Source organism: Mustela nigripes, chromosome 6, assembly GCF_022355385.1.
Source record: "Mustela nigripes isolate SB6536 chromosome 6, MUSNIG.SB6536, whole genome shotgun sequence".
NCBI classification, from domain to species: Eukaryota; Metazoa; Chordata; class Mammalia; order Carnivora; family Mustelidae; genus Mustela; species Mustela nigripes.
In genome coordinates, this window is record NC_081562.1 from 53,081,493 (window position 1) to 53,144,925 (window position 63,433).

Sequence of the window (63,433 nt, forward strand, 5' to 3'; positions counted from 1 at the left end):
TTTTCAAAATTTAAATTCAATTAATTAACATATAATGTATGATTGGTTTCAGAGGTACAGGCCTGAGATTCATCAGGCTTATAAGATACCACGAAAACTACTTTTTACCATGCACTGCCCCTATAGCAGCAGGCTGTGAAATGAGTGTACAGGAAGTAAAACGGAAGCAAATCTCCAAAAACGGTCTTCAAATCTCCAAGTCATGGTGGGGAAAATAAAGAGAAGGAATCTCACTGGTCCAGCCTCAAGGTCCATCTACTGTGACATGAATAGACTACACTGTGTCATTACTCAGCTTAGCTCACGATATTAAAACAAGTCAGGGATTTCCTTTTCTTCTTTTCATTGTTCTGTCTTGGTACTTGTGCAGCGTTAGCCAGGAGAGCTGTGGAACCAGCCTCAGAAACATAAAAGCAATTCTTATAATATAGCAAAGAAGAAATGTACTTGTATTTTGGAAAAGTAAAGAGAAATAAATTACAAATTGGGGGAGACAGAGAAGTTTGAAGAAACATCCAGAAAGGAATTAACATTTGATTTAAGCCATCCGCAACTACTCTGGTTTTTCTAGTCCAAGCATGAAGATGTGTGAAAAGAGGACCTCACACTCATGGGACAACACGTATTATACTTTGAAATCATACAACATCAGGAAGGATTTGGAGATCGGTAAGGAGCCTGCACACAGAGCTTATGGGCCACATAGCGGAAGTGTAGATGGTAGATCTTAAATGATGTACCAAGTATTTGGTACATATTTTAGAGTAGCACTTAGTTTATGTCAGTAAACACTGACTCAAGTACTGTAACCAGAATTGTTTCTTAGATCTAATTTTTAAAAAAAATTTTCTTAGATTAACATATAATGTGTTATTTGTTTCAGAGGTACGGTCTGTGATCCATCAGTCTTACACAATTCATAACACTCACCATAGTAGATCTAATATTTTTTAATGTGCTTGGAATATGGTTAGACATGCTTTCCTCAGGGAGCTGCACCTTCCTAGTTCGAGTCTCAGAGATGATCTCTGGTATCCTATCCAATGATAAATTTAATTGATCATCTGATACTGCAATAGAAAATCCTGGTGACAGAAACTAACTTTTTGGAGTAAGTTTCATTGTAAAACTTTCTTACAGATGTGTCCATTAAGAACACTTCATTTGGGATCTAACAAGTGTAAGAGAAGGAATAGATCCATGTTTGGAATGAATTCTAGATTAACTGGATGGTTTTAGAGCACCGTACCCTATTCTCTTTGGAAAGTTACACTGAGGGGTGCCTGGGTGGCTCAGTTGTTAAGTGTCTGCCTTCGGCTCAGGTCATGATCCTAGGTTTCTGGGATCCTAGGGTCCTGGGATCAAGCTGGGCATCAGGCTCCCTGCTTGGTGGGAAGCCTGCTTCTCCCTCCCCGATTCCCCCTGCTTATGTTTCCTCTCTCTGCTGTGTCTCTCTCTGTCAAATAATAAATAAAATCTTAAAAAAAAAAAAAGAGAGTTGGGCGCCTGGGTGGCTCAGTGGGTTAAGCCGCTGCCTTCGGCTCAGGTCATGATCTCAGGGTCCTGGGATCGAGTCCCGCATCGGGCTCTCTGCTCAGCAGGAGCCTGCTTCCTCCTCTCTCTCTCTCTGCCTGCCTCTCTGCCTACTTGTGATCTCTCTCTGTAAAATAAATAAATAAAATCTTTAAAAAAAAAAAAAAAAAAAAAAAAAAAAAAAAAAAAAAAATTAAAAAAAAAAAAAAAAAGAGAGTTGCACTGAACATCATTTCAAGGGATGGAAATCTACATTGTCAATTACAGAAACACATTTTTTTTTCAGGTTTCTGTTCTTTACAGGTCTCTTCTTCAAAAGTGACAAACACTTCAAAGTCTAAGTAATTTCTTTCTTAACTTACATAAATGAATTATACTTTGGGTTTTTGACATATTCAAAATTGTATATTAACAAGTATTATAAATCATTATGGAAAACAGAAAGTCAAATGTTATTTTGGTCATCATAGTATGTACTAGAATTTATATAATTCAAATTGGCATTGAATGATTAGAGTAAGTGTATATCTATTTTCCAGAAATTTTATTATAAGTCTCCAGTATTATTATTTATTTGATCTCCATAGAAGATGTGGCATGTTTTAAAAAAAAGTTAACACTCATGTAATTTATCTGAATAAACATTTCCCTTTTGTTGAAAAAAAACACTTATTTTCCATTAAATAATGGAGAATTTAATTGCATATTTCTTGCAGCATGAATGTGAGCCATAGAAAGGAGACATGGAAAACAGAAGTAATGAGAAAAAAAATGTGAAGAACATTGGAAGGGCGGGAAGAGTGTAGATCCCTTTCTGAGATTCTTTGGTTATGAGATTCTATCAGAGTCAACAGAATGGACTTAAGTCAATGTTCTGCCACAATCCAGTTGTGTAATGATATGAAAAATCATTGGCTATGAAATAGTCACAGGACTTTAGTAATCTTTTACTAAAACTATTCAAGAGGTGAGCTAAGGCATAGAGGAAATTGATGAAGGACACACATATATGTCAGGACTGGAAACCATTTCTCTCAGTTGTTCTGGGCTTCTTTCCATAGAAAATCACTGTATCTTAAAAATGATACATGTCGGGGCACCTGGGTGGCTCAATCGGTTGAGTGTCTGCCTTTGGCTCAGGTCATGATCCCAGCGTCCTGGGATGGAGCCCTGCATTTGGCTCTCTGCCCAGCAGGAAGCCTGCTTCTCTCTCTCCCTCTTCCCCTGCTTGTGTTTCCTCTCTCACGGTCTCTTTCTGTCAAATAAATAAATAAAATCTTTTTAAAAAATAATACATGTTTTCCCCATATATTTGTTTCCTCATTCATTTAATAAGCAGATTAGACATGAACTTCTGTAAGATCCACAGTTCACTTTGCATTACTAAATACACATTAGGCCAGTTTAGCTGTCTATATAGTTGAAATTGCAGAGACATGTAATGAAGAGTAAAGAAATTGAGAGGGAATGTATAGTCAAGACTCAGAACATACTTTATTTCTGACAGGTTTTAGTTCTTTTTGGCAGATCCATCGATTTTCTGTGTCACAGTAGTCAGAAACAATTCCTGTCTGTGAGATGAAAACACAGCTGCTTTCTTGAGTAGAACCAGTAATTTGTAATCTGTGGAGCAAAAGAAAAGCTTCCCTTAGTGTTTCGGATTTTCGCACATAATCAATTCTCCTCATGTAGCCAGTGTCTCCTGTAAATTTCAGGCAACAATGGGATGCTAAATTATTAAGTATAGCATAAGTACACAGTCACAAATATAATGGTATAAAATTTTTCAAAAAAATATTTCATTTTTTTATTTATTTAGAGCACAAATAGGGGGAGGAGCAGAGGGAGAGGGAGAGAAACTCCCAAGCAGACTCCATGCTGAGTGTGGAGCCTGATGTGGGACTCAACTCTGGGCTGGACATGGGGCTCAATTCCATGACCCTGAGATCTGAGCCACCAAGGAACCCTGAAATAACCCTTTAATTTAAAGCTCTACCTATCTTTGGAACTTGCAAGTTCATCTTCACTGGAAAAGCATCTCCTCTAACAAGAAGCTTCATAATAACATATACAAAGAAGACAAGCTTTGGAAACTGGGATTCTCTTCTTATTCTTATTCTATCATTAACATATCATGTGAAATTTCATTACTGAACTTCAATTTTCTTAAATATACAGGACATAACCACTAATATTTGGGGGAGACATTGAGATGGCACATGTGAAAGTATGACAATGCTTAAAAGTAAATGTAAATGTAAAGTAAATGTATTAAGTATGCAGTGAGTGAGGAACATACAGGGTCTACAGATGGACACAGCTAGGAAAAGACGCTTTCTTTGTATGGCATGTGGTCAGAAGTTTCCTTTTTTCCCCATTCCAGATAGAGGTTGGAGGGTGTGTGCTTCAACATGCCATTAGTTCCAACAAACAGGAGGTTTGGGGTTCACTGCTGGTGAGGGTGAGAGTGGAATAGGCAGCATTAGGGTCAGGTGCCAGGAATGGGGTGAGTTCAAGACTCACGTATGTGTTTCAAACCGAGTGGAGTGGTGGCTGTGGACAGGGTTCTGTCACAGCTTTTCTTTGTTACTTCATTGCATTTCTTCATGCAGTTCCTTGGTCCTCAGTGGCCAATCTGATTCTTCCCTAGTGTCTGACACTTTTGTCAAATTATGAACTTCTCTCAATGGGGCTATTGCCGAAATCCACCATGTTTTATTTCTTCTATCTTTTTGATCCCTTCTTCAGCTTTCAAGATATATTTTTTAATGCTCAGATGGACAGGCCAATGACTGTCTTTCCAAAAGGCTATTAATGGCTTCCCAAGCTTTCTTTGACCAGATCTCAGATTGGCTCTCTAACCTTATCTCATTTAATCCCTAAACAGTCCTGTGAGAAAAATTATCATCACTCTCTATTTTTCTCTGTACCAGCAAGCCAGGCTGACAGTTAAAATGAAGGCAGAATCTGATGCCTTTTCTACTATAACCCGATACCTTCTACATTTATCTGATCACCACCATCTTACTCAAAGCATCATTTTTATTCCAGAGTAAAATGGAATGTTCAGCTGAATTTAATTCATCCACTTTACCTATATTTCTGCTCAGAGACACTTCAGTATGTTTTTCAATTTCATTATGAACCTCAGTAAAATAAGTACACATATGTTAAATTGAATCAACCAAAATTAACTTTTACTGTATGTCTTAAAAATTAAAAGTAAGTCAGTATCAAAATTTCATTTATATGTAAAGTATAGGATATAATACCCAGAAAGCATATAAAAATATGAGGACAGATTTTTATGTGTGTTTCTGTGCTCTGTGTGTGTGTGGTATATGTGTAGAATACATGTGGTGTATATATGTGTTGTATATGTGTAGTGAGTATGTTTTGTGTGTGGTGTGTGTGGTGTGTGTGGTATATGTGTGATGTGTGTTTGGTGTATGTGGGTGTTGTTTTTGGCGTGTTTTGCTGTGTGTGTTTGTGGTGTACATGTGGTGTGAGGATAGATTTTATTTAACAAAATGAGTATGCTTACCTTTTCAGGACACTTTATTTATTTATTATTTATTTATTTTAGATTTATTTATTTTATTTTATTTATTTTATTTTTTTATTTATTTATATTTGACAGAGAGAAATCACAAGTAGATGGAGAGGCAGGCAGAGAGAGAGAGAGGGAAGCAGGCTCCCTGCTGAGCAGAGAGCCTGATGCGGGACTCGATCCCAGGACCCTGAGATCATGACCTGAGCCGAAGGCAGCGGCTTAACCCACTGAGCCACCCAGGCACCCTAGATTTATTTATTTTAGAAAGAGTGAGAGAGCACAAGGGGGAGAGACAGAGGGAGAGAGAATTCCACGCAGACTCTGCTGAGCACAGAACCCAACATGAGGGTCTGTCCCGTGACCCTGGGATCGTGACCTGAGCCGAAACCAGGAGTCAGATGCTTAGCCAACTGCACATCCCAGAACACTTACTTTAAAGTAATATTTTAAAGAATCATATTTGAAACAATAGTTTAGAACATGGGTCAAACAATGTGAAAATGATCTAATGAAGCCAGCTTTTTTTCAATGTTTAACACTTTCCACTACAGCTTTGATAAACTTGAACATGCTCCTGTGTTTTAAATTTCATGTTTTTTCCTCATATTCCTCATGTTTTTTGAATGGTAAAAAATTTTAACTATAATTTATGCAAATTTGATTGAATCAAAGACTAAAAAATGTGACATAATATCTCTTCTGAAAAATTTAACAAAAAGTTTTTTTTAAGATTTTATTTATTTATTTGACAGAGAGAGAGATCACAAGTAGGCAGAAAGGCAGGCAGAGAGAGAGAGAGAAGGAAACAGGCTCCCTGCTGAGCAGAGAACCTGACACAGGACTAAATCCCAGGACCCTGAGCCGAAGGCAGAAGCCTTAGCCCACTGAGCCACCCAGGTGCCCTATCAAAAAGTTCTTTACAGAAACATTATTGAATTCCTACATGTTTTTGCTTCTGATGAAAAAAAAATACTCTTCCCTTGTTGTACAATTAACCATGAATTCTGTTAAAATATGTAATTTACCTGTGCAGTATCAATTCAGATTAATCAAGCCATATTTATCCCATTAATCAAGCCATATTAATCCCATTTCCTCAAATAACTGTCTCCTTTACACCACTAGTTAAAATACACAGCTGACCCTCAAACATGGGTTTGGACTACACACTCTTATGCATTTATTTTTGGATAAATAGAATACATTTTTCACGTTTATGCTTTTCTTTTTGGATAAATAGAATACACTACTGTAAAAGTCGTTTCTGTTCTTATGATTTTTAAATAACATTTTATTTTTTCTATATTGTTGTAAGAATACAATATAGAATATATATAGCATATAGAATATGTGTTAATCAGTAAGCTTTTGGTGTGTCTGGGATCTGCACTCTGATATTTACTTTTTTTTTCCCTCTTATATTCACTGTTCCACGGCTGATTGTGACCAACCAAAGCATGTTGTCCCACAACTTGAAAAACACTACTTAAAAATTTTTGCATGCTAAAAGCCACCAGCTAGAGATGTTTAATTTCATGTGCCTCTCCCAAAAAAGTTACTCTGTTTCTTGTCTCCACTAAAACCCTTTTGCAGATTAAAATAGATATTGCTATGATGTCTTTTCACATATGGAACTTTTCAACCAACCAACTTCAACATCATTCATCTTAGTCTATTCTGAACCTCTTAAAAATTTCTAAACTAAATTAAAACCACAAAACTCGATCTTCCATAACAGTATTACTATCGTGAAATAAAACCTGATGTACAGTGAATATTCAAATTAGCTGGTCTAATACTCACACATTTGAATTTAAAAATGAGCCATTAATCCACTTCCATTTCTTTTCTGATAATGTTAATCCAATCCAAAATAGCATTCCCTTTTCATTTATCCAGTTTTGTATGAGTTTCTACCAATGAAATGGAAAAAAAAAAAAAAAGGTTGAATATTGAATTGGCATTAGCTATTCATGGTTTGCATTTTTCTACTCGTTCTCTAAACCAGAGTTCAAGTGTACCTAGTCTATTATATCTTTCCTAACTCCCCATCAGAGTTAATTATTCTTTCTTTGTGATATTATTATGTCTACATTTATACTCTTATTGTTGTATGCATCAAATAATATTCAATTATTTGCTTACACCTGTGCATAGTCTCTCAGACTGTGAGCTTCTTGAAGTCAAATTTGCTACTTCTATCTGCATAGAACATTTGGGCTAAAGTCAGAAGATCTTGGTATGGTTAGAAAAAAGTGCTGAGTTTTACTAAGGTATCTTATTTAATTATTTACCAATTCTTCCTGATCTTGAATAAGCAGCAAACTGGATTCTTTTGTGGAACAATCAATCAGACTGTCATTCCAAGTGTTGGGAGCACGGGAAAGAAACAAGCATTTTTCTTGGAGTAGATGCCATTCTCCTGGGCACTTTAACAGGTTTGATTTCTCTGAGGTAAACAGAAAGAAGAAATAACTAAGTGTTATATTTCTATCCTGTCTCCACCCACCGCGACTAATCATACATGTACAGGTCATTGTAAATGCACAGAAGTCTCTGATTCTCACTGTGAGAACAACAAATGAATTTTATTATAATTTAAGGTTTTTGAGACTTACTGCTCATTCTGGTATCAAGAAGTGCAAATTCACGACCATGAACTATATTGAGCATAAATGGAATTACAGTTATATTGAGCATCAGTGGAATCATACATAGAATATTAGAATAGGGAAAGACCATCAATGTCATTTAAGCAGCCACGTCCTACTTTTTAATGCACTGACAGAATAATTTAAGTCCACATAATCAGATGGTGGTAGAAGTCAAAACTATTCCTGAGTTTCCTGTAATAATAATTCCTACTCAGCACTAGGTCTGACTCCAATATGTAGTTTTCCAAAAAATGTTTATTTTAAACAACATGCAAACTGCAAGGTAGATAATAATTGATTTCACTAAATTAATGACAAATTCTATGGAAAATTTCTTATTGCCAAATTATCTATTTGCTAACTTCAGGCCAAAAAGGACAATAGTTAACTTTTTGACATGCTCATTAAGATCATCAAATATTTCATGTGAGCCCTAGTTTACTTTTTAATGTGTTATTTGACTATTAATTATTGAATATTCTAGCAGCAACTTCTCATGAGGGGGCATGAGCTGGTGATTAAGATCATAGACTTTGATGTCTGGCCACAGGTGTAATTTCCGTTGTCACCTCTTACTAGGTGACTAAACAATTTACTTATCCTTTCCTTTTCTCAGTTTTGTCAAACATAAAATGAGAAAAATAATGCTACCTTAATGTAAGGTTTGGTATCTGTCAAATATGGGCTATTATTTTTAGGAAGTTCAAGCTACCAAATTACCTTTTGTTTCATTCTTGTTCTCTTGAACATCCACTTGGCTTTCCTCTATTGATGAGTTTCGTCTTAAGAGTATCACTAATAAGTAAGGAGAAACCATTAAGAAGATTAAATGCTGAATGTGGTGAAATGGATATGTTATATTGATCATGTTAGGAGACTGTATTATCTCAGCAAGGCTGATAAAGCAAGATAAAGCAATAGTAATGTCGTAGCAAAGGGTCTAGAACACAACATATGTGTTAGAACACAGCATACATACACAAACAAACAAACAAACAAGAAAACACATGGAACAGTGAACTCACACAGACACTGACTTACCTGCTATCTACTCTTAAGTTGTTTAGACTCCTGACCAAGCTTTTTTATCTTCAAAATGAATATAATCATGCCTACCCCATGGGAGAGATCGCCTAGTGCATTCTGGAATTTAGTAACACTTAAAAAACTGTAAATAGGGGAAATTTTTATTTCTCTTTGCCATTGTCATGTTTTTATTACAATTGTGATCATTTACAGGTTCTGGGAGCACATCTGAAATACCTCATGAGATGATCAGAACAATTAGGAAGAGAAATGTGAAAGGCGAAAGTTTGCAGAGGAGGTTGGGGCCGAGCATTGTGTAAAACGTTGTTTTGTAATTGTTTTTATTTACTAGTCTTTCACTAAGTCTGAGGTGGCCAAATGATGTTGATACTCCAGTATTTGTGATAGAAATAATATAAGTATTCTGAAGCAAATGATCTTGAATCACTTACCTGAAACACTCAACCCAATCACAGTCAAAGTAAGAACAATAATGGCAGTACAACCAAGTTTCAGAGCAAACGGATGCCAAGATGAACCTTGACAGATGTCTGAGAAGTTAAGAAAATACACTCAGTTAACCCAGTTGAGTACATCTGGTATAAAAAGCAAGGGCGTTTGGGATCACATATAGGCAGATTCAGGTTGGGAGCTGGGAGCAGGGAAGAACATTTATCAGACATATTAGGGTCCCAGGAGGTGGATTCTCAGTCAGATCCAGCTGAGGCTTTGTTCATTGATAAAACAGAAATATTTATGCTTGTCTTATGGACAAATGATCACTGTAATCAGGTGGGATAGATGTGGAAAAGGCTTGAAAATTGCCAAGCGCTGGTGTGAAAATGAAGGACATACCCTATTGTAGGGAGTAAGTCAAAGGACTTTGTTTAGAAAGGATGGCCTTCATCCGGTCAAGGTATTTTAGAAAGAGCTCTACTGAGGCTCTATTTTGTGTTAAGCACGATTTTAGGTTCCGGTGATATACTACAATTCTGTTCTTAGACATGGATTCCTCTACTTTATTGTTATCTAAAATAATTATTTCCAACTTGAGTCAGATGCATGACATTAAGGAAGAGTGTTTTGTGAAGCTGCATATTATTTTCAGTATTTCAATGAATGTAACATAGCACAAACTTATGTCTACGACATTGCATATTCTAACAAAATATCAAACACATTTGTATTTCTCTGTAATCATATCTTTTGTAATATATTGTATATCTCATGTTCATCAGAAATTGTGATTGTATTAATTAATGAAATGGAAGCCTAAATTAATCATAACTTTATCAACATATTTTGGTTCTCAACATCTTATTTATTTAATTTTAAAAAAGATTTTATTTGTTTACTTGACAGAAAGAGAGCACAAACAAGGGGAGCGGCAGGCAGAGGGAGAAGCGGGCTTCCTGATGAGGTAGCTTGATCTCAGGACACTGGGATCATGACCTGAGCCAAAGGCAGATGCTTAACCGATGGAGCCACCCAGGCATCCTGGTTTGAGACATCTTTTAAGTTTTGGATTTATAGGGAAAAATCACGAGAGTAATTTTCTAATAAAAATATTTATCCCACAATTCTTTCAGGTCTTGACTCCAGTGTCATCTCGCCATCACCTTCTGTAAATATTCCACTTGATACAGTCCCCTCCCCCAAAACTAAATTCCACTTCTATTTTTTTATTTTCCTCAGTTGCACTTAATATCATATGAACTTTTTACATATACTTAGTTCTTTGTTTATCTGTGTTTATAGTAGTATAATATAAATGTAATAAAGGAAAATCTTTTTCTCTGTTTTGTTTACTGCTTAGTCTCAGCACCAATAGCATGCCTGGCACATAGGAGGTGCTTATTTTCGAATGAATGAATAACCTCTAGAGGAATTTTGCCATCACCTTGCATATTTTTCTAAGGGACCAAACGCCTTGGCTGTGACAAAATAGGTCACTGATCACATCTCTGTCTGGTTTTACTGACTCCTTTGTTTGTGCTCACTATTTTACAGTAACCACAGCCTGAAAAATTTGGCCAAGAAGCTCAGTAGTGGTTTCATAACAAATGTAGTATCAGGTCAATGGTTTTTAATGACACATTTTGTTTTTTCTACTTTTTTAGGTTAGCTTTCAGGATGATATTTTGTAGGATAAAAATATAATCAGACCAGACAAATTTTCTGGACCACTGATTTGGGGTTATAGAATAGCTTTTGAAGAAAATCTCCCTGCCTCTTTTCTCTTCCCTTTTTTCTGACATTCCCTTTCAACACGATCTTCCTTTCTCTCCATTTTTGCTAGATCTAAATAGGGTAAAAGAACTCCTACTCTGTCCCATAAAAAAATAACTGTGGATAAACCAAATCCCAATTGTAGTTATCAAAATCGTTCAATTTCCCTTAACCACTATATGGACAGTATAGTGAAACTTATTTAGTAATCCCTAAACCTTTTTTCCCAATTTAGAACATTGATAATTTAATAGTTGCAAGCCTATACCAAATCATCCTAAAAGGATATAGCCCACATGCTTAGCACAACATGAAATGAATATCTGGTTAGATAAAAATCCCAATATTACATTTGGTTAGATTTCAGAAATTCATGATAATTTCATATGTATTTTCAGCCTCGTTCCTAGTCTTTTTTCACCCATGTCCAGATCATGGCATCCCTCACCCATTACTTCACATTACACTTCCCCATTTTATTCCCCTGCCACAGAAAAGTGCTGATTTCAACAAGTATCAAATAAGTTCGTTCATTAATGGTATTCTCTAGTGTCTCATGGCTTATCTCCTTCTAAACTGTAATACTTTTTTTTTTTAAGATTTTGTTTATTGATCTGTCAGAGAGAGAGAGAGTGAGAGTGAGCACACAAGCGGTGGAAGTGGCAGGCAGAGCAGGCAGAGGGAGAAGCAGGCTTCCTGCCAAGCAAGGAGCTTGATGGCAGGACTTGATCCCAGGACCCTGGAATCATGACCTAAGCCGAAGGCAGTGGCTTAACTGACTGAGCCACCCAGGCATCCCTAAACTGTAATACTTTTCCAGTATCAAGTTTCAAAGTCAGAAACTATCACATGGTAATTATATTGAAGTCTTTGATCTTGAATATGATTTTCTTTCAGAAAATTTCTCCCCCTTCTCTTTGGAGAAGGAAGGATGTTAATCATTAAGCTTGTACTTTACATTGTGAAAAAATACTATAGAAGTGAATTCATTAGAACTTAATCTTAGTATTTTGTGGAGGGATTTGGAATAATATAGACTGCCATTACAAGGTAATGGCAGGTAGTAATGTGTCTGTAAAAATATTACTTTGTTTATACGTGTAAAATATTTCTTCCTGGTTTTTAAGGCTCAGTAATAGAAGTGATGTTCTATGTTCACACTAGTGTCTTTAAAAAAAAAAGATTTATTTTTGTATTTATTTGACAGAGAGGGTGAGTGAGCACAAGCAGGGGGACTGGAAGAAGCAGGTTCCTCACTGAGCAGCCTCCTTGATGGTGGGTTCGATCCCAGGACCTTAAGATCATGACAGGAGCTGAAGGCAGACACTTAACTGACTGAGCCACCCATATGCCCCCACACTGATATCTTGATAAAAAATGATATCTATAAGGTCTGTGCTTTTCTGCACAGTTACTGTTACCTACAGACAAACTATGCTGCACCACCATAACATAAATATAGGACTGCTGCTCATCCTCAGAGCAGTGATTTAAAATCCTAAATCCAAGAAGAAACTCTGGAAGATAAAACAAAGGCCAAAAGGAAAATTAAAGGTACCTACCTTGAGGAAGTGATGGGGGTGATGAACTTGTAAGGCAAGAACCCCTGGATAGGTTTAAGTCAGCATATACCACTTGTCCATCCATTGCAAACAGGGGCATATGGCCCTGAACTTGTGTGTAAGGGCAGACTCCAAGTTCTGTGAATGAAGATCAGCAAAAGGAAGTGCCCAGTCTGAAATGCTTTGTTGTCTCTCTTGTATCCCCTCCCACCCACACTTTTAGCTGTGGGTTTTCTCCGTAAATTAGTGAGACAATCCACTTATTGGGTGTCCAATATACTTAGATACGTAATATCTACCTTGCTTAATAACCTGGTCTGTATGACAAAATTCGGACAAAATTTTGTCGTTATCTTTCTAACCATTCCTTTTGAGTATCTTTCTCGGGGTCAGAACCAGGATGAGGCAAATGAGACATTCATTTAGGAGTCTCCAAAAAGACTCAGTAATCAAGATAAATAATTAATTAATTCAATGTTGCAAAAAATAAACATTCATGCAAAAAGTGGCAGAATGCCTTTTAAAAGCTCTAAATTCTTCCTGAAATATTTGTGTTCCAAATAAAGTTGCAAACTATGGAAAAGGGCATCTAAATGTGGAAATGGCCACTTGTAAGATAATTTTTTAAAAAAGTATCTATAAACCACTCTTAGCTTAGTTCTAAAGGCACTTGTGAGTATAACAAAGTTTCTATGTAAGTAAAAAAAGAAATTGAAATATGCCAGAATTATAGAAAGTGGAGCACTTAAGTCTGTGGAATTTCCTCTTTCAAGAATTTTTGGGTATAGGACCTTGGATGTCACCAAATCTGACATTCCCACTATACAAATGAGAAGAGAGAAAACCAGGAGTTTCCTCAAAGTCACTTAATGTAATCAGGGCAGAACCTGTATCAAATGCTCAAAATCACTGGATAGTGAAAGCAGTCTCCTGGTTTTGACTCCCCAGAAGGCAGGAAGTGTCTGTTCACAGCAGAAAGTTTTCTTTCTTTCTTTCTTTCTTTCTTTCTTTCTTTCTTTCTTTCTTTCATATATTTTTTTTATTTTTTCAGCATAACAGTATTCATTATTTTTGCACCACACCCAGTGCTCCATGAAATCCATGCCCTCTCTAATACCCACCAGCTGGTTCCCCCATCCTCCCACCCCTACCCCTTCAAAACCCTCCGATTGTTTTTCAGAGTCCATAGTCTCTCATGGTTCACCTCCCCTTCCAATTTCCCCCAACTCCCTTCTCCTCTCCATCTCCCCTTGTTCTCCATGCTATTTGTTATGCTCCACAAATAAGTGAAACCGTATGATAATTTACTCTCTCTGCTTGACTTATTTCACTCAGCAAAATCTCTTCCAGTCCTGTCCATGTTGTTACAAAAGTTAGGTGTTCATCCTTTCTGATGGAGGCATAATACTCCATAGTGTATACGGACCACATCTTCCTTATCCATTTGTCCATTGAAGGGCATCTTGGTTCTTTCCACAGTTTGGCGACTGTGGCCATTGCTGCTATAAACATTGGGGTACAGATGGCCCTTCTTTTCACTACATCTGTATCTTTGGGGTAAATACCCAGAAATGCAATTTCAGGGTCATAGAGAAGCTCTATTTTTAGCTTCTTGAGGAATCTCTACACTGTTTTCCAAAGTGGCTGCACCAACTTGCATTCCCACCAACAGTGTAAGAGGGTTTCCATTTCTCCACATCCTCTCCAACACATGTTGTTTCCTGTCTTGCTAATTTTGGCCATTCTAAGTGGTGTAAGGTGGTATTTCACTGTGGTTTTAATTCGAATCTTCCTGATGGCTAATGATGATGAACATTTTTTCATGTGTCTGATAGCCATTTGTATGTTTTCATTGGAGAAGTGTCTGTTCATATCTTCTGCCCATTTTTTTTTATATGATTGTCTGTTTTGTGTTTGTTGAGTTTCAGGAGTTCTTTATAGATCCTGGATATCAACCTTTTGTCTGTACTGTCATTTTCAAATATCTTCTCCCATTCCGTGGGTTGCCTCTTTGTTTTCTTGACTGTTTCCTTTGCTGTACAGAAGCTTCTGATCTTGATGAAGTCCCAAAAGTTCATCTTCGCTTTTGTTTCCTTTGCCTTTGGAGATATATCTTGAAAGAAGTTGCCGTAGCTGATATCGAAGAGGTTACTGCCTATGTTCTCCTCTAGGATTCTGATGGATTCCTGTCTCACATTGAGGTCTTTTATCCATTTTGAGTTTATCCTTGTGTACGGTGTAAGAGAATGGTCGAGTTTCATTCTTCTACATATAGCTGTCCAGTTTTCCCAGTACCATTTATTGAAGAGACTGTCTTTTTTCCACTGTATATTTTTTCCTGTTTTGTCTAAGATTAATTGACCATAAAGTTGAGGGTCCATATCTGGGCTCTCCTCTCTGTTCCACTGGTCTATGTGTCTGGTTTTTTTTTTTTTTTTTTTTAATGCCAGTACCATGCTGTCTTGGTTATCCCAGCTTTGTAGTAAAGCTTGAGATCAGGTAATGTGATGCCCCCCCCCCCCGTTTTTTTTTTGTTTTTCAACATTTCCTTAGCGATTTGGGGTCTCTTCTGATTCCATACAAATTTTAGGATTATTTGCTCCAGCTCTTTGAAAAATACCAGTGGAATTTTGATCAGAATGACATTAAAAGTATATATTGCTCTAGGCAGTATAGACATTTTAACAATGTTTATTCTTCCGATCCAAGAACATGGAATGGTCTTCCATCTTTTTGTGTCTTCTTCAGTTTCTTTCATGAGTGTTCTGTAGTTCCTCAAGCACAGTTCCTTTACATCTTTGGTTAGGTTTATTCCCAGGCATGTTATGGTTCTTGGTGCTATAGTAAATGGAATCAATTCTCTAATTTCCCTTTCTGTATTTTCATTGTTAGTGTATAAGAAAGCCACTGATTTCTGTACATTGACTTTGTATCCTGCCACGTTACTGAATTGTTGTATGAGTTCTAGTAGTTTGGGGGTAGAGTCTTTTGGGTTTTCCATATAAAGAATCATGTCATCTGCAAAGAGAGAGAGTTTGACTTCTTCATTGTCAATTTGGATACATTTTATTTTTCTTTGTAGTCTGATTGCTGTTGTTAGGACTTCTAATACTATGTTGAACAAGAGTAGTGCGAGTGGGCATCCTTGTTCATGTTCCTGATCTCAACGGAAGGCTGCAAGCTTTTTCCCATTGAGGATGATATTTGCTGTGCGTCTTTCATAGATAGATTTTATGAAGTTCAGGAATGTTCCCTCTATCCCTACACTTTGAAGCGTTTTAATCAGGAACGGATGCTGGATTTTGTCAAATGCTTTTTCACAGCAGAAAGTTTTCATTCTGTTTCTGCTTTAGCCACACACAATTATTCCTTAAATATTACTGATAATTATGTAGAGTAAGCATGTATGGGAGTTGAATGACCCAAAAAGAAAAATATGACATTTGTAATTTTTAAAAATTTTATTTATCCAGAGAGAGAGAGTGTGTGAGTACAAGCAGCGAGAGTGGCAGAGGGAGAGGGAGAAGAAGGCTCCCCATTAAACAGGGAGCATGACGGGTGAGGGGAGTTTCAATCCCAGGACCCCAAGATCATGACCTGAGTGGAAGGCCTATGCCTAACCCAGTGAGCCACCCATGTGCCCCATTACATTTATACCTATGCACCCTTAAGCTGATGGTGAGGAAAAACAAAAGAGGTTGCTATTTTTAGAAACATATGAAAAATATGTGTCCATATATTATAAATATATATCCAGCATTGTTGCTGATAATATTCTGAATTTTAAAACTTCTAAATATTTCTTTTCATTTTCTCGTGAGAGTTTGATTATTAGAGTGATGCACCAATGCTTATCCACCATTATTTAGAAGGTGGATGTTTCACCTTTCCCCCAAATTCTGAGTTTTGAGTATGATATACTGGGTCATTAAAACTAGCTTAGGTTGATAATACCATTATATGCACTCTTCAGTGACTCAGTGCCAATGTTCTTTAATTATCTGACTATTTGGTAAACTAAGAGTCACTTTATTTGTGCTGTGATATTTGGTTTTGTCACATACTTCACCTAAATTTTTAGAGTAAACATAATCTGCCAGGATTATGGAAGGGGATACTGGGTTATCTATATAGAACAATCATTCCTGAATTTTAGTATCTATATAAGGAATACCTGGAAACTTGTTAATAATGTAGAATCTTGTCACACATACTCTTCTCTTCCTAAGATAAAGTTAGTCTGATATGGGGGTTGTATTAAAAACAAAACAAAACAAACAAACAAACAAAAAAACCATCCCAGGTAACTGGGGTGGTTCATGAACCACAAATAAAGAAACACTCATGTAGCAAGTAAAAAGTGTGGGGACATTTGAGGAAGATCAATAGAATTAACAGAAGTCTGTTAATCAGGGGATTTAAATAGATGCTTTTAGTTTAATAAAGCTTAATTTAAAGTTATGCAGCACCAGTATGCCTGGGTGCCTCAGCCTTCTGCTCAGGTCAGGATCCTACAGTCCTGGGATGGAGCCAGGAGTGTAGGGCTTCCCCTCAGTGGGGAGTCTGTTTGTTCATCTCCTCCCTATGCTCATGGACTCTCTCTTTCACATAAATAAGTAAAATCTTAAATAAAGTTACAAAACATGATTGTGACTATTAGGAATCCACAATGGCCATGTGAAAAATAATTCATTTGAATGTTCCTTTCAGAGTCTTTCCTTAGCTTAAAGAGAAGTCGGAAGAAAAAAGGAGTCTTTACTTGTGCATATATACTATCCATTGATGGTTCATTTTGCTTGTTACAGCCATCTTCACAATCATCTGTCACGAAAGACCCTTATTGTGTAATCATTATTGCATACATATAAAATAAACCCTTCATGGGAATTCATGGGAGAATGTTTTTAGTTATGTTCATTCTATTCATCTAGATGGCACTTTTGCAAAAAGGATATCAGAATTTAGTAATATACTGTCATTATATATGTGTATATGTTATATGCATATATATGTCACAGTACATATAGTGTATATATATATATATATATATGCACACATATACACACACATACAGAGTAGGCAGACATATAATATATATGATGTTAAAGTTAAATATTTCAGAGAATGAATTATTACAAACTGTGAGATTTAGAAGGTATAATAGTAGCAATAATATTGAGTAACTAAAAAAACAATAAAGAAAGATTTCTTTTTATTGTATCACCTATTTTGGCTTTGAGCTTTTCTAGGTTAATAGTGGGAGTTGGAGTGGGCAGGAAAAGAGGTTTTAAAAAAAGGTTACTTTTGAATGTGAAGAAATATAATAGAGGCCAGAAGATAGCTAGAAATGGAAAAACGAGTGGTAAGAGAATAATTTGGTGCAAGAAGATGAAAACTCAAGAAGCAATATGTGGTAATCATGAGACTAGAGAATCCATTCCAGGCTTATTATATATATATATATATATATATATATATATATATATATATATATAAAAGCAGACTAGGAAGCTACAGACCCACCTTCTTCCACTATATTAACAAAAATATATGGGCCAGAACACCTCTGTAGGAGTCTAGAGACCAGCTGAGAAACTGCAGCACCCAGGCTATTATAAAACCAAGAAAACATTCCACCAAAAGATGTAGGATAATTCCTAGCATTTGGTACACTCATTAGTGCCCTTACCCTTACACAGCACATTGTGGAGACATTAGGAGGAAACCCCATGTAACCTCCTTCAAGACTGAGGGTGGAGGGGAAGAGAGTGGACCATGTACCCAACATTCTGGATTGTCTGAAGGCTACTCTATTAACTGGTTTCTGTCTTGGCTACCTCAGAGTTTTTAGGGGACCAGTTCAAGATAAGCTACTCAAAACTGAGGGGAGCAGCAAGCAGGGCTACAGTATTTCAGGCAGATATGGGAGGAAAGGAAATGAAAAAAATTATTCCATTTATAATAGCATCAAAAAGAATAAAATACTTAGGAATAAATCTAATTAAGGACATGAAAGACTTGTATGTTGTAATCTATGCAACATTACTGAAAAAAATTAAATAATAATTATTTAATAATTATTTATTTCCATAAATAAATGGAAAGGCAGCCCATGTCATGTATTGGAAGACTTAATATTGTTAAAAAGTACATACTGCATAAAATAATCTTTAGATTAAATGTAATTCCTATCAAAATCCCTAAGATACCTTTATTTCCTCATGAGTATAAAGAAAAATGGGGTGCCTGGGTGACTCGATCATTTAAGCATCCAACTCTTGATCTCAGTTCAGATCTTGATCTCATGGTCATGGGACTGAGGCCCACGTCAAGCTCTGTGCCGTACTTAAAGCCTGCTTAGGATTCTCTCTTTCTCTCTCTCTCTATGCCCCTCCCACCCTTAAAAAAAAAAAAGCAATAGAAAGAAATCATCCTAAAATTCATATGGAATCTCTAGGAAATTCAAATAGACAAAACAACTTTGAAAAAGAAGAACAAAGTTTGAGGACTCATACTTTCTGATTTTAAAACATATCATAAAGCTACAGTAACCAGAACAGTGTGGTACTGGTGTGAAGACAGACAAATGAATCAATAAAATAGGGAACCTAGAAATAACTCTCATGTTTTTGGCTATATGGTCTTCAATAAGTCTGCCAACACTACTCAAGGGTAAAAGAGAATCTCTACAACAAATAATGTTGGGAAGTAGACATGCATAAGAATGATGTTGGAATATTACTTATATTACATATAAAAATCAACTAACAATGTAAGTGTAAGACCTAAATTTATAAAAGTTCCAGAAGAAAACATATAGGAAAAACTTTATAACATTGAATTTGGCAGTGATTTCTCTTATTTGATACCCCAAAAAAGACAACATCACATCTAGGCAAATGAGACTACATCAAACTTTAAATCTTTTGTGCATCAAAGGACACAACAAAGTGAAAAATCAACCTAAAGTGTTGGATAAAATGTTTGCAAGTCATATATCTGATAAGGGGTTAATATCCAGACTATATAAAGAATTTATATGACTCATATACTGCAACAACAAAATATCAAAGAGCCTGATTAAAAAATAAGCAAAGGAGAGGAGGCGAAAGATGGTGGAGGAGCAGGAGACCTAAATTTCATCAGGTCCCAGCAGTTCAGCTAGATAGTTATCAAACCATTCTGAACACCTACAAACTCAACAGAAGATTGAAGAGAAGAAGAGCAGCAATTCTATGAACAGAAAAGTGACCACCCTCTGGCAGGTAGGACATGTGGAGAAGTGAATCTGTGGTGATATTTGGAAAGATAGACCACTGGGGGAGGGAGCCTCCATCAGCCACTTCCTGGCAAGTGAGAGAGCAGTAGAACACAAAATCAGAACTTTTAAAAGTCTGCTCCAGTGAGGGATGTGGCTCCAGAGGCTAAGCAGGGGGTGGAGCCCTCATGGGAACAGTATGGTCTCAGAACCATAGAAAGACCGGGGGTGTCACAGAAAGACCGGGGGTGTCTGAGTGCGGCAGAGCTCCCAGGTATCAGAACAGGGAAGCCATTGCAAACATGGAGCCAAGGAGGGGCTCTCAGCTCGGTGTTACCTTAAACCATGATCCAGGCAGAGTTGGGCCACTAATATTTGAGAAGGGACCCCACAAGTGGCAGATCCAGGGAGACTCACCTTCCTCCTCTGGGAGAAGCCATGTGGGAACACACTGGAGAAATCTGCTGGGTTTGGAGACTCCAAACACCAGAGATAGAAATGCCTGGTCACAGGCTGGGTGAGCTCAGAGCTTGGCCAGAGACCAGGGAGATGGGAGGGATTGACTGCTTTTCTCTGAGGGTGCACTGAGGAGTGGGGCCCCGAGTTCTGGGGTCCTGCAGGCCAGAGACTGGGAGGCCACCATCTTCATTCCTGTCCTCCAACATGGTATGGAAAGTGTTCAGGGAACAAAAGCTCCCAAAAGCGAATGCAAGCAGATTACTTAGCCTGGCCCCTAGCAAGGGTGGTGCAATTCTGCTTCAGACAAAAATAGACTCCAAATGGATAAAACAGGATGAGACAGGAATCCATCAAAATCCTTGAGGAGAACACAGCCAACAATCTCTTCCACCTCAGCTGCAGCAACTTCTTCCTAGAAATGTCGCCAAAGGCAAGGGAAGCAAGGGCAAAATTGAACTATTGGGACTTCATCAAGATCAAAAGTTTTGCACAGCAAAGGAAACAGTCAACAAAGCCAAAAGACAACTGACAGAACAGGAGAAGATATTTGCAAATGGCATATCAGATAAAGAGCTAGTGTCCAAAATCTATAAAGAACTTAGTAAACTCAACACCCAAAGAACAAATGATCTAATTAAGAAATGGGCAGAAGATATGAGCAGACATTGCTGCAAAGATATCCAAATGGCCAACGGACACATGAAAAAATGCTCATCACTCAGTATCAGGGAAATACAAGTCAAAACCACAGTGAGACACTACCTCACACCAGCCAGAATGGTTAAAATTAACAAGTCAGGAAAAGACAGATGTTGGTGAGGATGCGGAGAAAGGGGAATCCTCCTACACTGTTGGTGGGAATGCAAGCTAGTGCAGACACTCTGGAAAAAAGTATGGAGGATCCTCAAAAAGCTGCAAATACAGGTACCCTACAAGCCAGCAATCGCACTACTGGGTATTTACTCTAAAGGTACAAATGTAGTGATCTGAAGGGGCACGTGCACCTGAATGTTTATAGCAGCAACATCCACAATAGCCAAACTATGAAAAGAACCTAGATGTCCATCAAGAGATGAATGGATAAAGATGTGGTATATATATACAATGGAATACTATGCAGCTATCAAACACCCCCAAACCTTGCCATTTGCAACAACATGGATGGAACTAGAGGATATTATGCTAAGTGAAGCAAGTAAATTGGAGAAAGACAATTATCATATGATCTCTCTGATATGAGGAATTTGAGAAGCAGGGCAGGGGGTCGTGGAGGGAAGGGAGGGAAGAAAATGAAACAAGATGGGGCCAGGGAGGGAGAAAAACCATAAAAGACTCTTAATCTCAGGAAACAAACTGAAGGTTGCTAGGGGGTGGGAAGGGAAAGATAGGGTAGCTAGGTTATGGACACTGGGGAGGGTTTGTGCTATAGTGTCATGAATTATGTAAGACTGATGATTCACAGACTTGTACCTCTGAAACAAAAAGTACATTGTATGTTAATAAAATTTTAGGGGGACCAGGGGGACTCTGTGGGTTAAGCCCCTGCCTTTGGCTCAGGTCATGATCTCAGGGTCCCAAAAAATGAGCAAAGAACTTGAAGAGATATATCTCTAAAATGATAAAGATATGGCCAACAAGCATATAAAAAGATGATCAACATCACTAATCATCTGAACAAATGAAAAGCATGCTAATTGGTATGAAGTATCAGTTCACACAGTTAGTCTGGTTATTACAAAAAAAAAAAAATACAAGTGTTGACAAGGATGTGGGGAAATGCAAACCCTTGTATATTGTGGGTGGGATTGTAAAATCCCGCAGCAACTGCTATGGAAAATAATATAGAGGTTCCTTAAATTTTTAAATAAAACTCCCATATTAATCCCATTTTTGGGTATATATTCTAAAGAATTGAAAATAATTGAAAGAAAAGGAGTCCTAAAGAGATATTTCCATAATCATCCTCATAACAGCACTATTTGCAATAGCCAAGAATTGGAAACAATCCATATAACCCTTGACAGATGAATGGATAGAGAAGATATGTTATGCTGACACCTGTCCGAATGGCTGGAATCCAAAAGATAAGAAATATTAAGTGCTGGTGAGTATGTGGAGGAAAAAACCCTCATAAGCTGTTGGTGGGAATGAAAATTGATATAGCCGCTGTGGAAAAGAGTATGGAAGATATGAAAGTGACTCAAGTAACCATGAGTAGATGGATTCAGATAAAGATGTGAGAGACATAAATAAATACACACACACACACACACATATACGTGTGTAAATGTTTTATGTATGTATATATATATAGATAGATAGAGAGAAAGAGAGAAGAGAGTGAAAGAGAGAGAGAGATACACAGTGTAATATTACTCAGCCATAAGAAAAATGAGATCTTGCCATTTAAATAACATGGATGGACCAGAAGGTACTATGCTAAGTGAAATAATTCACAGAGAAAGACCAATACACATTATTTCACTCATATGTGGAATTTAAGAAACGAAAAAAAGAAATGAAGAAATGAATAGATAAAAATGCTCTTTTTAAAAGACTATTCATCTGAGAGCCTGAGTGAGAGAGAGAGAGCACATGAGCAGGGGCAGCGGGAGAGGGAGAAGCAGACTCCCCCTGAGAAAGGACACCAGTATGGGGCTTGACTCCCAGGGGAGTCGATGTGTAATACTGCCTGTGTTGATTTGCTAGGGTGGCCAGAACAAGGTTCCACAGATTGGGTGGTAGAAACAACAGATGAGTTATTTCCTCATAGTTCTAGATGTTAGAAATCCAGGATCAAGATGTCAGCAGGGTTCATTTCTTCTAGGGCTGGCTCTGTGTTTGGATTTTAAATTTTTTTTTTTAAAGATTTTATTTATTTATTTGACAGGCAGAGATCACAAGTAGGCAGAGAGGCCAGCAGAAAGAGAGAGAGGAGGAAGCAGGCTCTCTGCGGAGCGGACAGCCCAATGCGGGGCTCGATCTCAGGACCTTGGGATCATGACCTGAGCCGAAGGCAGAGGCTTTAACCCACTGAGCCACCCAGGCGCCCCTGTGTTTGGATTTTAAATGGCTGTCTTTTTTCTGTGTCTTCCCATGACCTCTCTGCAACTGTACCCTAATTTCTTCAAATATAAGATACTATAAATAATAAGGACACTAGTCGGATCGGATAAGGGCTCACCCTAACAGCCTCATTTTAAATTAATTACCCTTCCCCTCTATACAGTCACTTACTGAGGTGCTAAGGCTAGGATTTTAGTATATGAATTTTTGGGGGGGGTTAGGGACTATAATTCAATCTAGAACATATTCTAACGAATTTTCCACTTTTAAACTGGGCTAATGGTTATATATGGCTGCAAAAGATGGTTTAGGGTTCTATAACTGAACTTGAAATTATTAATATAAGCTGATCATACTGCAAAAATTAAAGTTTTTATGGGATGCCTGGGTGGCTTAGTTGGTTAAGCTTCTGCCTTTGGTTCAGGTCATGATCCCGTGGTCCTGGGATGGAGTCCCACATCAGGCTCCTTGTTAGTGGGGAGCCTGCTTCTCCCTCTGCCTGCCACTCCCCCTGCTTGTGTTCTCTCTTTCTCTCTTACAAATAAATAAAATCTTTAAAAAAAATTAAAGATATCTAAACACCAACCGAACCCACTATTTAATCTAAGACAAAATACAAACTTTTCGAATAGTTAATGCACTTTCTATAGCTTGTTTCATAATGAGTTATGCCAATATTGAGAACATTTTCACATTATGATAAGAAAGATACTGCACAGAAATGTTTCATGTTTAAGGTTTAGAAATTTCCACTGCAGATAAAATAGGTCAGTTGGCTATGCACAGGAAATACTTACCACAAATACCGTCCTAGAAACATTTCCATTTTTATAGCTATGGTCAGGTGGTGTGCCAGCAACACTAGCCCTATTAGCATTTGCCTGAAGTCCAACCACTAAAATGAAGATGAATATAGTTAGAACCCACATTTATAATGTGCCTGGATGGCTCTATTGGTTTAACATCTAACGTTTGAGCTCAGCTCAGGTCTTAATCTCATTGTCGGGAGTTCAAGCCCTGTGTTGGTCCCCATGCTGGGTGTGGAGCCTACTTAAAGAAAAAAACAAACAAACAAAAAACAAAAAACTAACACCTGTTTATATAACTGGAGAACTGTGGTTATTTTTAGTGTAGCACAGTTCTTTTATCATGTTTGTATTATCAAATATAGAGGAGGTACACGTGATATAAGGCAGCTGCTAAAAATCAAATTCTCAGACTTGATTTCATAAAGTGATATGATGCCCTTGTCATGTGATTATTTCAACAGTCATTTGGTCCATATTTATGAAGCATCTACTGTGTTATTTGTTGGGAGGGTTATGTAGTAAAATCTAAATATAAAATACAAATACACAACACAAAGTTAGCAACAACCAATGTAAAGTACAATTTAGGTTTTCCAAAAAAGTAAAAGCGGTTGGGTAAATTTCCAGCTGATGTGTGGGTGGTTGTGGTATGAGGATGGTGGCAAAGGTAAGAGAATTTATCTGAAGGGGAAAAAAATGGCTTAAAACAAAAGACACTTGGGTTTTGAAAACCATACAACAAAAACCATTGTCTATATTATTTATCAATACATACTTGTGGTAAATTCATAAAAAGCATGCATGCAAATTGCACCAATCTCAGATTAGATTTTAACTTTGGGAGAAAGGAAAGAAAAAAATGGCTTTGGTGGGATCTGTAAATTTTGCTTATTTTTTAACTTGATGCAAGGCAGTTTGGGCACAAGTGTTAATACATGTTATATATGTGAGGGATTATTTTATTGACTCATTCATTTAATTTTTTAGCTGCAAATCCAAAATATGTACTGGGCCATATTTTTTTTGCAATATCTTTAGTCATTTTGCTTATATGCATTTCATAATCAGCAATTTTTATTTTATACAAGTCATAATGTATTTTTGTTACTATAGCAGATTGCCCCAAATTTTATCTCCTTATTTTGTGCATGTGTTTGTGCATATGTGTTATAATTATCTTTTGTATGTGATCTATGTTTTCCTTTTCTGCATAGTCCATAAGTGCACACCCTTCTTTTGGAAAGCTAGAAGCTTTATCATCTTATTAAGGTCTTTAGTGGCAAAAGTTTATCTATCATCTATCTATCTATCTATCTATCTATCATCTATCTATCTATCATATCTATCTTGGTTAAAAATTTACATTGCTTTTGTTCTGAGTGAGTTGAGAATCCTGCTCAGTGCTTTGGAGCCATTTGTAGATCCTTTTTGTAAATTTTCTGTTTTTGTCATTTGACTATTTTTATATTGAATCATTAGAGGATATCTTAATGAATACTTAAAACTCTTAATATATTAAAGGAATGAACCCATTTAACCCAGATTAATATGTAATAGTTATTTTGTTTGTATACTCAAACAGTTAAAGGATATTACCACCTGACTCAAGCTCTTCCAATTTATAACCTTTATACTGGGCATCAATGAATGCGTTAAATCTTCCTATCACCTCCTTTTTTATAGCCAGCAAACTAGAAATATTTTTTATTTTTACATTTTTCTTTGTTGGGAAAAAATGTTTTAATGAATAGTTTATACTCAATGCAAATTTAAATAATCAGAATAAGGACGTTTTAAAAAAGATTAGTATGTATGTGTGTATGTATGTATGTATGCATTTATTTATTTATTTATTTAATTTATTTGCGAGATAGAGCACATGAACCAATTCCAGCATGGGGGGTGGGTTGAAGGAGGGGAAGAGAATTGCAAGCAGACTCCCTGCTGAGCAGAGGCCTGCCATGGGGCTCAAACTCATGACCCTGACATCATGACATCCTTGTATTGTTTCTATGTTAAAGGAAAGGCTTTCAACCTTTCACCATAGACTATGGCATTAGCTGTGGGCTTGTTGTATATGACCTTTATTATATTGAGATATCTTCTTTCTGTAACTGTTGAGAGTTTTTATTATGGAAAGATGTTGTAATTTGTCAAGTGTTTTTCTGGATCTATTGAGATGATCCTATAAAATTTTAATTTAATTCTATTAACATAGTGTTTACATTTATTGATTTGCATATGTTAGACCATCCTTGCATCTCAGGAATAAATCCCACTTGATCTTGCTGTCTGATCCTTTTCATGTGCTGTTGATCTCATTTTTCTAAGTATTTTGTTGAGAACATTTGTATCTATATTTACCAGGGATATTGCTCATTTTTCATCAGGATAATGCTGCACTCATTAAGTGATTTTGAAAGTATCTCTCCTGTCCTATTTTTAAGAAAAGTTTGAGAAAGATTAGTACTAATTCTTCTTTAATATTTGGTAGAATTCACCAGTGCAATCATCTGGTCCTGGGCTTTCCTGTGTTCTTGTGTGGGTTTTTGATTACTGATAGGATATCTTCACTTGCTATTGGTCTGTTCAGAATTCTAATTTTTTTATGATTAATTCCTAGTAGAATGGAATTTATCCATTTCTATTAGGTTATCCAGTTAGCTAACATATGATTGTTTATAATAGTCTCTTATTATTTTTTTATTTGTGTTATCAAAAGCTGAAGTGAGTCTCTTATAGGCAGCATATTGTTGGATCTTCTTCTTCCTCCTCCTCTTTTTCCCCATTCCTCTTTTCTCATCTCTCCTCTCCCCTCCCTCCTCTTCTTCTCCCTTCTCCTACTCCCCCCATCTTCCCCCTCACTCCCTCCTTTTCCTTCCCCTCCTTCTTCCCCCCTTCTTCTTTCTTCTTTCTCCTCCTCCTCTTCCTTTTCCTCTTCTTCCTCTTTTCTTTTTTCCATTTGGCCCCTCTGTGCCTTTTCATTACATAATTAATTCCATTTGCTTTTAGAGTAATTATTGATATGTAAAGACTTCATAATGCCATCTTATTAATGCTTTCTGACTATTTTGTAGTTCAGTTGTACTTTTTTCCTCATCTGCTGCCTACCTCTGTGAATTGGTGATTTTCTGTGGTGGCCTGATCTGATTTCCTTCTCTTTGTTGTTGTGTGTGTGTGTGAATCTACTATGGTTTCACACAAAAGATTTTATAGATATGAGTGCATTTTATACTGATAGTGACTTAACTTAGACAACATACAGAAACTCTACCCCTTTAGCTTTCCTTTTACGTTTTTAATATTGAAATTTCCCGCTTTACACATCTTGTATTTAAGTATAGTAGCAATAATTGATTTTAATACTCTTTTTCTTTAACATTTGTAATATGGTTCAGTGATTAATACACCATTATGTTACAGAAGTAAAGTTTTTGGAATCTGATTAATTGGAGGTTTGCATTACTGTTTTCACACTTGAAGTAGCAGTCACTTCCTTCAATCTTTACTAGCTACCTTCAAGTGAGAGGTACTTTCTGTTGATCCTGCTCATATTTTGAGGCTTTCTCTGGCCTCGTAGGATATACTTGCTCCATGCTTCTTGTTCCCTATTTTGGCATAATTCTTAAGCTTGTATATTTTTCTCCACCTTCCAACAGAGCCTGTTGGCTTTGGTAACCTCCCTTTTTATTCCTGAGGGTGGTGCTAGAGTTGAAGATTATGTTTCCTCTCTTACCTCAAAACCTAACTTGTTTTCTGCATATACTGTGTCTAATCTAGTTTCCTCTTGCTGCCCTCCCAAGGAGTGCACATAAAGAGCCAGCTACAAATTGGGCGTAAGTGTGGGTTTGGTGCTAAGGGTTTTGGGGGTGCCTAGGCACCAGTTGGGGTGGTTCCTCAGGTGAAGTTTTCCCAGCAGCTCTTGGCCAGACTTCCTACTGGAGTCTAGAAAGCAGTTAGTAGGACCGGGTTTCTTGTCTTTTTTTTTTTTTTTCTTTTCTCTAGGAACCGGAACTACTTCTTTTTTTTTTTTTTAAAGATTTTATTTATTTATTTATTGGACAGACAGATCACAAGGAGGCAGAGAGGCAGGCGGAGAGTGAGAGGGGAATAGGCTCCTTGCTGAGCAGAGAGCCCCATGCGGGGCTGGATTCCAGGACCCTGAGATCATGACCTGAGCCACCCAGGCGCCCCTAGAAACGGGAACTTCCATAAAGACTCTTGTGTCTGTAAGTATCTGCCCAAGTCAGCATTTTCCAGGCACTGTGGTCAAAAGGGATTGGATTCAGTGAACAAGATCCTCCTGGTTCCACAGCCATTTGGGGTCTGTCCCATTGCCCAATTCCTAGGTGAGTGTGACTTCTGAGTCCCTTGGCGTATGGTGCTGGAAAACACAAACTCCCAAAGCGACACTTTTGTTCGTGGATAGATGCCATGTTTTAAATGTTAAGAGAGGACAAAATGAGGGATTTTTAAGTTGCTATGTCACTTTGTAACTTTTCCAATTTAAATTTTCTCAATTTCATATTTGTTGGCTGATCAAAAGTCTATCAAATGAGTTTATACCTTTGCCAGAGGAAGAATACAGTTACATTTACATTTCTTATATTTACTTTTTTTTTTTTTTTTTTTAGGTAATGAAAGTTTCAATTGTGGTTCAGTCTTAGTTTTTACTGTTGTAAGATTTCTTTTCTTTTAGGGCACATGGTTTTTAGTCACGCTGCTACAAAGAAAGAAGTAGACCAGAAGAAGTGGTGGGCTGCAAAGCACGATTTATGCAAAGCTCCCAGAAGAGGGAGGTGATCCAACCAGAGTGTCTTAAGTCTAGGGGGTTTTTACAGGCTTGTAGGCGACCATTCTAATATGATTACTCCTCCATGCGCCTGTCACCCAATCAGGTTTTTGTCCACGTGCTCATCTACCAATCAAGTAGTTGTTCACGTGGAAAGCGTGGAGCGCTTCTTCCAGGCTGGTGAAAGATCCTTTCAGGGGTGATCTTCCTTTTCTTCTTTTTCTTTTTTCTTCTTTTTGTGAGAAATGGTTTTCAGACAAAATCTAAATACGAATACAGTTGTAAAAGGTTTGTACAGGGAAGTTTTTATTTTTGTTTGTTTTTTCCTTTTTTAAAATTTGAATTCGATTAACATATAGTATTAGTTTCAGAGGTAGAGTTCAGTGATTCACCTGCCTTTCTTCTGACTATCCTTATCATTTCATCGTACACAGTTTAATCATCATATGTAGCGCTTAAACTTCATATGAAATAAAATCATTAGTCCTAGTGAAGAATCTATAGTTCCATTCGTTTCATACAATGTCTTCATCTTTTCTGAGATCCTTATTTTAAACTATCCATTAGTTGGCTGGATCTATTTATTTATCAAGTAGTTTATTTTTAGAAAGATATATATTGTGTATGTTGTATTCAATGAGTTCCTAATGTTGTTTGGTTTTAATTTGCGTGAGAACTGAATGGATATAAGAACTTGCCTCACTCAGTATTTTTCTCATACAGTGCTGACATTATCAATTCCAGCCCTTGATGTGACTGTGGCAAAGTCTAAGGTGAGGTTGGCATGCCCCATTGTAAGCAACATACTTTATTTTTATTTTGAAAAATAAGAAGCTTTACCAAGATGTGCTTTATTTATTTATTCAATGCTCAGATTTAGTTGACTTCTTATTTCAGGACAGTTTTTTTCTGTTAATGCTTAGCTGTTTTCTACTGTGGGCTAGTCTTTAGGAATATTGAGTTTATGCATGTCAGAACTCTTTTCTTTCTTAAGAACCACTTTTATAAAATTATTTTTTCCAATTTTTTTCTCACCATACCACATACCCTCCCCAAAGTCCATTTCCTGGCCACCCCATCCCTACCACCCAGCTCCCCTCCAGCAGCCTACAGTTTGTTTCCTGAGATTAAGAGTCTCTTATAGTTTGTCTCCCTTTCTGGTTTAACCCCTTTCTAATTGTGTTGACTTGGTTTGCAGAGTCAGTATTATATCATGATATTTCTAACAATTTTCTTTTATGAGATATCAGTGGGCATTCTTATCTTTCTGATAAGAATATCAGAGGTATTTTTCACCTTCCTTTTCTGTGCTGAGAGCTGCCAGCTTATTTTTCATTTCTTTATTATGTCTTACCCTTTTAATTTTATCTGTTACAGGAGTTCTTTTTCAGTCTAAATTTGTTCCATCCTGTGTTTACCCATCTATCCATTAACAGGCATCTTGGCTGCTTCCAAATTTTCACACTTATGAATATAGCTACTCCAAACAGGCTTGGGCAGGCTTCTCAATGTCCCAGGACCTCAGTTTTTAAATCAACTAATTTGTGTAAATGCCAAGGAGCAACATTGCTGGACCATAGGGTAAGTGTGTTTTGCCAGCCTTTCTTTTCTTTTCTTTTTTTTCTTTTCTTTTCTTTTCTTTTTTTCTTTTCTTTCTTTTCCTTTCCTTTCCTTTTCTTTCTTTCCTTCTTATGATTTTTTTCTATTTATTTGAGAGACAGCAAGCAAGAAAAAGCAGGAGCCAGGGCTAGGGGAAGAGGAAGAGGAAGAAGCGGGCTCCCTACTGAGCAGGGAGCCAAATGCAGGACTGGATCCTGGGACCCTGGGATCATGACCTGAGCTACCCAGGCACCCCAAGCATATTCAGTGTATTAAGAAACTGGCAATATGTTTTTCAAAGTCATGTGTTTTTTATTATTACCTGGTGGTGAAACTTCTAAAAAAAAATCTCAGAGATTAAAATAGTCCACTGGGGGAAAAAAAAAAAGTGTCCTTGACCTAAGACTGATTTCTGCAGTTATTGTCTTGTTTTAACAATATGAACATACGTAAAGACTGCTCCAACTGGGCAAATCTTACTGTGGGCCGTCCTCAACTTTGAAATCTAATCACCCCAAGGAAATCCAAGAGAACAGGATGGAGAGAGACTTAACCCTAGGGGCAAAGCCCTGCCCCCATCTTTGTTAGGTCAGGCCATACCAGGATGCCGAGTCCTGAGCAGAATTTTACCCCCACTACATGTGTAAGGAAACCAATGACCTGCCAGCCTTCCTGTTTATGAAGTTTTGGTTTCCTGTTCTTCTATTTCAAAGGCTTTTAAGAGAATAGAAAGCCACAGGAGATAAAACTGAAAGCAAGAACTCCCTCTGGGGGTGGTCAACACTTCAGAGGAGGGGGGGCTGGGAAGCTGCTATTGTTCCTGGACTGAACAGGTGGTTGCAGCCCAGAAGCAGAGGCACTGGGCTCAGGGGGTCTGCAGCTATGGAGGGGTCCAGATCACAGATGAGAGAAAGCCACATGCAGAGATCTGCAGCCTTAAGACCCCCTCACCCCCACGAATCACATTCTTCAACTTTGTCCAGAGTTCCCCATTGGTGTGAAAGAGGAACTACCACCAGGAAAGGAAAAAAAGGGGGAGAGAAGAAAATGGCTTCTGGGTTTCTTTCTGACTTTGGCCTCAGGACCTCCCTAGCCTGGTAAACTTCTGCCCTGACCATGGCATTTGAAAAATTTGACCTGACTTCCTCCCCAGATGTTGTGAACCCCTGGCCAGCTTTCTCTCTTCATCAGAGAGTGCAGAGCTTGGAAGGGGGCAGTGAGTAGTAGAGTTCTTGGGACAGGTCCAGGGGTTTGAGGCTTAAGGACTTTTGGAAAGACTGTTGGGGAAACCTGTGTTTAGTGTTCTGGTTCCGTCTCCCCCCCACCCATTATTTCTCAGTCTTCCTTTCTCCCTCCCCCAACTCCTTGGCCTTCTTGGGTTGAAAATTTATGAAAGCTGCTCTCAAGAAGCATTAGTATTTTAAGTGGAAGGCAGAGATCCATTTGGAGCTGGCCCAGGATTCCTTCTTTCCCAAGAACACAAATGCCTCAACTTTGAGAAAGAGATTTGTCTTAAAACTGGGTCTGAGTATGCATATACTCAGGTGGGGTGTCACTTTCTTGTCTTTTCTGGGGCCACCTCTGCCCTAAGAATTGTTGCCCAGTTGTGAGCACAGCCAGTTTGCTCCTCCGGGAGATGGTAAATGGCTGGAGCATTCCAGTCCCTTTCAGGGAGTTCAAGCAAAGAGCAATCTCTCAAAGAGCCCAGCTCACTGTTTATGGCAACTTGAGCTGAGAGCCCCCTCCTCGGCTCACTGACAGTAACCTGTTTCCTACTCCCCTGCTTGGACACTACTCATTCAGGCACCCTCATTCATTCTGTGTGTCCTCAGATCCTGAGACCACAATGACCCACCTAGAATTCTGCCCTTTTCATGCCCTGAACCCCTTTCAGAAAGGGGAACCTCACTAGAGCAGATTTCTAAGTTTTCTGATTTTGTGCTCTGGTGTTATAGCACTTTCTGATAGCCGGCTCATGGAGGCCTGCCCTCACCCCCTCATCCCCCATTTATCTTCCTATATCTCCCCACAGATTCAGGCCTCCAAACCTCCTACATTGCAGAAAGCTGTCACTTTTCTACTTGTAGACTTCCAGATATGTTTTACTACATCGCAGGCTAAATTTGTGGGTGTTCAGAGTGGTTTGATAGATATACAGCTAAATTCAATGGGCCAAATGAAATGAGGTCCTCTACTCTTCCGTCATTCCATTTCTAACCAGCTGTGACCTTGATCAATTATCAAGCCCTTAAGTAGAGTTTCTTCATATGAAAAGTAAGGATAAGATACCAGTTGCTCTGCCCAGTTACAAGATTCAAATGAGCTAACAGATAAAAGTCTTTGCCAGTGTATCTGGCTCATAGTAAATGTTCAATAAATTGTTATTCTTCCATTATAACTCTCTGGAAATAAAAATAAAGTAGCAGCAATAGTTCTGCCACCAGTGTGGGGACATCTAAGTGACATTAAGTTTATCTCCATTTTCCTACTACCCCCAGCAGGAAGTCAGTGAGTTGTTCAAATCAGTTTCTGATAGAGATCATTACTGGTTGAATTACTCATTCAAAGCACATGTGGAAAACATTTCTTCATGGGAACAAGCTTGAAAAGTACATGGTACTTTTCAGAAAGTACAGAAAATGTCTGCATAATTTAGAACTTGCCCATTCTTCACTTTAAAACCATTCTGACTCATTCAGTCAAATGCCACTGAAATTCAGAGTGATCATTCTAATACATATATGATCAGGTCACTGGCTTGCATAGAATCTTTCAATAATTCCTCCTCTGCTCTTATTATACAACCCAAACTCCTAATGATAATTAAGGCCACATAATCTAATTATGTCTCCCTTTCCTTTCCATCTTTAAAATGCCTGTGCTCTCCAAACTTGATACCAAAAAAGAGAGAGAGAGAATATTATATACTAAGTAAATTTCCTAGTAGGGTAAAGCACCAAGCTTGTGAAGAGTTCGAGAAGGTGCAATTGTCAAGCCAGAATTTTTACAGAAACTCCGTGGTGTTCACTGGAAATAATATAGTAGTCACCCCTTATCTATGGTTTCACTTCCTGTGTTTTCATGGACCCTTTTTAAACTGTGGTCCAGAAATAGACAGTCCTCCTGAGATCACCTCAGAAGGCCAGTAGTAGCTTAATGCTACATCTTATTGCCTACATCATTCATCTCACTTCATCTCATCACATAAGCATTTTATCGTCTCACATCATCACAAAAGGAAGAGTGAGCACAGTATAATCAGATATTTTGAAATAGAAAAACGACATCTACATGACTTTTATTATAGTGTGTTGTTAAAATTGTTCTGCTTTATTGTTGTTCATCTTAAGAGATTAAGATTTTATGTGCCTATTTTATAACTTAAACTCTATAGTAGGTATGTAAATAAAAAAAAAACTACACAACATAGTATATATAGAGGGCTTGGGACTCTCTGCACTTGCGGACAATCCACTGGGGGACTTAGAATGTGTTCCCCATGGGTATGGAGGGATTGCTGCATTGCTGTATTAGCAGTTAGAGAAGGAATGAGGCCTCAGCCATCCATGAGTGATCGGGATTATAGTCACATCAGCAGCTGCAGTTCCAAAGACCTGAATTCCAGTGTAGAGGATAAATTCTCTGAAAGAGTGCATCAACTGTGGGTGTGGTGAATGAATAGAGAACTGCAACCATGGAGGAGTTTGGCCAACTCTTCTTAATCTTCATTCCATCAACACATACCATGGATGTACTTTCTGAACTTCCCCATGCTTGTGTTCTCATAGCTGTTATTTACCCAACTGAAACTGCATTATATTGTGTTGCTATTACTTAACCAATTTTCTTATTTCCCAATAAGAGTGTAGCTACATCCAGGAAGAGGACACAGTGACTTCTTCCTGATTGTGTTCTCAGTGCTTTGTGTAGTCCCTGATGGATAGTAGTTAATACCTATTAATTAGTCTGGTTGAATGTATTTTTCTGTTGTTTATTTTTAAAAAATCATACTCTTAATAGTTTGTGGCCAGTTTGATTAAGAACATGTGTAGTCTTTCTGTATCATGGGGTATACTTAATAGTCTTTTGACATAGTTGGATTTGAGTAAAGTAGAACAATGATATAATCTCTCCTGCAAATAACCCAGAAACCTTTGAGATAAAGTACATCGACTCTACAACACAGCAATGATGCAAGTTATATTTAAAGACATTTGAGATTTTCATTCATTATGCTAATTATCCTATTATGAAATAAAATAGAAGTAGATTTTGACATTTGTGCAGTAGAAAGTAAGGTACGAGATATGTACAATTATTTTGTCAACGTAGGAAATAGATTTAATGCTGGTACTTAAATCTTGTTTTTTGACGTTGGGGTTTTTAAATTTTATTTTTTAAGTTCTGTTTTATTGTGGTAATAACACTTAACTGAGGTCTACTCTCTTAACAAATTTTGAAGAGTATAATGCATTATCATTTTCTGTAGGTACAGAGTCATACACATATCTAAGGCTTATTCACCTTGCTTAACTGAAACTTTATGTCTTTGATTAGTAATTCCCTATTTCCTTCCCTCCCCTTCCCCTAGCACCTATTATTCTGCTGTTTGATTCTCTGAATTTGACTATTTTAGATTAACTAATGGAATCATTTGGTCTTCATGTTTCTGTAGCTGACTTATTTGACTTAATGTCCTCATGTTTCATCCATGTCATCACATATTGCAGAATGTCATTCTCTTTAAAAAGCTGAACAGCATTCCATTACACATATAGATCATGTTTTCACTATCAGTTCATCTACAGATGGACATTTAGGTTGTTTCCATGTCTTAGCTATTGTGAATAGTGCTGTACTGAACATGGGAGTGCTAATGTTGCCAAGATCCTCATTTCAATTCTTTTGATAAATATCCATAAGTGAGGCTGTTGAATAATATGGTAGTGCTATTTTTAATTTTTTGAGGAACCTCCATACTCTTTCACATAGAAGCTACACCATTTTGCATTCCCACCAACAATGTGTAAGTGTTCTAATTTCTCTACATCTTCCCCTGCATCTTTTAGTTTTTCTGTTTTGTTGGAGTTGGGGGGTGGGTTCTTTTTCAGTAATAGCCATTCTAAGAGGTGTGAAGTGATGTCTCCTGGTTTTGATTTGCATTTCCCTGACAGTGCTATTGAGCATTTTTCCATATACGCCTGTTGGCTATTTGTATGTCTTCTTTAAAGAAATGTCTATTCAAATCTTTAGCCCCTTTTCTATTTTTAATTTAAATTGAATTAATTAACGTATACTGTATTAATAGTTTCAGAGGTAGAGTTTAGTGATTCACCAGTCTGATATATTACCACTCCTCATTACATCATACTCTCCTTAATGTCCATCACCCAGTTACCCCACACTCCCACCTCCTTCCCCTCCAGCAACCCTCAGTTTGTTTCCTATGGTTAAGAGTTTTATGGTTTATCTCCCTCTCTCATTTTGTCTTATATTTCTGTCCATTGCCCTATGATCCACTGTTTTGTTTCTTAATTCCACATATGAGTGAGATCATATGATAATTTTCTTTTCTCTGTTTGACTTCTTTCACTTAGTATAATACCCTCTAGTTCCATCCATGTCATTGCCATTTGTATCTTTGGGGTAAATACCTAGTCGTGCAATTGCTGGGTCATAGCATAGCTCTATTTTTTACTTCTTAAGGAACCTACATACTGTTTTCCAGAGTGGCTTCTCCAGCTTCCATTCCCGCCAACGTTGTAGGAGGGTTCCCCTTTCTCCACATCCTCGCCACTGTTGTTCCTTGTCTTGTTAATTTTAGCCATTCTAACTGGTGTAAGGTGGTATCTCATTGTGGCTTTGATTTGTATTTCTCTGATTGCAAGTGAGGTGGAGCATTTTTTCATCTGTCTGTTGGCCATTTATGTGTCTTATTTGGAGAAATGTCTGTTCGTGTCTTCTGCCCATTTCTTGATTGGATTATTTGTTCTTTGGGTGCTGAGTTTGGCATGTTCTTTATAGATTTTGGATACTTGTCCTTTATCTGATAAAATATTTACAAATACCTTCTCCCATTCTGTTGGTTGCCTTTTAGTTTTGTTGACTGTTTCCTTTGCTGTACAAAAACTTTTATCTTGATGACGTCCCAGTTGTTCATTTTTGCCTTTGTTGGAGATGCGTCTTGCAGGAAGTTGCTGAGGCTGAGATTGAAGAGGTTACTACCTGTGTTCTCCTCTAGGATGTTGATAGATTCCTGTCTCACATTGAGGACTTTCATCCATTTTGAGTCTATTTTTGTCTGTGGTGCAAGAAAATGGTCCAGTTTCATTCTTTTGCATGTGACTGTCCAATTTTCCCAGCACCATTTGTTGAAGAGACTGTCTTTTTGCCATTGGATGTTCTTTCCTGCTTTGTTGAAGATTAGTTGACCATAGAGTTGAGCATCCATTTCTGGGTTCTCTATTCTGTTCCACTGATCTATGTGTCTGTTTTTGTGCCAGTACCATACTGAATTGATGATGACAGCTTTGTAATAGAGCTTGAAGTTCAGGATTGTGATACCACAAGCTTTGGGGTTTTTCCCCCCAACATTCCTTTGGCGATTTGGGGTATTTCCTTGTTCCATACAAATTTTAGGATTATTGATTCCAGCTCTGTGAAAAAGTTGATGGTATTTTGATAGGGACTGTATTGATGTGTAGATTGCTTTGGGTAATATGGACATTTTAACAGTATTTGTTCTTCCAACTCATGAACATGGAATGTTTTTCCATTTCTTTGTGTCTTCCTCCATTTCTTTCATGAGTGTTCTACAGTTTCCTGAGAACAGATCCTTTGCCTTTTTGGTTAGGATTATTCCTAGTTATCTTATGATTTTGGTGCAGTTGTAAATGGGATCAGCTCCTTAATTTCTCTTTCTTCTGTCTCATTGTTAGTGTATAGAAATACCACTGATTTTTGTGCATTGATTTTATATCTTGTCATTTTGCTAATTCCTGTATGAGGTCTAGCAATTTTGGGTGGAATTCTTTCCGTTTTCCGCATAGAGTATTATGTCTTCTGCAAAGAGTGAGAGTTTGACTTCTTTTTGGCCAATTCAGATGCCTTTTATTTTATTTTTGTTGTTGTTGTTTGCTGAGGCTAAGAGTTCTAGTACTGTGTTGAGCAACAGTGGTGATAGTGACAGCATACTGTCCAGGCAGCTTTCTTCATTTCTATGGGGTGAAGGTCCCCTTCCTCCAGCTAGATGCACCAGGTTGAACAGCTTGGGAAAACTCCTGCTCCTGTGCACAGCAGACCAGGAGAGCCCCTGTGGTACCAAATAAGCCAAGGCCAAAATAGCATGGTAAAACCTCTGAAAATTCACACTGGAAACACAGATCACAAAAGTGGGCCAGAACATGCATGCTAAATTGAAAAAAGGTGACTGCCTGCTAAAATGAAAATGAATAGTTCTCAGAGTCTCCAAACATAATAGACAGAATATCTAGGATACAATGGAAACTCATCTATCATACCATGAACCAGGGAAAGAACTTGATAAAAACACTTAGAAAACTAGGGATGGGGGAGGAGAACTTCAACTCAATAAAAAGCATCTATACAAAACATATAGCCGACCTCATATTTAATGGTGAAAGACTAAATTCTCTCTCCCTGTTATTGGGAACAAGGGAATTATGTCCTGTCTCACCACCAGCATTTAACATCATAGTGGAAATTCTAGGCAGTGTTATAAGACAAAAATATAAATGAGCAAACAAAAATAAGTGAGACATATAGGATAGAAAGGAAGAATTAAAACTCCTTTTATTTGCAGATCACAGGATTGTCTACATAGAAAACCCAAGAAAAATGAAAACAAAACAAAGACTTCCTAGAACTAATGTGATCTCAGCAAGTTTGCAAGATACAAGTTCAACATACAAAAATCAATCACATTTCTATATACTAGCAATTAACATGTGATAACAGATTAAAAACACAATAGCAACCACAGTCATTCCAAAGAAAGTGAAATACTGATGTAAAAAACTAAAACCTATTCAGGATAAGAATGATGAAATTTTAACATGCCGATGAAAGGGGCACCTGGGTGTCTCAGTAGGCTAAGCGTCCAACTCTTGACTTCTGTTCAGATCATGGCCTTAGGTTTGTGAGATCAAGACCTCCATTGGGCTGCATGCTCAGCAGGGAATCTGCTTGAGATTCCCTCTCCCTCTACTCTTCTTCCCATTTGTGTGTGTATGTGTGTTTTCTCTGTCTAAATAAATACAATCTTAAAAAATAAAGTTTTGATAAAAAGTAAAAGAAAACCCAGATAAATTGAGGTACACACTGTATTCATGGATTTGGAGACTGCAGGTGATCTATAGGTTTGATGCAATTTTTATCAAAATCCCAGTAGGATTTTTGTAGAGATAAATTATAAACAGTCTTATTCAAGAATTCAAATGGAAAGGCACAGGCCTTAAGAAAGCTAAAAATAATCTTTAAAAAGAAGAATAAAGTGGGGAAATCCTCCTATATGATGTAAGATCATTAAAACAATAGTTTCAGAGTGCTGGACACATAGATTAATATAACGGAATACAGAACTCACAAATAGGCCCATACAAATATGACTAATTGAATTTTCACAGAGGTACAAAAACACTTCATAAATGATGTTGGCGCACTTGGATATCCACTGGCAAAAACAAACAAACAAACCAAAAAAAACCTAACCCCCCCCCAAAAAAAAAACCCTTGAACTTTGACCTAAACCTTACATCTTAAACAAACATTAATATAGGAGGGGCCATAGGTTTAAGTTTATAATATAAAACAAGAAAACCTTTGGGAAAGAAACGTGGGATAGTTTTGGATATAGAGCTGTACAGTGAATCTTAGATTTGACACCAAAAGCATGATTCATAAAAGGAAAAATTGTAAACTAAATATCTTTATTTTGCATAATACCCTTTTAAGAAAATGAAAAGCTGGGCCTGGGAGAAAATGTGTATACCAGATGCCTGACAAAAGACTAGTATCTAGAATATATAAAAGACTGTTAAAACTCAACAATAAAAAAAAAAATCCAATTAGAAAATGGGTGCAATGACTTTTTTAAAAAGGATTTTTTTTTTTTTTTTAGAGAAGTTTTGGGAGATATTCCATACACTCCCAACCCCACACATGCATAGCCTCATTATCAGCAGCACTTACCCTAATGGAACAAAACACCAAGGAGGAACCTGCATTGACACAGGCTAATCTCCCGAAGTCCGTAGTTTACCTTTGGGTTTCATTCTTGGTGTTATGCATTCTATGAATTTGGACAGAAGTATAATGACATCTATCCATAACTATAACATCAAACTGAGGATTTTCACTGGCCTGAAAATCCTCTCTGCTCTGCTAATTTATCTCCTTGTATCCCCTCAGCACTATAACCACTGACTTTTTATTGCCTTCATAGTCTTGCCTTTTCCAGAAAGTCATATAATTAGAATGATAAACTTTTTCACAATGATTTCTTGCACTTAGTAATATGCATTTAAGTTTCTTGTGTGTATTTATAGCTTATTTCTTTTTAGCTCTGAATAATATTGCATTGTATGAATGTTCTGGTGTTTTATCTACTCAGCCACTGAAGGACATCTTGATTGCTTTTAAATTTTGGCAGTTATGAAGAAGGCTGCTAAAAACATCCTTGTGCAGATTTTTATGTAGGCATAATATTACAGCTTCTTTGGAACAATACCAAGGAGCATGATTACTGAATTATATGGACCAAATATATTCAGTTTTATAAGAAACCACCAAACTGTCTCCAAAGTGACAGTATCATTTTGCATTTTACCAGCAATGCACAAGAGTTTCTGTGGCTCCATATTTTTACAAACATTTGGTGTTGTTCCAGTTTCTGGCCATTCTAATAGATGTGTCATGATATATCATTGATATTTTAATACGCATTTCCTGTCATGGAGAGTACCTTTTCATATGCTAACTTTTCATCTATGTATTTCTGGTGAGCTGTCTATTAGGATCTTTGACCCATTTTTATTTTTATTTTATTTTATTTTATTATTACTTTTAAACATTTTATTTGACAGACAGAGATCACAAGCAGGCAGAGAGGCAGGCAGAGAGAGAGGGGGAAGCAGACTCCCTGCTGAACAGAGAGCCCAATGCATGGCTCGATCCCAGGACTGTGAGATTATGACCTGAGCCGAAGGCAGAGGCTTTAACCCACTGAGCCACCCAAGTGTCCCATTTTTAATTGAGGTGTTTATTTATTTCTCAATATTGTGCTTTAAGTGTTTTCTGTGTATTTTGGAAACCAGTTTTTTACTGGATATGTCTTTTGTCAATTTTTTCTCTTGGTCTGTGTCTTTTCTTCTAATTCTCTTGTTATTGTCTTTTGCGGAGCAAAAATTTTTAATTTTAATAAAATCCAGCTTATCCATTATTTCTTTCAAGAATTATGTCTTTGATTTTGTATCTAAAAAGAGATCATTATATCTAAGGTATTCTAGGTTTTCTTCTATGTTATCTTCCATGAGTGTTATTTCAGATCTAGAGACACATGCAGGTTGAAAGTGAAGGGATGGAAAAATAATCTAGACACATAACCAACACCTTCCCCCAAAATCAACTCAAAATGGATCATAGACCTAATGGTATGGTGCAAAACCATGAGTCTCTTGTAGACAGCATATAGATGCATCTTTCTTTTGTATCTATTCAGTCAGCTATATCTTTTGATTGGAGTATTTAATCGTTTCACATGGGAAGTAATTATTGTCCTTATTTCCATTGTGTTACTCATTTTATGGTTGTTTTTGTAGTTCTCCTCTATTCCTTTCTTCTCTTGCTTTTCTTCCCTTAGGATTTGATGGCCTTCTATAGTGATATGCTTGGATTCTTTTCTCTTTATTTTTTGCTTATCTGTTACAGGTTTCTGATTTGTGGTTACCATTAGGTTTATATGTAATATCCTATGTGTATAGCAGTTTATATTAGTTTGATTTTCACTTAAAATCTAAAAGCACTAAATTCTCCACCCCCATATTTTATGTTGTCATGCCTTTTTATTTTTTTGAATCCTTTGACCGATTTTTTTAGATATAATTGATTTTACTATTATTATGCTTTACCTCTGTACTAGTTTTATAAGTGATTCATCTATTACTTTTATCATATTTGTATATACCTATGAAATTTTTTCCTTCTGAAGTTTGTTTACTCTTGATTGGAGCCTTTTCTTTCCACCCAAAGAATCCCCTTTAATATTTCCTATAAAGCTGGAGATGAATTTCTTTAAATTTGTTTGGGAAACCCTTTATCACCCTTTCAATTCTGAATGATATCTTTGCTGGACAGAGTATTCTTAGCTACAGGTTTCTTACTCTGAGCACTTTGAATATATCATGCCACTCCATTCCGGCCTCGTGAAAGGCTAAGAAATCAGCTAACAGTCTCATGGGGCTTATATGTATGTAACTGTTTTCCTTTCTTTCATTCCTTTTAAAATTCTCTATCACTACTTTTTGCCATTTTAATTATTGTGTGTCTTGGTATGGACGTCCTTGGGTTGATTTTTCTTAGGCTTTCTTGTGCTTCCTGGATCTGGGTTTCTGTTTCCTTCTTCAGATTAGGGAGGTTTTCAGCTATTATTTCTTCAATGAAATTTTCTGCCTCTTTTCTCTTCTCCTTTTGGGATCTCTATAATGCAAATGTTATTATGCATGATGACATTGCTGAGTTCTCTTAACATATTCATATTTTTTATTAGTTTTTTTTTCTTTTCCTTGTTCAGCTTGATACATTCCCACTACTTTATCTTCCAGCTCCTTGATTTGTTCTTCTGCTCTCTCTAGTGTATATTTTTCCCTTTAGTGTATTTTTAATTTTAGTAATTGAGTTCTTTATCTCCGTCTGGTTCTTTTTGACTTTTCTCTTTGTTGAAGGTCTCATCGGCTCTTTTGCTCTTTTCTCAAGTCTAGTGAGGATCGTTAGGACCAACCTTTTGAATTCTTTATCTGACATATTGCTTATCTTTGTTTTGCTTAGTTTTTTTTTTTTTTTTTTTTTTTCTGTGATTACGCCCTGTTCTTTCATATGGGACACATTCCCCTGTCTCCTCATTTTGTCTATTTCTCTGTGTCTGTTTCTATGTGTTAGGAAAGTTGGCAATATTGTCTGCTTTTAAAAACAGTAGGTTTATGAAGAAGGGTTTCAGTAATGCCCTGTAGTGCAATGTTCCCTGTGCATCAGAACTTGGTGTGTCAGGGGTGTCTCCTAAGTGTGTTGTATGTGCTCTACTGGTGTGGTTGAGATGTTTTTGCTTTCATTCCAGTTGTCTGCAATGCTCTGTCTATTATATGCAGAGTTTGGTCCCTGTGCTGTTAAGAGGCTAGTCTTAGGCCACCTTGGGCTGGTGTTGGGTCAAAATAGATGCCTGCCCTCAGCCCATTTCTGGGGCTATAGTCATACTGGTGTGTGTGGTTATCATACCCTATTCTCAGGGCAGGTCACTGTGGAGTGGTGCTGGTCATTTTGAGGATGTTTGCAGGATAAGACCGGCAACCACTTTAGAGGGACTCTGCTGAATTGGGATAATCATCCCAATGGTGCAGTCTGCAAGAGAATGCAGGGACAGGGCACATTGTTAGAAAATCTAGGTGGAGAGTGTTTGGACTGATTCCCATAGATATCTGTGTATATAGGCTAGTGGGCGGGGGAGAGAAATGGCACCACCCAGCTTCTTTGTTATTGGAGAAGTCTCCCAAAGGTATCTGCCCCTCTTGTATATGCTTTGAGACTAAGAAATACATCTTCCTGTGTATCCCATATGCTCTTCAAACTGCTGCTTTTATGCTATACTTAGGGTTGTTTGTTATACTGTTTCTTTAAGGGTTGGGACTCAGTTTCTCATCACCCTCAGGCTCTCTCAGAGCCAAGCTTGCTGATTTTTAAAGTTTCTGGTGTTAAGCCCTGCTGATGGAACCATGTGGTAATGGAATGGTTCTGTATCCTGACAGTGTCAGTGTCATTATCTTGGCTGTGATATCATACTGTGGCTTTAATTAATTGGTTAGTTAATTAATTAATCAATTATAATGTATTCTCCTTGATTCAACTTTATTTTAGGGTTGGCACAATTTCCTTTTCTATATATGTGAATGTGTATATATAAATACTGTATGATGTTGGTGAATTAATGTTTGTGAGATTTTTACTAAGCAAAGACATGGAAACCAAACATACTGTAGTTTTTTAAAATGTTACTCTCAGGGAAACTGGCTAAAGGGAACATGGGTTCTTTCTGTAATATTTCTCATAACCACATATGACTCTATAATAATCTGAAAATTTAATAAACCCATTTAAGTAAAAAATGAAAGCTCTGTTAGGTGGGGTCAAAACTAATTCACCTCTTTCCTGCACACAGAGTCAGGACCCACTACATAATTTGCAGTGTCAAGTGCAAAATAAAAACACGGAGTGTCTTGTTTAAATAGTAGTAATAATTTGAAGACATTGATGGCAGCATATTAAACAAGTGGAAAGCCCTTTTGAGCATGGAGATCTGCTGCTGGACAGACAGTATGTCTGTGTAGCTGGTCCTGTGCACAGTCATTTTTCAGTCCAGTTGCAATTTATCATTGACTACTCATGCTCAGTGTGTTTGCTTCCTGAAGAGGGTACTTCCTTTGCTGAGCTAGTTAACAATAGTTGCTTTGCCTAGTGGGCTTCTCTCACTCCTCTCAGAGCCTAGCATAATGCATTAGGATGAAACACACCATTTCTCCTACCCTTGAAGAAACATTGACATTCAAAATATTTAAACGTAGGCACTGGACTATCGGAAAAATCTCCGGCCAGTGTTCTGCACTTGTGGGAAATGGTGTTATCTGAAACTAGAAGAAAGACCAAGAAAAGTGGGGCAGAGTTCAAGTAAGACTAAATAATTTTCATGAGATTTTGCTGTTTTGTATAATTTTTTTTATCACTGATGTGTTTCAACAAAACAAAATCTGCTAAGATTTATTTTATTTTATTTTTTTAAAAGATTTTATTTATTTTTTTGACAGAGAGAGGAGACACAGTGAGAGATGGAACACAAACAGGGGTGTGGGAGAGGGAGAAGCAGGCTCCCTGCTGAGCAAGGAGCTTGACATGGGACTGGATCTCAGGACCCCGGGATCATAACCAGAGCCGAAGGCAGATGCTTAATAACTGAGCTACCCAGGTTTCCCTAAATTTACTTTTACATTAGTCACTTGGGGTAGTTTTTTCTATTGACTAGTAATAGCTCTGAAGGAACTTTTTTATTTTCACAGATAATTAGTCACTTATTTCTGTCTCTTAAATACATGCCTAATTTTAGAAAAAAATCTTGTTTCAGAAAAGGAAAAATCCTTTTCCTAAGTGAAATTGAAATAGTTCTCTGTGTCCTCTGTCCTTTCACCATGCAAAAAACATGCCAGTGTATCTTAAGTATGGTGTCAGCACAGGGTTTCATAAGAAAGTGAACAAGATCTTAGGGCTTAGAAGTCATGAAATGCACAGTTTAGTATAGAGTTAATTAGAAAGTTATTTTCTCATGTTTCACGCTTCACAGGTTGTGTTCCAGCCATCTTAAATATCAGGAGGTTTCTCGGTTACATTCCATGTTCTCTTCTCTTTGGGCATAGATGAACACAGTTCCCTTCAACTGGAGCCCTTCTGCCATTTCAGCCCCACTGTTTTGTTCAGCTAACACATCATCATGACTGTAAGAACTAATTTTTCTGTTTCTTTTTCTCATAGTGAGGAGCTGTTTCAGGAATAGAAACTGAGATGTTATGAGTGTATGAGGAGTATAATTTATAAATGTCAGAGGAGTCAGGGGAATCAACACTTGACCTTTACTGACTATGTAGGGTCTTAAACTTTCAAAGCAGTTTCTAAATCAGTCTAAATTATTTAGAATCATTTCTAAATCAAAGTAGTCTGTCAGTATCTGTGAATTTAAAGACAAATTAGTCTTTACTCAAGAAGCTTATTTTAAAATAAAAATGGTAATATTAGCCTCATTATTTAGTTGTACTAATTAAATGAGAACACATACTTAAGTCTTTCATCCATACTTCTGTATCATGGTAAGGGACAATAAACCATAGTTTTATGTTAACACACCATGAGAATAATAGTAAAAGTATCATTATTAGTTCTGTCATCTGTGTAGGAATTGCAAGAAAATGTGGAATTTATCAAGGTTTACTTTCTGTCCTCTTTGACAACAAAATCATGAAAAAATGCAAAATAGGATAAACCTGAAAATTTACATTTACTTCTGCGGACTACAAGTTGAGAGTTACCAACTTTTATGCTGAGAACCATAAGAGGCATTTGCTGTAGCAAGTGGTTTTCAGCATCGCTTCTTTCTCTTTCCTTTTTAGTCATGTATAAACCGAAGCCAAAGCTTCAGTTAGAGGAAGTTCTAACCAGAATGTGAGTTTTTCTCGTTTTTTTCACATTCTGGAGATGAAATTGCCAACTGAGTGAGCTATTCTGTAAAAACTGAGCACAAAATGCATGATGGCAATCAACTGAAGAAAGACAGTGAAGCAGTGGAATTGACAGACTCAAGTAAGAAGATGGGCTGTGTGTCATGAATGTGGGCACTGAGGTGGTAAGATTATAGCAGTGATGGGATCTAGTTTCTGCACAGGGACTTTTCAAGGATGAGAGATGGAGTGCTGAAGTTTATAAATTAGTTTATAATTTTTGTAAAACTATGCAGTTACTTAAGTACACTTGTCCTAACAAGTAAGGAGAGAGAACTATTAGAGAAAGTTGTAAGAGAATGGGGGTCAGGTTAAACTTATGATTGAGAATAAATATTTAAAAATTAGTGTCACTGAAACACATACTATTTTATCAATATTAATATTATTAATAACCCATCAACCAGCTGTTAAATATTAAAATTTAAAATATTAAATTAAACATTAAATGATGAAATTAAAAATTAATAAACATTAATAAAATTAATTTTACTGAGGGGCACCTGAGTGGTACAGTTGGTTAAGCACCCGACTCTTGATTTTGGGTCAGGTCATGGTGTCAGGGTCATGAGACGGAGCCCCACACTGGGCTCCAGTTTCTGCATGGAATCTGTTTAAGAGTGTCTCTCTCTTCTTAACTAAATAAATTCATTATTTATTATAAATTATTCGTTAACATTATTTTATCAATATTAATATTAATTCTGTTTATTATTTTAAATATTTATTTATATTATTATGAATATAAATTTAATTTATTACACACTTACTAATTATTAAAAAATAATTTTACTGAAAAGAGCAATATATTGTTGAAAGTGTTATATTGACATATGGTATTATTATTATTAAATAAGGCAAAAAGGGGGATGCCTGGGTGGCTTAGTCAGTTAAGTGTCTGCCCTGGCTCAGGTCATGATCTCAGGATTCTGGGATTGAGCCCCACATCCAACTCCCTGTTCAGCAAGGAGTCTGCTTCTCTCTTTCCCTCTGCCCCTTCTCCCAGCTCGTTGGACTCCCTCTCTTAAATAAATAACTAATATCTTTAAAAATAAGTAAGGTAAAAAATCTATAATGAAATCTCATAGGAAAGAAAGAATTAAAAAGGAAAGTTTAAATAAAGAGTCTAACAAATAAAAACCATAAACAGAAGTCAAAGGAAAAACAATAGAGCATTCAAATAGAATTATCTTACTTTGTATTTTAAAGATTTTATTTATTTATTAGACAGAGATCACAAGTAGGCAGAGAAGCAGGCAGGGGGCGTGGGGGAAGCACGCTCCCCACCGAGCAGAGAGCCTGATGCAGGGCTCGATCCCAGGACCCCGGGACCTTAACCCACTGAGCCACCTAGGCACCCGGCGAAGCTTGAAACTTCAAAAACTTGTATTTGTGGGCACTTCGATGGCTCAGTGGGTTAAACCTCTGCCTTTGGCTCAGGTCATGATCTCAGGGTCCTGAGATAGAGCCCCACATCAGGCTCTCCGCTCAGCAGGGAGTATTCTTCTCCCCCAAACCCCGGATTCCCTCTCTGCCTGCTTGTGATCTCTTTCTGTCAAATAAATAAATAAAATCTTAAAAAAAAAAAAAACAACCTTGTATTTGAGGCTTTATATGATGACTTAATAAGTGAAAAAAAAAAAGTGTTTTGTACCAGTTGGGAAAAACTGAAGTGTCATAATTTAGGAAAAAAAATATTTTTGTCCTTGGTAGAAATAGTAATCAATTTAGAGAGAAGGCATTTCAGATGAGGAAAAGATGATTCCTAATTATTGTTAAATGACTTCATTTATTTCTTTATTCATTTGGTATTATGAGTATTTCTACAACAGCTGCTTTAAGGTATATGTCAGATAATTCCAACATCTGTGTCATCTCACCATTGGCTTCTCTTGATTGTCTTTTCCCATGGAAGTTGAAATTTTCATGGTTATTCATATGCTGAGTAATTTTGGACTGTATTCTGGACATGTTGAATGAATATTTTGGGGGGGAGACTTTTGACTTTATTTAAATTTTTTGGTTTTAGCAGGCAATTACTCTGCCTAAATTCAGGCATTTTGTCTGCTTAGATTCCAAAGTAAGCTCACTTTTTGGATCCTTTGTAGGGTTATTCACATCTTTCCTGCACGTATATGAACCAGTGGTCAATCTGGTAAACGTTAATGAAAAGCTTTCTAGTGTGGATAGAATATATTTTTTAAGATTTTATTTATCTTAGAGAAAGAAAGAGAGTGAAAGAGAGCGTGAGAGGGGAGAAGGTCAGAGGGAGAAGCAGACTCCCCACGGAGGTGGGGGCTTGATGCAGGACTCAATCCCAGGACTCCAGGATCAGGACCTGAGCTGAAGGCAGTCACCCAACCAACTGAGCCACCCAGGTGTCCCTAGTGTGGATAAAATGTTACAGAGAAATATGCCTGTTTAGCCAAGAACATCTCTAGATGAAGGAGCTAAGAGAGTGTGTGGTAGCCAAGAGATGGAGTCAGAAGTTCCAATGATTTAAATTTTACATGATTTTAAAATTCACAAGAGGTTTTAGGGGTACCTGGGTGGCTCAGTCCTTAAGTGTCTGCCTTCAGCTCAGGTCATGATCCCAGGGTTCTGGGATCAAGCCTTGCGTGGGGCTCCCTGCTCAGTGGGAAGCCTGCTTCTTTCTCTCCCACTCCCTGCTCCCTCTCTCAGCTGTGTCTCTATCAATTAAGTAAATAAATAAAATATTAAAAAATTTACAAGAGGTTTTAGATAATGTAGAATGTTTTGAGCTACAATGCAAATGTAGAAAATTGTACAAAACAAATACACAGCTTAATGAATTATTCTAAGTTGAGCATCCTTATTAAATACTGTCTTTGTCAGAGAAAGAAGCTTGCTACCAAGTTCAGAGGCCCTCCAGGTATTCTCTTGAATCAAACTAAATTGACTTTTAGGAGAATCATTATCTCACTTTAATTTTGACTTAGAAAAGAAAGCACTTTAAGTCCATTTTATTTTTTATTTTTTATTTTTTTTTAGATTTTTTTATTTATTTGACAGAGAGAGAGATCACAAGTAGGCAGAGAGAGGCAGCCAGAGAGAGAGAGAGGAGGAAGCAGGCTCCCTGCCAAGCAGAGAGCCCGATGCGGGACTCGATCCCGGGACGCGAGATCATGACCTGAGCCGAAGGCAGCGGCTTAACCCACTGAGCCACCCAGGTGCCCTTTAAGTCCATTTTAATCAAAAGGTTCCCCCATGATTGCTTTTTAAAATTTGCTTTTCACTTTTTTCTTTAAGATGCAAGATAATTAATTATGTAGAATTACGTAGAATGTTTTTTAATTGACGTGATTCTCAATCTCTTGTATTTCTATTAAATTGGTACCTGGGTCTGAAACTTTAATGAGATTTGCTGCTGCCCCTCGGAACAATTTGTTACTTAAACTGTAACCCCTGGAGGATTTTACTAGTTACCAAGCCCATTTAGATATGGCCTTAAGAAATACATATACTGGCAACAGGTCTTTGGGGAGAAGGACGATATACGACCGTGAAGCTGGGCAGCTGGGGACGCCCGGCTCGCTCAGGGCGGAAGGCCGCCCCTTCACAGAAGCGGGGCAGCCAGGAACGCCCGGCCCTCCCTGGGTGGAACGCAGCCTGCTTCAGGGAAGCCGAGCACCTGGGAACGCCCGGTCAGCTCAGGGTGGAACGAAAACCGCCTGCTTCCCTTTTCCGTTATCGCTCCTTTCTCTTACCAGAAGTGCCCGTTGTTAGTTAGATGAGTCCTTTGAATGTGCTTGGTTAACTATAAACTTTATTCTCCTCCTTGCTTGCCTGGAAGATGTGACTAACATTTGACCATCGATCCTTCTGTTGGCTACTCTTTTCTACCCAATACAAGTGAGATGGTGGAGTTGCTCGGGGCAGCAGTCCTTTTCGACTGTTGTCCCCTGCTCCCAGTCTTTTGCTGCTGACTTGTGTGTGCCTAATTCTTCTCTCGTCGCGGACTGGAAGCAGCAAGAGATTTGTGTTTAGTTTTTGGGAGGCATGCAAAGCAGTTCATGGGTTGTATGTTAAGATCAATTTTAATTTCTGTGAACAATTAAATCAAGAACGGAAATTGCAAATTCACAAAATAACAGGACAATTGCCCCCTCTAGTGGAAAGGAATGGAGTGGAAGTAGCATTTTGATGGTTAATTCTTCTACTAGCCTGATGTCTATTCTGCATTTAATATAAACAAAAACAAAAACACATTTTTAATTATGTTTTTTTCCAGGTAATCTGCATCCAAGGAAGCATTCTATTACCAATACTCTGAATCGACTCTTGGTTTTATGCATAATCATATTGCTTATAATTATAGTGATTGCAATACTAGTGGGTTTGTTAGGTAAGTGAATTGTAATCTTTGTTCATCTAGAGAAATCCACTTTCCAAAAGAAGAGAGGACTTACAGATAATTTTCCTGTTCCTTACACTTCCTAATTTTTAAAAAATTTCACTGAGTTAAATTCTAATTACCTTGTAAGTTGGGTCTTTGATTTTAATTGTGTAATATAGAGGTCATAGTATTGCAAGCTTAATAGAAGGACCAGAGCCTGCATAAGGTAGAACCCAGTTTTCAACCATATTGTGCTTTAATTTATATTATTGCTAGGCCTTTTATCATGTAGTTTTACTCTACAGGTATACATATATATATATTTATATACTCATATATTTTATTTACAAACATGTAATTATATACTTTGTATATTTTATATATAAATTTACTCTCAAATTACATTTTCTTTTTAAAAATTTTTCTTTGGATTAAGGATATGTGAAAAATGAGCTATAACTGACATATAATATTATATTAGTTTCAGGTGTACAATATAATTGAAATTAAATTTTCAACTAAAATTACTTCAAAGGTATTGTGTGCAGATCCTTATGGAGGACACATCAAAATAGAGCTGTATAAGCTGAGTGTGTATGATTTATGAAATTGTGTTTATGTTTGAATATTGGCCAAGAATTCAGTAATTTTAAATAATATGTTAGTGAGGACATAGGCTGAGATGATATTAGAAAGAAGAGAGGACCACAAAAACATTGTGGCTTACAAAATATAGACCTCTCTGGCCTTTCAATAATCCTGTTACATATGAATAGGACTGTGGGCCTGTTATTTTCCATCATTCCCAATGATATCACTGACTTTATCTTCATGGGACTATTTAGACATATATCTGGTGATTTCATCTCAAGAAACCTTATTCACAAAAGATATCTATACCCTGCCCCTCATTTTATTTAGGAAAGAATCTAGAGCTCTTGAACTATCTGTTCTCTAAGGCTGATAAAATGTTGCTATTGATTACCTGGCATTAAGGAAAGGTAACAGTAGTCCAGAGTTTAAGGCATTATTAATTCTTTTTTCAATCAAACCACTAAGACATTAGTTGAACCTTAGCTTTGACATTTATTATGTAGTGTATGCAATGACTTTCAGAATTCTATTCCTCATTTGAAAAAGAAGGATAATACATTTAGTATTTCACATGACCATTGAAAAGTGTATTAGAAAGCACTTGGTAATATATATAGGAAAATATAAAAGCAAGTTGTTTTTATTTTTAGTAACTGGTAGAAAATTGCATCGGATATCATCAGAGTGTCTTGAAGCTGCATGTCCAGAAAGCTGGATTGGTTTCCAAAGAAAGTGTTTCTATTTTTCTGATGACTTCAAGAATTGGACATTCAGCCAGAGGTTTTGTGACTCACACGGTGCTGATCTTGTTCAAGTTGAAACCATCCAGGAACTGGTAAGAAAATAGTTTTACCTAGAATTAAAAATAAAAACGCCCCTCCCCCCCCAATTCACTCCCCAAAGGGGAAAAAAACAAGTACTGTTTCTGGAAATCCCTTGGAAATCAATTCAGTTTGTAGGGGTTGAAGAAAAAATGGCAGCCCATCTCTGTATCTTCCCCTCAGCAATGAAAAGGAGTAGTGGCTTCTGGAATCTGTACCTAAATCTGTACAACTATTGAGCTAGCAGAAACTTCCTCAAGTAACTGTTTTGGAACTCTGGAGTCTTGTAGCATCCAAGGGTTAACTTAATGAAGAGGTTAGTAAATTTTACTTAATCCCAGTGAGTTTCAACTTTCCCACTCAGTGGCTACCATTCCCCACACTTCATCATGGCTGGGAGCCATGGATACTTCTGGCCATGTTCCTGGTAAAACTTGCTGGAACCAGGATGGCCAATAAGAGTATTGTTCTTCAAATATTTTGGTTACGTGTTGTGATTTAAAAAAAAAAAATTATTTATTTATTTGATAGAGAGAGAGATCACAACCAGGCAGAGAGGCAGGCAGAGGGAGAGGGAGAAGCAGGCTCCCCGCTGAGCAGAGAGCCCAACATGGGGCTCAATCCCAGGACCCTGGGATCATGACCTGAGCCGAAGGCAGAGGCTTAACCCACTGGGACACCCAGGTACCCCTGTGTTTTGATTTTTGAGTGCTGCTTTTCATTGCTGAGGGGAAGATACAGAGATGGGCTGCCATTTTTTCTTCAACTCCTTCCAACTGAAGTGATTTCCAAGGGATTTACAGAAACTGTGCTTGGTTTTTTTCCCCCTTTTGGGAGCCAGGCATTTAAGAAAATCTTTGGCTGGTAACTGGCTGACCTTAAAAATAACAGAATAAAAATTTCAGTGACCACACAGAGTTGGGAATACACTTTTTCCAAAAATTATTAGAAAAGTCACAAACAGATGGCTCCAAATCTCAATAATCAAAATTCAAAAATCTTTGAAGAAAATAATTATATTCCCAGAGTTAACACATAAAATATTCATAATGTCCAGTTCTGAACAAAGAAATTACAAAGCATAAAGATGAATAGAAAGCATAGCCTATTCACAGGGAGATATATCTGACAGAAACCATCCCTGAAGGAACCCAGTCATTGGAAATATTAGTCAAAGATGTATAATCTACTGTCCTAATTATGGTCAATGAACTAAAGAAAACCATAGACAGACAAAGTAAAAGAAATCAGGAAAATGGTATATAAATAAAATGAGAATATCAATAAAAAGTAGGCATTATTAAAGGAACAAAATAGAAATTCTCAAGCTGAAAGTACAATGATTGAAATGAAAAACTCACTAGAGGAGTCAAAAGCATATTTGAACAGGAAGAAGAAAGGATCAGCAACTTGAAGATAACACAATTGAATGTATCCTGTTTGGGAATAGAAAGAAAAGAGAAGAAACCAAAGATAAATGAACAGATCCCGAAGGAACAGTAGTTTCATCAAGCAAATCAATATATGCATTGTAGGGATCTCAGAAAGAAAAGAGAAAAAGAAGTAGGAAAAATATGTAAAGAAATAATGGCCCAAATTTTCCCAAAGTTGAGGAAGGAGATGAATATACATGTCCAAGAGTCTCAACAAATCCCTAAGCAAGATAAATTCAAAGAAATCCCCACGAAGACAAATTAGAGTCGAGTAGTCAAAACCCAAAGAGAGAAATTTGAAAGCAGCAAGAGGAGGGACTAGTCAGGTACCTGGGATCCTTAGTAAGATTAATAGTTGATTTATCCTGAGATACTATAGAAGCCAGAAAACTGTGGAATTACATATTTTAAAAATTCTGGGGGCACCTGGGTGGCTCAGTGGGTTAAAGCTTCTGCCTTCAGCTCAGGTCATGATCCCGGGGTCCTGGGATGGGAGCCCTGCATCAGGCTTTCTGCTCAGCAGGGAGCCTGTTTCCCTTCCTCTCTCTCTGCCTGCCTCTCTGCCTACTTGTGATCTCTGTCAAATAAATAAATAAAATCTTAAAAAAAAAAATGCTGTGGGCACCTGGGTGGCTTAGCGGGATAAGCCTCTGCCTTCAGCTCAGGTCATGGTCTCAGGGTCCTGGGATCAAGCACCGCATTGGGCTCTCTACTTGGCAGGGAGCCTGCTTCCCCCTCTCTTTCATCCTGGCTCTCTGCCTATTTGTGATCTGTCTCTCTGTCAAATAAATAAATAAAATCTTTAAAAAAAAATTCTGCAAAAAACCCTGCTGATCAATAATTCTGTATCTGTTGGGACACCTGGTTGGCTCAGTTGTTTAAGCATCTGCCTTTGGCTCATGTTGTGATCCCTGGATCCTGGGATTTAGTCCCACACTGGGCTCCTTGCTCAGTAGGGAGTCTGCTTCTCCCTCCACCTGCTGCTCTCCTTGCTTATGCTCTATCTCTCTGACAAATAAATAAAATCTTTAAAAAAATAATTCTGTATCTGTTGAAACTGTCTTTCAGAATGGGGAAAAAATTAAAACACTTCTAGACAAACAGCAGCTAAGGGATTTTCTTAGTAGTAGACTCATCCTTAAGCAACTGTAAAGTCTGAAATAAAAGTACATTAGATAGTAACTCAGAGCCAAAATAATAAAGAACACTCATAAAGTTAACCACACAGATAAATTACAAAATCCAGTATTGCTATACTCTTGGTTTAGTTTGTAACTTGCTTTTTTTCAGAAAAGATTTACAAGATGAATTCATAATGTAGTATTATAGATCTGTGTTAATGTGCTTGCAATGTATACATATAATATACATATATGTACATAATATACATATAATCTATGACGATAATATAAAGACAATGTTGGAGATATATAGGGACAAAATATTTATACAGTATTAAAACCAAGTTCATATTATAAACTAGATTGTTATAAGTTTAAGATGTTAACTGCAACCCCCAAGGTAACCACTAATAAAATTACTAAAATCCATACAGAAAAAGAAAGAGGGAATAAAAATGGCACTTACAAAAGCTCAACTCAATAAAAAATACAATAATAGAGAAATTAGAGAATAAAGAACATATAAGAGGTGTAAAAAATAAATACGGATTCCTCACTGGGAGTGGAACCTACTAAAAAAAAGATGAATGGTAGAAGCAAGTCCTTCTTTATGGGCAATCATATTAAATGTAAATGGATGAAACTATCTGATTAAAAGGTGGAGACTGGAAGTTGGATGAAAACAAAACGAGATCCATCTGTATGTTCTCTCTCAGAGACTCACCATAGATATAAAAACACAAGTTTAAAATGAAAGGATGGAAAACGATACTACACGCAAATAGTTACCAAAATAGAGCTGTGTGACTATATTCTTGTTGGATGAAATAGACAAAAGCAAAAAATTTTATGACACAAAGAAGGATATTATATCTTGATACAAATTTTGATACAGTAAGATCTAACAATTATAAACATGTGGTACCTTAATAACACAAACCCCAAATATATGAAGGAACAATTGACATAAGTGAAATGAGAAATTGTTCTATTATAATAGCTGAAGACTTCATGATTCTACTTTCAATAATGGGTAGAACAACCAAAGAGAAGAACAGTGAGGAAATAGAAGTCTTGAACAGTTCTGCAAACCAGTTAGATGTAGGAGACATGCAGAAAACTCCTCCCAACAACAGAACACATATTCTTCTCAAGTGCACATGGAATGTTTGTTGGGATAGATCATATGATAGGCCACAAAACAAGTTAGTAAATTTGAAAAGATTGAAATCATATAAGGTTCTTTTTGCAGTTACAATAGAATGAAACTAGAAATCAACAGAAAGAAAACTGGAAATATGTTGAAGTTAAACAACTCCCTGTTAAATATCCAGTGAGCAAAAAAGAAATCACAAGGGAAATTAGAAGATACCTTGAGACAAATGAAATGAAAACACAACATACCAAAATTCATGATATGTGGTAAAAGCAATATAAGAAGGAAATTCAGAGCTGTAAATGCATACCTTAAAGAAAAAAAAAAATAAAAGTCAGTATCCCAACTCTATACCTCAAGGAAAAGCAAAAATAAATGTTTATGACTACAAAAGAGTAAAAATTTCCCTAAGAAGTCATTAAATCACAAATCTACTAATCATAAGGGAAAATCACACATTTAATTATAGTGAAATTAATACTTGTAATAATAAAAAATACTCTAAGTGTTAACAAGGATGTATAGCATGGAAAACAGGCCTATAATGCTGGTGTGAGTGTAATTTCTTACAATGACATAAAAAAGGAGTTTGGTGTCATTTAGTAAAATTGACAATAAGTATCCACTGTGGCTGGATCATCCATTCCAGGACAGGTGCCAAAAATGTCATTACAACCTTTATAATAACTTCATTACAACCTTTATAATAACTTCAAACCTTTATAATAATACTGGTGGAAACCAATAATATAACAGATAAACAAATTGTGGATTATTAATACAAAGTAGCACTATGCTGAATTAAAAGTGAACAAATTATCAGCAATTTCTCTTAGTTTTAATATTTGTGTGTGTATGTTGCTGTAGCATATCTAGTCTCTATGTATTATAAAACAATATAAAATTAAAAAGGAGAAAATCGTAAGAGCAGTTAAGAATATAGTATAGAGGTGCTGCTGGGTGGCCCAGGTCATGATCATGAGGTCCTGGAATTGAGCTTCACATCAGGCTCCCTGCTCAGCAGGGAGTCTGCTTCTCTCTCTCCCTCTGCCACTACCCCCTGCTTGTTGTGTCTCACTCTGTCAAATAAGTAAATAAAATATTTTAAAAAAAGAACATAGCATACAAGCAGCACTTCTGGGAGAGGTCAGATAATGACAGGTTAATGCATATCATCTTTGTTTTCTAAAAGAATTTCCTACTGAGGTATAAAGGGCCTTATGACCACTGGATTGGGCTCAGCAGAGAACTAGGCCAACCATGGAAATTGATAAATGGCACTGAATGGAGCAACTGGTAAGTTCTGAAAGATATGATAGCACTATTTGTATTTGAATTTACTTTGCATGAAATCAAATGTATTCTCCAGTTATATCCTCTAAGAATTTTTATTTTAGGATTAGTGATAAAGGAATAAAGTGAAAAATTGTAGGTGGTAGAGGTTTTGAAACCTCCTCCAACCAATACCATGTGGCATGGTAGAATGATGAACTTGACAACAGTGTGTCATTGACCAACTCTTTCACGTTGAGCAAACTACACACTATCTTTAAGTATGTACAAAATTAATTGTACTTGCTCTATTGATCTCACAGGGTTGATGTGAGAATCAAAGATTTTGGTGTATATGGCTGCAGTACTTAAACTTTAAAATCTTATATAAATGCAAGTTAAATTATATTAAACTATCACTGCCTCAGTGTTCAACCATTTACATAGGGATGAGTGATGGTAATGGCATCCATTACAAGATCATAATTATAATGGTCAGCACAAATATAGTTTGGCATTGTCAAATTTAATCTCAATCTTATATCTATCGGGTCTTTATATTACTGGGAAAATTTCAGATAATGCTGGAAGACTTGGATTCAGACAGTTCTGCTAAATGTTTTCTTGTCTGAGCACATGAGGAAGTTTTGAAAAGTTGCTTTATGAGGTTATGAAAAAGTCTTCAGCATTGGAAATATCACTATTTTTTGGTGAAAAGGGCACTAGGTAAGACATTCGTAGTTTTGAAAACTAGTTCTTACTTACTAGCTTTTTGATCTTGGACAGATACTAAGTTTTAAGAGTTAGAACTTATGTTTATACACTGTTGTATGTGTAGTGCCTAGCACATTGTGGAAACTTGTTAAACATTTTGTTTTAACCTTTACTTCTTCCTCAGCAATACTGAAATAATAATATTCACTTCACCTAATTCTCTAAGTGTTTAAAGGAGCAAATATATTGTCAACTATTCAGTTGCTGAAAATTGTTCATCACACAGAAATGAAAAATATATTTTATTAAGGGCTAGCATGTCTCAACCGTAGGCAAGTCAGGTCACATGAAAACAATTTCACACAGTACAGAGGAAAAATTTATAGTCCAAATGCTGACTGAGATGTCTGTGGCAGGCCATTTAAATGCTGATGAACACCATAAGAGAAAATAAAGACCCAAGAATAGCAGCAACAACAAAAATCACCTGCAATATAACATCATTTCTTCCCTCTTCTCTTTCTCAAAGTGAAGAAGGTGAGAATAGCATGGGCCCTGTATTTTCATTGATTTAGGTATGAATCCTAGTTTTACTTGTTATAAGAATCTTGGTAAATTCTGTTGTTTTGGTGTGTTTGGTTGTTGTTGTTTTTGTCCATGAAAAGAAATGATACAGATCTCAGTGGGTAATTTTTAGTATTAAAGAGATGACATGTATAATGTATCTTACATTTAGAGGCTGATTTAATGTCAGTTTCCTTGTTTTCTTATGTTTATTCTCTCTGCTTTTGGAGAAATATCTGGTGGCCAGCTGATTGACTTTGCTTCTTCCATTGCAGTTTTCCTATCAGAGGAGGAGGTGAATGTGCCTATTTGAATGACAAAGGTGCCAGCAGTGCTAGGCATTACACAGAGAGGAAGTGGATCTGTTCCAAACCAGACACGTATGTCCAGATGCAGAGACAAAGCTCTATCTGATCTTCATATACTCACCATAACCTACCAGTAAATTTTTATTTCTCATTTTGCATATTGGAAAGAATATTATTTTATTCTTTCCAAATTTTTTAACGTGGTGATTCTCTGTTACTTTGGGTTCTGGGTGGGGCACGGAGCCTACTTAAATAAAACTAAATCAAACCAAAGCAACACCCCCCCCCAAAAAAAATCCAAACACAAAAAATAAAGAGCAGCCCCCTCCAAAAAACCCTAAAAGACCAAAATATCTATTTTTTTTTGCCTTTTGCTTTTTTGAAAAAACCTATTTTTGTAGAGAAAAAAAAACTTAAAAAAGATTCAAGCTCTTAAAAAGAGGACAGGACTAGAACCTAAAGTTCTTTGTATATAGTTGGCATTTTATCATAAAGTGTATAAATTTTCTCTTAAAACTCTGTGTGGACAAAAAGTTTTCATTCTAGAATTACTTATTGAATAAGTAGAAACAGTTTTCTTTCTATTTAATTTCTTAATCTTATTACACTCTCAGAACATTCTCTAATGTTACTAATATTATACTATGTGTTAACTAGCTAGAATTTAAATAAAAACCTGAAACAAACAAACAAAAGATGTATATATAAAAATAAAGGGTAAGTGTACCCTTAATCCCCTTCACCTATTTCACCCAACCTGCTGACCCACCTCCCCTATTGTAATATCAGATTTTTCCCTCCATACCTAAGAGTCTATTGCTTTCTCTCTTTTTTCCTTCTCATTTGTTTCTTAAATTCTACATATGAGTGAAATAAAATGGCATTTGTCTTTCTCTGACATATTTTGCCTACATGATACTCTGTAGCTTCATGCATGTTGTTGCAAATAGCAAGATTTCATTTTTTATGGCTGAATAATATTCCATTTTATATACCACATCTTTGTTTGTTTCAAGTTTTTATTTAAATTCTAGTTAGTTAACATATAGTATAATATTGATTTCAGGAGCATAATTCAATGACCCATCATTTGTATATAACACCCAGTCTTCATCACAGCAAGTGCCCACCATTTGTTGAAGAAACTACCTCTTATCCATTGGATATTCTTTTCTGCTTTTTCAAAAATTAGTTGACCATATATTTGGAGGTCCATTTCCGAGTTTTCTATTCTCTTCCATTGATCCATATGTCTGTTTTTGTGCCAGTACCATGCTGTCTTGATGATCACAGCTTTGTAATAAAGCATAAAAGACTTAATTATGATGTCTCCTGTTTTGCTTTTCTTTTTCAAGATTTCTTTGGCTATTTAGTGTCTTTTGTGGTTCCAATCAAATTTTAGGATTGTTTGTTCTAACGCTGTGAAAAATGCTGGTGGTGTTTTGATACTGATTGTATTAAATGTGTAGATGGCTTTGGATAGTATAGATATTTTAGCAGTATTTGCTCTTCCAATCTATGAGCATGGAATTTTTTCAACTTCTTTTTGGGTTTTTCATTTTCTTTCATAAGTGCTCTATAGTTATCAGAGTACAGATCCTTTACATCTTTGTTAGGCTTATTCCTAGGCATCCTATTGTTTTTAGTGTAATTGCAAATGGGATTGATTCCTTGGTTTCTTTTTCTGCACCTTCATTATTGGTATATAGAAATGCAACAGATTTCTGTACATTGATTTTGTATCCTGCAATTTTATTTAAATTTTTATCAGTTCTAGCAGTTTTTTGGTGAGTCTTTTGGGTTTCCTACATAGAGTATCATGTTATCTGAAAACAGTGAAAGTTTGACAACTTCTTAGCTGATTGGATGCCTTTTATTTATTTCTGTTGTCTGACTATGCCATGTCTTTTTTAATCTATTCATTTATCAATGGGCACTTGAGCTGTTTCTATAGTTTGGCTATTATAAATGATACTTTTCATTAAAGTTTAAAGAAAAAATTAGAGACATTGGATGGCTTACTTGGTTAAATGTCTGCCTTTGACTTGGGGTATGGTCTCAGGGTCATGGGATCAAGCCCTGCATTAGACTCTCTGCTCAGTGGGGAGTTTGCTTCTCCCTCTCAGTGTCCCTCTGTGCTCTCTCTCTCTCTCTCTCTCAATAAATAAATAAGATATTTTAAAAAAAGACTAGAAGGACTTAATTTTGTGAGTTTTTACAATCAGTGAAGCTTATCACTGGGAACCTTAAAAATCAGTGGACTTGGTTCTGGGAAAGCCTAAGGTAACCGAGTCCATGCCCTTAAAGGGACAGCATAGCAAACAATCTCACCAAGACACAGCATAGAAGCAGTGGTTTGAGAGATGTATTCAGGAGTATTCAAGAAGGTGTATTTACTGGTCTCAGAGCAAGCACAGGAACATTAAGGATCTTTGGAGACTTCTCTAAGAACAAAGGAGCTGACTGGAGCAATTTCTATTCCTCCCACCCCACCAACCTGAATACACCAACACCTGCAAGAACCAGCATGAACACTTCCCACCAAGATTTTCTAACAACACACCCTGTCCCTGCATTCTTCTTGGACTGCCCAATCCAATCCATCCCTCTATGTAGGAGTTCCTCCAAAGCACCTCCACACTGCTGCCCACAAGCAGACCAACAACATAACTTGCTAACACTCTGAAGCCTACCCCTAGATTTCTTGTGTATGAAACCCACCAAATCAGCCCCACTTGGCAGGAGTTCATCCACAACTGAACAACAAGTGTGGTATTGTGTAAGCAGCCCCAAGTGTGACAAGCACTACTTAAGAGTGATTCTTGCCTTGGATGAAGGGGGAAGATAACCACATATATCAGGTCAACTGCAGCCCCAGGAGTGGGCTAGGAGCAGACATCTGATATGACTGCTGTTCCCACCAAGCAACAAAACTTTACAAGGGACAGTACAAAGGGAGACTCCAGCAACTTGAGGTCACTGCAACCCTAACAGACATCTAGTCTGACTGCAGGCTCAGCCCACCAATGAAAATCTCTCAGGGGAACAATGCAGAAAGAGCATCCTGCAGTTCAGTGTGACCATAGTTCTGGCAAGTGAGCTGAGAGTAGGCATTTGGGCTGACCCAATTCAAGCTCAAGGAAGACCCAGTCTGGCCCCTTAACATCACAGAGACCAAACACTGTCCAGAGCAAGCAAAGATAGCCATTGAAGACAACTGACCTGAAGGCAAACCTATCTCAATCACAACAGTAGGGTACACACAACACATTTAGGAGACACCCCTGAAGCACCAAGTTCTGATGCATAGGAAGCATTGCACTACAGACTTCTTCTTCATAGGGTCACTATTTTCAAAAGCAGGAAATGTAGCTGACTTTCTTAATGCATAGAAACAGACACAGAGAGTTAGATAAAATGAGGAGACAGAGGAATATGGACCATGGAAATGAAAGAACAGGACAAAATTGCAGCCAAAGAGATAAACAAAATAGAGATAAGCAATATGCCAGATATAGAATTCAAAGGAATGATCATAAAGATACTCACTAGACTTCAGAAAAGGGTGGAAGATCCGATGAGACCCTCAAGAAGGAGATAGAAAATATAAAAATAACCAAGCAGAGATAAAGAGTTACAGAAGTTAAAAATTCATTTGAGAGAATAAATATTAGATTAGATGAAACAGAAGGATAGATCAGTGATCTTGGAAAGAGAATAACAGAAATAAGTCAAATGAAACAGGACAAGAAAAAAGAATAATAAAAAATGAGAATAGGTTAAGGGAACTCAGTGATGCCAGCAAGCAGAGTAATATTTGTATTATAGGAATCCCAGAAGAAGAGAAGAAAGGAAGGCAGAAAATTTATTTGAAGAAATAGTAGCTGAAAACTTCCCTAATCTGGGGAAGGCAACAAACGTGCAGCTCTACAAGACAAAGGGAACTCCCAACAAAGTCAACCCAAGGAGATCCACACTAAGACACACAATAATTAAAATGACAAAAGGTAGTGATAAAGAGAGAATTTTAAAAGCAGCAAGAGAATGGGGGTGCCTGGGTGGCTCAATCTGTTAAGCATCCATTACTTGGTTTTGGCTCAGGTCATGATTTCAGGGTTGTCAGATCAAAACCTGCATTGGACTCTGTGCTGGGTGTGGAGCCTGCTTAAGATTCTCTCCCTCTCCCTCTCTGCCCCATTTCTCTCTCTCTCTCTCTCAAAAAAAAAAAAAAAAAAAAAAAAAAAAAAAAAAAAGCTGTAAGAGAAAAAACAAAACAAACCAACCCCTCCACAATAACAATTCAATGGAAACCCTATGAGACTATCAGCTGATTTTTCAGCAAAAACTTTGCAGGCCTGAAAGAAGAGGCATGATATAGTCAAAGTGCTAAATGGGAAAAATGTGTAACCAAAATCATCCTTTCTGGCAAGGCTATCATTCAGAAAGAAGTGGAGATTAAGAGTTTCCCAGACAAACAAAAATTAAAGGAATTCATCACCACTAAGCCATCCTTAAATTAAAGGGGATTCTTTGAGTGGAAAGGAAATATCATAAAGAGAAATAAAAGTAAGAAAGGAAAATATTTCACAGATTCATACTAACATAATAAAAGTAGTAGATTTATTGCTTATAAAACCAGTATGGAAGTTAAAGCACAAAAGCAATAAAATTAAATATATCTGTAACAATCAGCCAAGGGATTCACAAAACACAAGGATGTCAAGTAGGACACCATGTACCTAAAATGTGGGGAGAACTGGGGTAAAAATTTAGTGATTTTAAAACGGGTTCAAATGAGCAACCTCCAAATTAAATTAGACTAATGTAAGCTATAGTAATCAAAACAGTATGATGTGGGTACAAAAACAGACAGATAAATATAAAAGATTAGAGATCCAGAAAGAAACCCACAATTATATGGTCTATTAATCTATGACAAAAGAGGCAAGTATATACAATGGGAAGAAGTCTTTTTAACAAATAATACTGGTAAAACTGGACAGCTACC

The 63,433-nt window shown here is 36.9% G+C and overlaps 2 protein-coding genes across 8 annotated transcripts; one reads left to right on the forward strand and one right to left on the reverse strand.

Moving 5' to 3' along the window:
- Window positions 1-2,141: 2,141 nt before the first annotated feature.
- On the reverse strand, window positions 2,142-12,723 carry KLRB1 (killer cell lectin like receptor B1). 4 transcript variants are annotated; one of them, XM_059404721.1, is made up of 7 exons: window positions 12,558-12,723; window positions 9,219-9,317; window positions 8,461-8,535; window positions 7,381-7,535; window positions 6,890-6,999; window positions 3,027-3,156; window positions 2,143-2,788 (listed from the first exon to the last, which is right to left on the reverse strand). In XM_059404721.1, exons 1-7 carry the CDS (start codon window positions 12,655-12,657, stop codon window positions 2,675-2,677), a joined length of 783 nt encoding a protein of 260 aa, XP_059260704.1. In that variant the 5' UTR covers window positions 12,658-12,723; the 3' UTR covers window positions 2,143-2,674. The 4 variants fall into 4 exon arrangements, with proteins under 4 accessions (XP_059260707.1, XP_059260704.1, XP_059260705.1 ...); XM_059404724.1 differs by lacking the exon at window positions 9,219-9,317 and having other exon boundaries at window positions 2,142-2,788; XM_059404722.1 differs by lacking the exon at window positions 2,143-2,788 and having other exon boundaries at window positions 3,004-3,156.
- Window positions 12,724-28,214: 15,491 nt separating this feature from the next.
- Window positions 28,215-59,745, forward strand: CLEC2D (C-type lectin domain family 2 member D). 4 transcript variants are annotated; one of them, XM_059402578.1, is made up of 10 exons: window positions 28,215-28,378; window positions 28,849-28,948; window positions 29,665-29,714; window positions 30,378-30,522; window positions 45,158-45,310; window positions 45,978-46,167; window positions 50,338-50,451; window positions 51,687-51,871; window positions 56,760-56,863; window positions 58,393-59,745. In XM_059402578.1, exons 6-10 carry the CDS (start codon window positions 46,110-46,112, stop codon window positions 58,529-58,531), a joined length of 600 nt encoding a protein of 199 aa, XP_059258561.1. In that variant the 5' UTR covers window positions 28,215-28,378; window positions 28,849-28,948; window positions 29,665-29,714; window positions 30,378-30,522; window positions 45,158-45,310; window positions 45,978-46,109; the 3' UTR covers window positions 58,532-59,745. The 4 variants fall into 4 exon arrangements, with proteins under 4 accessions (XP_059258561.1, XP_059258560.1, XP_059258562.1 ...); XM_059402577.1 differs by lacking the exon at window positions 28,849-28,948; XM_059402579.1 differs by lacking the exon at window positions 28,849-28,948 and having other exon boundaries at window positions 45,231-45,310.
- Window positions 59,746-63,433: the final 3,688 nt, after the last annotated feature.

Bases quoted from the DNA above. Each gene is read 5' to 3' on its own strand.
- KLRB1 (XM_059404721.1), bottom strand. From the start codon at position 12,657: ATGCCCCTGTTTGCAATGGATGGACAAGTGGTATATGCTGACTTAAAC. The intron at 8,536-9,218 runs GTAAGTGATTCA...CTTACTTATTAG, and splicing joins GATTGGGTTGAGTGTTTCAG to TGATACTCTTAAGACGAAAC. The intron at 2,789-3,026 runs GTATGTTCTGAG...TTTATTTGACAG, and splicing joins TAAAACCTGTCAGAAATAAA to AAAGAGACCGTGAGAGAGGA.
- CLEC2D (XM_059402578.1), top strand. From the start codon at position 46,110: ATGCATGATGGCAATCAACTGAAGAAAGACAGTGAAGCAGTGGAATTG. The intron at 50,452-51,686 runs GTAAGTGAATTG...TTTTATTTTTAG, and splicing joins AATACTAGTGGGTTTGTTAG to TAACTGGTAGAAAATTGCAT. The intron at 51,872-56,759 runs GTAAGAAAATAG...GTTTTCTAAAAG, and splicing joins TTGAAACCATCCAGGAACTG to AATTTCCTACTGAGGTATAA.